This window comes from Malus sylvestris, chromosome 15 (assembly GCF_916048215.2).
Source record: "Malus sylvestris chromosome 15, drMalSylv7.2, whole genome shotgun sequence".
In the NCBI taxonomy this organism is placed as follows: Eukaryota; Viridiplantae; Streptophyta; class Magnoliopsida; order Rosales; family Rosaceae; genus Malus; species Malus sylvestris.
In genome coordinates, this window is record NC_062274.1 from 53763844 (window position 1) to 53824791 (window position 60948).

The 60948-nt window shown below is 38.5% G+C and overlaps 3 protein-coding genes and 2 long non-coding RNA genes across 5 annotated transcripts; 1 reads left to right on the top strand and 4 right to left on the bottom strand.

Moving 5' to 3' along the window:
• Nucleotides 1-12798: 12798 nt before the first annotated feature.
• On the bottom strand, nt 12799-34262 carry LOC126601496 (uncharacterized). The gene is made up of 16 exons (XM_050268215.1): nt 33959-34262; nt 33694-33827; nt 33470-33527; nt 32652-32867; nt 31864-32139; nt 31377-31511; nt 31163-31288; nt 30242-30283; nt 30035-30142; nt 29356-29498; nt 29113-29236; nt 28012-28086; nt 26942-27295; nt 26767-26859; nt 14065-14194; nt 12799-13303 (listed from the first exon to the last, which is right to left on the bottom strand). The coding sequence occupies exons 1-16, from the start codon at nt 34178-34180 to the stop codon at nt 13062-13064; spliced, it is 2478 nt and encodes an 825-aa protein (XP_050124172.1). The 5' UTR covers nt 34181-34262; the 3' UTR covers nt 12799-13061.
• LOC126601520 (uncharacterized) lies at nt 14791-22304 on the bottom strand. The gene is made up of 2 exons (XR_007615750.1): nt 22157-22304; nt 14791-16942 (listed from the first exon to the last, which is right to left on the bottom strand). It is a non-coding gene; the product is annotated as an uncharacterized LOC126601520 (long non-coding RNA).
• A 3189-nt stretch (nt 34263-37451) lies between the features above and the next one.
• Nucleotides 37452-38417, bottom strand: LOC126601514 (22.0 kDa heat shock protein-like). Its single transcript, XM_050268242.1, has one exon. It carries the CDS (start codon nt 38248-38250, stop codon nt 37627-37629), a length of 624 nt encoding a protein of 207 aa, XP_050124199.1. The 5' UTR covers nt 38251-38417; the 3' UTR covers nt 37452-37626.
• Nucleotides 38418-39090: 673 nt separating this feature from the next.
• Nucleotides 39091-47241, bottom strand: LOC126601492 (methionine S-methyltransferase-like). The gene is made up of 12 exons (XM_050268203.1): nt 46806-47241; nt 45294-45487; nt 44975-45181; nt 44763-44858; nt 44337-44525; nt 44071-44259; nt 43745-43981; nt 42648-42782; nt 41877-42197; nt 41521-41700; nt 39857-40822; nt 39091-39681 (listed from the first exon to the last, which is right to left on the bottom strand). Exons 1-12 carry the CDS (start codon nt 47050-47052, stop codon nt 39406-39408), a joined length of 3237 nt encoding a protein of 1078 aa, XP_050124160.1. The 5' UTR covers nt 47053-47241; the 3' UTR covers nt 39091-39405.
• On the top strand, nt 47033-47305 carry LOC126601522 (uncharacterized). Its single transcript, XR_007615752.1, has 2 exons — nt 47033-47172; nt 47214-47305. It is a non-coding gene; the product is annotated as an uncharacterized LOC126601522 (long non-coding RNA).
• The last annotated feature ends 13643 nt before the right edge of the window (nt 47306-60948 follow it).

The following is a 60948-nucleotide window of genomic DNA, read 5'->3' on the forward strand; positions in this document are numbered from 1 at the left end:
AGACCTGCTGAGGCGCCCGCTTAGACCATCTAGCCTGCCTAGACCCGCCTAGACACATGTCTAGGTTGCGACTCATTTAGATAGAAAATAGATAACTTTTCTTTTGCATTTTATTATTTCCAATATATTGTAAGAGACTTATTGAACACTTAAATAACACACACGTTATATGTTTGCTCCCTATGTTTTCATTATGTTCCAATACTTCATAATATACATGTCATTCTATTTTCTAGTTTATGATGAAATTATATATATTTTAAGTATAAACAGACACTTATTTACATGAAATACAATAAATTTACTTAAATCCGCCTGGTCCGCCCAGGCTCCCGCCTAGGCACTAGGCCCCAACCCGTCGCCCGACTAGCGCCTAGCGTCTTTTAGAACCTTGTCTTCGAGTAAGTGTTCCATTAACTAACTATAAACTGATGCTTTAGCAGCAATTAGGGTTAGTAATACTGCATGCATTTATTGTAATACGTAGTTCATATAGCAGTTTTGATTTTGATCTCTGTATGAAGTATATCACAAAGGTTGTACAACCATGTGTGTAAGTTTTTTTTTTCATATGACGTTACGTTATTGAACCAAAACTCTACAAAACAGTAAACTCGTTCTATGCAAATTGCTCTCGTAATATTCTTGATCACAACTCACAAGTGGTGGATCATGCATAACATAATGGATTACTCAATACGACAATGATGTCCCCTTGGAAAGCAGAAGACATTGCCATTTCAGTTCATTATGAATCATCACAATCACATGAAGAGAGAGAGAGAGAGAGAGAGAGAGAGAGAGAGCCAATAGTTTTTCACTATCTAATCCAATAGTGATATGTAGTACCTTGACTTAGCAATACGATTACTATATAGTTTGATTTTAATGAATCTTAGTAAAAGTAACTAATCTGAATTGTAGTAATATATTTTGTACTACAGTTATATATGTGTGTGTGTGTTTTGTGTTTATAAATAAGTGGTTCTTTGTACCCTTAAAGAAAGTCTCTGGACACCCAATCTCTATGGCCACGCGTATTCCAATTTCAAATATATTTTTCACACCCTTCTATAATTGCAAATATGCCAAATATGTCCCTTGAGATGTTATAATTTATTTCTTTATAATTAAACCTAAAACTCAAAAAAAGAAAAAAACTACAACTAAACAATTATAAAATAAACAATTAAAAATAAAAAGAAATTAAATCAACAATAAGAAATCCAATTTGAAGGTCTTGAGAGGGGTTAATACTACGATTTAATAGACATTATTCTCTACTTATAAGTTAGAATTCTTATATTTGACTCTCAAAAGTAATGAATTCGATACTAAAATTATAGTGGCTAGCTCATTGTGTAAGCTTAACTCAAATTCTCACACCTTAAATATATTGTGGGATAAAAAAAGTTATATATTGAGTATTGCTAATGAGACTTACTTTTATGAGTAATGCAAGTGATGCTACATATGCATATGTTTATGATATATATAACACAAAAATTTTGATAATAATTATGATATATATATATATAAGGGTTAGGATTCGGAGATACATTTTTTTTTACACAATGTTGGCATACGTTTTTGTAATTCTTATTCTGTAACTTTTTTCAAGGATCCAAACCGTTTATATTTTAATTAATCATTCATAGATCATCCTTAAAAAAATTAAATAAATCTAAAACCATTAAGACATTTGTGACGACCCGTCCCTAATTTTCCTATATAATTCCTCCCCTAGTATGTGTATTGACGGTTATGCCCTTATTGGCAGTGACGTGGACGTATTCTTATCGCTTTCATTTTATTTCTTGCTATCACATTTAAATTGTACACGTTGTTACGAGTGTACATAAATTTTATCAGTGTGAAAACACTATTCCAGATAGATTTTTGGTACTCTTTTCTGTACAAAATCCAAAATCCTATCCCTAGCTTTTCCCTAGCCCATCCTGTGCACCCTCCTCCATCATGTCACTCTCTTACCAATCCCATCTCTCCCTCATTTCTGCCCTCCAATCAGAAATTAGAAAGAGGGACCCTCTCCCTCTATCTTCCTTCTCTCTCTCTCCCGTATACTCCCTCTCTGCAAAACCCTCTTGAATGAGCCTCAAAGCTCTCAGATCGAACCCAAGAACCTCATTTTCGTGTTCATCTCATCTTCGCGAACACAATCGTGTTCTTGAAACCTAGAATGGGTGAGTTTCAACGTCGAACTCGGGCACATTGAGTTCGACGTGTTTTTGAACGAGTTAGGATGATTTGAAGCTTGGGAAGGCTTTTACACAACTTTTTAAAGGTCCTAGGCTTGTTTTGGAAGAAGGTCGACATGAAACGACCGAGTTTCAAAGAGTACACTTTTGGCCGGAACTTTCAAGGCTTTTTTTCCAGCAACCTCCGTCCACTTTTTGGACTCCAAACAGGTATAACGCGATTCTACTCTTCACTAGCTTCAAATCCATATATAGTACGTCGAAAATGGTTGAGAAATGAATGAGAATAATAAGTTTGAAAATTTTCCATAAATCCGGCAAAAAATCGAGTTGGAAACGGCGGCGACGGCGAGGACGACCAAAGAAGGAGACGGAGTATTCCGTCAGAGTTGACGAAATATTCCTGACGGCGTCAGGTAACGCCGCTAAATTCTGTTAGCTTTTAATGGAATATTCCTGATGGATGTCAGGCACTGGCCTGCGCGTGGGGGCGCGTCTGGCTGTGCCCTTGACGGCGCGTGAGCCATCCAAAAATTATTTTAAAATTTTGGGGATGTTTGTGACGTCGAGTAGGTCACGATGGTATATTTAAACCCTAGGTTTGAGCAAACTATGGGGGTTTTATTTAGGTTTCCGTATATTTGCTTTAATTAATTTTATTTTAGTTATTTCACATATAGGAGAAATGTATCCCGAGGACGTTCGAGGCCAAGCTAGGCTTGGGGGGCTACGATCCAGCGACGTACTTGTGAGTGGGTAGTTTATTTTATACCTATACATATTTATAGTTTCCCTAAATGCGTATTTACTTCACCTTTAAGCTTATATTGCCAAGTAATCGTTATTGTGATATTAATTGTGATAAATGTTGTTATATGGTTGGGATATTACTATCATGACATTCATACATATTTGTATATGCTCATCTTGCTGCACTGGTGTTAGTACTCGCCCCAGGGCCAGGGCTAGTCCTTCACGTGTATGTTCACATCGCACCATTCGCTCACCTTGGATCCAAGTTAGGTGCCAGTCCTGTCGGGTAGATTGCATTAGGCAATCCGACTTGTATGTGATGTGCTTCTGCACCAGTCTTCACATGATCGTAGTACTAGAGCATATTGATTACACCCAGTCATGTTTGTGTCAGAATCTATCTGTTCGAACTCGTGTGTCAGCTTAGATAGATGAGCACTTAGTTATATTTGTTTATCACATGATTATATTATTGTTGCATTCAATACATCACGATTTGGCATACTTCTGGTTATATTACTGTTATAATATTGTTGTTTTATTGTTTACATACTTACGTAGTATGTTTTAAGGAAACTATACTTGTCTTACGGCGAGGGGTTAGTATATTTCGAAAAATACAAATTACGTACAAGCATTGTTTTGCTGACCCACTCAACTTGTTTTTCGCCCCCCCCATGACCTAGATAGCTATACTCTTTGTGGCACTCGAGGAATCTCGGCAGTTCTGACATTCTTTTCTGTTTAGACGTACGAACTTATCACTGTTGTGTAATAAGTGTACTTTAGTTACCTTGACTACTCTTCTGTAGTCTCACTATCTATTACGCTCTGAATAATTGTAGTGGGTTCATCCCACAATTGCACACTCTTTCACTATTTAGTATACCTATTTCTAATTAGTTTTAATTTTATTCACTTTTTCACATCACTTATCCTTATGGTTACGTCACCTTACGGTGATGGTCAGCATGCTTCAACCTTCCCAGGTTAGGGTGTGTCACATTCATTTGTAGGAAGAAAATGGACAAAAGATACGGTTTTACGAAGTAACATTAAATTTAATCCAACGGTCATATGATTTTAAATTTTGGTGATATTTGGTAGAAGTGATATTTAAGGGAAAACATAAAAAATAGACGATTGAAATGTTAAACATATTACATAATAAACCGTACAAAATGTGTGTCAAAAATGTGTCTCTCCAGATCCTCAACCTATATATGTAGGGAGAGGCAAACACCAAATTAAATAACTACATGATATATGTGGAAATTAGCACAGGGTTGTTGCGTCTTGTTCTATAAAGTTTTTCTTTACACATTCTACAGGGAGGAATTAATTAACATGCATGTTTTTATAATATCTATGAGAACTAAACTTTACTCAAATCACTTTATTCTTTTGTTATCCCTCCTTTATTCCACACTTTTTACACCACGTTTAAGGATTTTATCCATCTTTAGTTTTTTGTTTTTCTGTTTGTTGTCCCTTCTTGTAATTTTCCCTTACTTTTTTCCTTGTTGCTCTTCTTTCTCCTTTTTGAGTTCTCTCTCTTGTTAGAGGCCAACCAAAAGCAAAGCGAACAAGATTTGTATTTTGGGATTCAGTTTGAAATGAGTATACCACATAACTATATCATATTAGTATACAATATATAACGTGGTAAGTGATATATACAATCAACGTCCAATCAATTAATTCATTAATTGACGTGATATGTACACATTACTTGTCATATCAAATAGTACAAAAATATGATCTTCCTGTATTTTTCTATTTTCCCTTTTAAAATAGTCTGCATATTTTTTCATACTCTTATTTTACATACATTTAAAACTTTCCTCATTCATCAATTTCAATTCTCGAAAGAAAAATAAAAATTTATTCCTTTTTCTTCTAACTCTTATATGATGTTCACCAAAATAATACTACAGTGGACTGTGGAGAAGGTTAGTAGTAGATTAGTTTATTAAGGAAAAATTATATCAAGATACTAAATTTGCAATTTCGTGTTAGGTCTTAGTTTGTTTTGGGACGGCTCTACTCTTATATATTACATTATTAATTAAAGTTGCACAAAACTTTAATACGCTTGAACAATTGGACTATAATAATAATTTTTAAGATGTCTCAGAGCAAAAAGAAGTTGAAAAACATATGGTTCCATCCATATCTCAATTGCATAAATTTGCCAAAATTAAGATCCAATGACGTGCGTACTTTCCTCCTTGCTTTCACTCAGCCAAAGTTGAATCTTGTTCGTCGAGAGGTTAACAATGCAACTCATAGGCTTGCTCGCACCGGAATTGGAAGACAATATGAAGTGTCATGGTTCGAGGAACCACCGGACATAATCATGGACATCTTACTAGATGATATTTCTAGTTAATGTGGCTGGTTTTGTAATTGTATTTCCTTAAGGATAGGTTTCCTTATGTTGTTTGTGTGGGACGCTCCCTTTCTCTTGAACCGGGTTGAAATCTTCGACAAGGTATTGAGGCACATTATGCACACTATCCTCAAGCTTTGCACATTTCCCTTTGGTCAATGAATACCGTACCATTTAAAAGAAAAGATCCAATGACAATTATAGGTTAAAGGATATTTTCAAATTGATCATTAATCGTATTATGGGTCATTTCTCTGCTCCTCAGATTTCAATATATATATTTCTTCAACTTTTATTTTCAAGAATAGAGTGCATTTCTTTGCATAGAACCATATTTCCTCATTGCGCAAGTGGTAAGTTACATGTTAGAAGACAATATTAATGTAGTAAGCAAAGAGTCATTAATTCATCTCTTTAAAATCTTTACTGTATACTAGTTGATCGTACAAAAATAACTCTAAAATTTACTTTTTTTTTTTAAATGAGGACTAAATCTTTTTGCTATAATTAAAGCAAATTGTCTATGTCAACTTGGATTTGATGTTATATATCCCTCATGCATGCTATAATAATAGTAATAATCAACAAGCTGTCCCTCACGTTTTATACTTTTTAAGATACCAACTTTCTTCTAATTAATAATATCACCAGTCACCACCTATTCTTTGGAGAGGTACATGCCTTGTCTTAGGAAACCAAATCTTCCTTTAAGAGGCCAATCATACCTCGTCTTACCAATCAAATTGCCTAGTTTGCTTCCTTTTCTGATCTCCCTTACAGAATATATAGGCCACATGTAATCTAAGTAAATATTTAGTAATGTTGGCAACCGGGTTGTGCTTGTCAACGTTGTAATTGCACGACCTTTTAAGTGTGTAGATAATATGAGCAATTCTTTAAAACAACGAATTATATGATATGTCACGTTTCTCCTTGTTAAGAATTACAATTATTGCAAATAGCAGTCATACTCTTACTATGCATGCATATGGGAGAAAAATATAAAACCGAAAAAATTTGGAAAAAATATTGCCAAATTAATATGAGATCATTTGTCATCATCTACGAATTTATAAGTAGTGAATTGCCCTAGTGGATAGGGCTTTGCTCTTCAATCGACTACGTTCCATGTTCAAGCTCTCTCTCTCTCTCTCTCCTCCTCCTCCTCCTCCTCCTCCTCCTCGTAGTTTAGATGAATTTGTTGTAGATTATCCTATCATTTGTCAAAGCAAAAATGAATAGTTAATCACATAACTAAATGAATGGTTTTCAACTGTAGTTGTTAAAGATTAATTGTTCATTAACTGTGGTTGGATTTCACCCAAGTGTTGATATGTTTTCTGACTTGTACGTCCTGAATTGAACTCTTTCTTTTCTGTAGTTCCTTGTTCTCTTTAAGGTAAGCACTCTTCATATTGTATTTGAAATTCAAATCCTCCTCTAGTATAGATTAGTGCTGAATATCTTTGTAATCAAAAAGGTAAATAAAAAAGGTAAACTCAATGTGCATATATTGCTCCTATTGATAATCAGATATTTTAAGACTTTCCATCTCCATATTTTTGTGTCTGCAATTAGTTCAATCTTTCTTACCAACCCAGTTAAGGGTAGCTTTGTCATTGAGCTATGCAGGAGTGCAGAGGTGACCACTGACCACCACCACCACCAGCAGTAATGCATGTAAATGGTATCATGCTTGCTAACTTGACACTCATATGCATGCACACACTTTTTCTTGCTTCTTTTCGCGATCATCTCACATTATTTCTTTATAAGAAGGTGGGACTGGGATGAGGGATCATCTTCTTATTCTTATAAACTATAAAGCATGCGTGAGTAACATAAAGCAGAGCAGATATCTCTTGCTTTAATGTGTTTTGGTTCCCTTAATTTGCCTTTGGGCAGAAATAGGTAGCGTTTTCTTTTCTTCAACTGCATGCCAGGATATATATCCAAAACTGGCACTGGCAGTCTGGCAGGCCATCATTCTGTATCCCTACTCGATCACATGGTTTATTTCCAAATTTACTTTCTCGCATCAGAAAAATAAATTATATTTCACATTTCTTAGATCAAGCACATTTATTATTTTCATGCCCTTGGGCCTTGATTGATTCACTTGTACCCTAAACGACATGTGATGCTCATAAAGGCATTTTGACAACTCAAACACACAATTCAATCTTTTTATAGATTTTGCTTCCAAGTCAGGTAGCTATCTAGCTCTTCCACAGTAATTTCAATTCTTCTGCATACTACATTAATTATTTTAAAAATGTATATATAGTTGTTATATGTACAAAACAAAAGGAATGCTATGGATAATTAACGATTTCTTTGTTTGGAAATACTTTGCAAGTTCATTTTAACAAAATGAAACACAATTCAAAAACCGAATTACGTAGTTGCCGTGTTGATACTTCAACCTTACCTACTTGTCCTCTCGTCATTGTTTGTCATTCTTTGTTCAGATTAGATGCACTTTTAAAACGATGCATTGAATTATATCAACCACAATCATATTTATTACTTTAAGTTTGAAGTATTGCCAATATCAATTATATTGATGATTAATTAACTGCAACAGAGAAAAATACCTACTTGATTAATTATCTTAGTCTATAGAAATATTTACATCTTCATGTACAGTAATTAAGACTGAACCCCTAACATGCAACTTATGTTTTCAACCCATCATGATTATCCAAGTGTCTTAAGCGAGTCCACATTTCCTAGAATTGAGTGGCGGATTACCTGGTGTGTTTCCAATGCGAAGCCTCATATATTGTAGGTATGTATAGATCTGCAGTCATTGGGAGTGGGTGAGTTGTCTGCATATAATGACATATTCTAGGTTGCTTTCAGGAACATGTTACATGGAGGGATGAGGGTAATGATACCATCTTCTTGTTTTCTTTGGGGGCTTTTGTTTTGGGGGATCATTAGAGGCGTGACGATCAATCCTAGGCATTTCTATTTCATTATTCCTTATGTTGACAATTAAGCTTAGACCTCTCATTTATAAAGTTACAAATAAAAAGAAATAACACATTTAGACTATAGTTTTAAGTGACTTGTATGTAACTTCCAAGCTTTAAGAATGTGTGGTTTGAACATTGATCTTTTCAGGGCCTACGTTCTATAATAATATCGCAGAATCAAACACGTTTACTTTCTTTTAAAGTTTAAACTGCGCCTTTGACATACTAAAGGAAAAGACTAGTTAGCTAGCCGTTGGGAACATTCCCACCACTTTATAATTTTGTCTGGACTTAGACCCAAAACGCCACACAGACACACAGACACATATATTAAGGGACCAAAGTAAAGCTTAATATCCTTGGGTAAGGCATAAGATTCAAAGCAAGCAAACTGGAAAGAAAAAAAAAGAAAAAAAAAGAAAAAAAAAAGAGACGACGTTTCCTTTTACACTGTCCGTTAGTATCCACCACCTCCTTTCCCGACCCCACCACCAGTCCACCACCTCTTCATGTATGACTCAGAAAGTGATAATTGCATCTAATTCCCTTCATTTGGAACCCTTTTTTATCTGTCTATGCATTGTTATTCCATATTTAGGCACATCATGACATGATATAATTTGTCAACTGAGCTCAAACTATCATCTAGAGTTTGTTAAGATTATTCAAATAACTTTCTAAGGTTGTATTTTAATCATCTTGTCATATTAATAAGTTGGAAATTGAGAACTTCGTTTTGATTTTTTTGTAGGGATGGATGACATGACAAAAAACAAGAGTCAACAAACTATACTTCCCTTTTTGTGTTAATGCGGGTCATCAAGTATTCATAATTATATACATGACAAATAAGTTATAAAGCGATCTTATCTAAATCAAATATGTTGATAAACAAGATAGATAATGCATGATTTATAATTTTCTAGAGATATTTATGATATTACGCGATTCCTTTTATGTGTGTGTGTGCGCGCGCGTTCGTGAGTGAGCGAGGGATATTGCGTGATTCCTTGGGATTGAAGCATATGACTGCGTTGATACACAGGACAGGAGGGCTCAAATCATCAAACTTTCTATAGAGAAAGCGGTGAAACTATTTTGCATTTAGGCAACTATGCGTAATGGGTTTACTCACAATTCTCTCAAAAAAATTTCATATTTGTTTTATTTATTTGCAATTGATATTACTATTTTAATTAATGGCAAGGGAAATGAGATGGTTTGAATCCCAAATGTATTTGATTCAAGTGAAAAACCTATACCCACGTGCATCCAAATCATAGTTTACCCTCAAAATAAAGGATTTTCAAGACTTGTACACATAAACCACCACTAAATTTTAGGGGCATTTTGATTGATATCCAATCAACTCATTATATTTTAGAGAAAACTCAAATTATAATAAATGCCTATTCAATTTATTACTTTAGGATTAAATGAGTTATTATTTCTTCGGACATCCGAATTTACCTTTTTGATAAATGAGGAAAATATTTCTATTATTATTCTTGATTTAATGCATTGTTTAGTTTTTGAATTTTGACAGCTTGCATTGAGGCCATTAAATAGTTGAAATTAGAATTCCAAAAAAAATAATTTGTTAGTTGTAAAATCTCTTCTTTAGGTGGAATCTTGAAAAAGAAAAAACAATTTGCCAGGATTGGACGTAGTCTAAATTCTTTTTTATTTGTCCTTTTACATAGGTAGCGTTGTATTTGTTATGTGGAGTATAAACAGTCAAAAAGCTCCTCTCTTATGTCTTATCTAGAGGATAGGTAGTCTAATATTTTGTATGTCTTGAGAACTTTCTTGGAGAAATATGAAGATTACCTCCTTAGTAGAACAATTTAAAACAAAAAAGCTATTATTAACTAAATGAAGGGGTGCTAACAACCTTCTCACTTACTTTTTCATTTTTACTAATATCACATGAGCACGCAAAACAAATATTTATTTACTTTTTAGTTGACAAACCAAAATTTAATTATACAAACAAAGCAAGAAAAAACAGTGGAATTTTAATAATTAAAATGTTACCTTTGGGTGCTAGTGGAGCACGTGTGGCATGAGGAGAAGTGAGAATTTTGAAATGACAAAGTAAGTGAGTAGGGGTCTCAAACGCTTTTCTCTCTAGAAGACCTAGTCGTTGCTTTCTCTCTCGTACATAACTCTTCTTGCCACTGACCTCTTCCTTTTGTTGGAGTCAGTGGCAACCCCATCCTTTACTTCCTTCTTTTTTCTCTTCCTTTTTCTCCTTTTTAGAAGCTCATGTACGTTTTCTCAGCATTCTTCGGCGTCGTTTGTCAATTCTCCGATGTTTATCATTGTATTTTGTCTTAGGTAAACCAAATCTCTATCCTACAACCATCTTTCTTCAACCCCTAACATGGATCTTCTCCATTGGGTCTTGTTGAGCCCCAAAAATGTCATGAGCAAGCCCAAATAAGTTTTGAAGCCCAATTGTCACGAGAGCCTCAAGTCAAGCCCAAATACATGCAAAAGTGCAAGATCAAATAAAGAGTATATTCACTACCACGTTATACTACGGTAATTAAGCCGAACATTTATATGAATCACGTTATGCCCATGCCTATTCATCACGCTAAAATGAGCCCAAGTCACATGCTCGGGGTTTGTCAAGTGAATTGTGGTGTGAATGGCTACATGAGTTTATTGGGCCTATGTGGAGTCAAGATTATGGAAGACTTTGGGCTGCTTGGGGGTTAGGGCTTGGAGCCCACACAGGCAAGCATTGAGAGATAACAAACTTAGTTTTCCCCTTTCCCTAGCAAGCTAACTAATCCAAATAGAATGGAATCAAGTCCTAACCCTAAGCTCACGTGAAAACCCCACCAAAGAAGGCATTTAATGAAGATAGAGGCTGACTTTCCCTTCCCAACTCACGTAGAAGTCCAACGGGCGAAAGCCATGTAGTGTGTTACCAAAAGTAGTGTCTGTGGAAAGCTGACCTGGGAAAGCAGTGCCTTGGGAAGGAGGCATGATGTAGGTTTCAAGGGTCAGCAACACCTAGCCATCTTGCACCAAAATAAAAAGGGTAACAGAAGAACTAGAGAGAAAGAAAATGGAGAAGGAACAAGCCATAACTAGAGATTCCTTGGAAGGGAATCATTCAACTACAAATATAGGTCAAGAACTTTAGAAGGGTGATCCCCCAGCAAAACACAGTGAGCCAAAGAAACCCAAGAGTCATCACTCTGCAACTTGAGTATTTTCCATAACCTCCTCTGAGTATTTCAGCCATCATAAGCTTTGTCACCACCCTAGGAAACCAGATTATTCAATAGAGAACACCATACAACCACCTAATCTCTCTCTTTCAAGCAAAACTGATGAACTTCTAGCTTCTACACTACGCTTCTCTTAATCAAGCCATTATTTGTTTAATCATGCTAATCTTCGAGTCATTGGTCGAACCGAGATATTTCCTAAGACAAGCTAACTCTTTCAAAATATTCCGGAACTTGGTTAGAAACTGAACTAAGGAAGATAAGAGGATGTTCTCAAAGCCCAAGTCCACCTTGACCTAAAAGTCACCCAACAAGTCCTCCTTCTCACATCTCATTCCTCCTCCAACCTATGCTCAAAGCTAGAAATGACATATCTATTTGGACATCAGTTCTCAACTCTCCCATCACTTGTTTGCACCTGACCAGCATACCAAAAAATTGGGTCCAAATGTGATGTGGCTTTATCCAAAGTAAGGGTGTTTTAGATGCCCCTTAGGTCTCATCCCTTTCTATTGTTTTTGTTTTTTATTCTCCTTGTAGGCGTATGTAATGGTGGTTCGGATCTGGTGGCTCACCTCCGGTGTGGTGATTTTAGTGGCGGAATTTAGTTGAGGATAGTTCAATCTTGCGGGTTGATAATTTTGTATTGCGATACCTTCATCCAATTCAACGCGAAGCTGGTTCTTATTGCGGCTACCCTTGTGGTTGCTGACGAGGTGCTAGCAACGGCGGTGACTGCATTCTGTCTTTGGGGCATATAGATTAGGGGGGTGGTCATTTTTATTGTTTTATCTTGCTGTTGAATGGGTTTCGGCTGTCTCCAATTTTTGTGGAGCTTGTTTGTTGTAACTTGTAATGGCCTTTTCTCGAAATCTTATGCTTTTTCTTGAAAAACCAAAAAGATAAAAAAAGGTAAATGAGAAAATGAATAAGTTTGAAACCAGATTCCCAAAAAATAAAAATAAAAACAATGTTGTCTTCCAAAAATGTTAAATCAAACAATGAATTTAAATAACATGAAATATGTGCAATAATTAAGGAGCTACCTACAATCCCCTTGCCATCGAGAATTTTTAGGTGCAAGCCAAAGGAGTGTTAAAAGAAAGAATCATCAGTATGCCAACATGAAGAAACAATGGTCAACAAGTTCGGACTATCCTACTCATTTACCGGTCGGACATAGACAGCCAAATAAAGATGGGGAATAAAACAGATGGCCGGAACCACCTCATGAACAGATGGTGTATTAGGAAAACTAAACCTTAATTACATTCTGCAACAGGTAACAGATTCAATTCATTTATACCGAATTCAGCAAAAGAGGGCTGTCCCCCCAATATATATCCTACTCACAGCATGGCCAAGGTTGGCGATTCAGAACACAGGTGTTTGATCTGCCATATTTGTCTCCAAAAAGAGAAAGTTACTAGTACTTTGCAGTAAAGTTACAGAACCCAGCAAGAAAGCCCTAACCTTTGAGGAACATGTTTCTGAACTCATCATTGGATTTTGGCTTTTCATCATCCTGTTTCTCAGTAGTTGGTTTGTTTGTACTACGACCAAGTGCAAGGATATTCCTGGGAGTTGCAAATGTGTTCCTACCCTTCAGCTGTACATTATCTCTTCCTCGGTTATAAGTAGACTGCTGTCCTTGACGTGCTCTAGGTGCATTGGAGGCCTCAGCAGAATCATTAGACTCAGCTCCCCTGGCTGCACCAGTTTGAGTGGAAGTATTCAGCACAAGCAATATCATGACCACATACAGTAATGAAATCCAAATAGATCTCTCATCATATAAATTTTTTTTAAATCAGAAAGACTTTCAAAGAACATATATGCCCAATACAGAAGACATGAGTATATGAAGTACAGAAAATTTGGAATGCCATTTCTTGCAAGATCCATCTCTAGTAATATTATATGCACTTTCAAAAGGAGCGGATATTATCTTCCAAGTCTCCCTTTTTCCCCTCCATGAGAGCCTTTTTACAGTTAGGTATTCGACTTCAACATATTTTTATGTTCTGTTGCATATTTCTTGTCTATGTACTGGTTTTCAGTTTTCACCTGGTTTTGAAAAAGTTTCAATTATCCACTGATTCACTCCTTGAGCTAGGTTCTATTAAATGAGCAAACAATAAATAAAATCAAAATCTTGAGCACCATATTTGATATCTCAGTTCTTCAGCAAGGTTTTAGACTTCAATTCTCCTTCGGTCAGAGTATGATGCAAATTTAGATTTGAGACTTGGTCACAAAATCAGTGGGAGCTGAACATTCAAACCGATCCAGGTTTGATGAATAACTAGAATAATACTATAAATGTAGTATGTATAACAAAATTTGAGGAAATACCTAAATTTATTATGAACCAGTACATGACAGATGGTATATTCCATAGGGTATCAATTTAATTTAGATTCAGCATGTGCACATAAAATTATGTTAAAAACAAACCCAATGTGGCGTACCTTGTTCCTTCTTCCCATGCTTTGGATCTGATCGTGCAATGCTCAGCTTCTTCCCAAGGAGCATCTGCTTATTTTTTGCAACAGCTGCAACGAGGTGGGCATCATCTGAGAAATCCACATATGCCAATCCCTTCACAAGTTAAAAGGAAAATATAAAATCAGAACTTTCAAGACCACGATGAGAAACAAAGTATAATGAAGTCAACCACTCGATGCAAAAAAAGGTATGGAAACATGGAATTATTACTTCTGATTTATGCACCAACACAACAACAACAACAACAACAAAGCCTTTTCCCACTAAGTGGGGTCGGCTATATGAATCCTAGAACGCCATTGCGCTCGGTTTTGTGTCATGTCCTCCGTTAGATCCAAGTACTCTAAGTCTTTTCTTAGAGTCTCTTCCAAAGTTTTCCTAGGTCTTCCTCTACCCCTTCGGCCCTGAACCTCTGTCCCGTAGTCACATCTTCGAACCGGAGCGTCAGTCGGCCTTCTTTGCACATGTCCAAATCACCAGAGCCGATTTTCTCTCATCTTTCCTACAATTTCGGCTACTCCTACTGTACCTCGGATATCCTCATTCCCAATCTTATCCTTTCTCGTGTGCCCACACATCCCACGAAGCATCCTCATCTCCGCTACACCCATTTTGTGTACGTGTTGATGCTTCACCACCCAACATTCTCTGCCATACAACATCGCTGGCCTTATTGCCGTCCTATAAAATTTTCCCTTGAGCTTCAGTGGCCTACGACGGTCACACAACACGCCGGATGCACTCTTTCCATCCAGCTCGTATTCTATGGTTGAGATCTCCATCTAATTCTCCGTTCTCTTGCAAGATAGATCATAGGTAACGAAAACGGTCGCTTTTTGTGATCTTCGCTAGATTGCTCCGGTCATTAGTGTGGATAAGTATATAAATGGATAGAGATAGGAAAGCAAACACAAGATGTACGTGGTTCACCCAGATTGGCTACGTCCACGGAATAGAAGAGTTCTCATTAATTGTGAAGGGTTTACACAAGTACATAGGTTCAAGCTCTCCTTTAGTGAGTACAAGTGAATGATTTAGTACAAATGACATTAGGAAATATTGTGGGAGAATGATCTCGTAATCACGAAACTTCTAAGTATCGGAGTGTGGTGTCGTCTTGACTTGCCTTATCTGTCTCATAGGTAGATGTGGCATCTTCTCTGGAAGTACTCTTCCTCCATCCAGGGGTGGTATCTTTAACTGGTGGAGATGCACAAGGTAATGTATCAATTTCACTTGAAGCTTACTTGTAGTTTCAGGCTTGGTCAAGCGCGATACAAACCATGTAGTAGGAGTCCCCCAAGTCGCCGGGCTAGGGGGTCTGCTGAAAGAGGTGACAGACAAGGTAAGCAATCAGAGCTCCGACTAATTGTTCACCTTCTCCCCATCTTGCAGCAGCATGAAGGATAAAGAGAAGAAAAATGAGAAGAGATGATATGAGATACTTTTGCTTTTGAAGAAGTAACTTTCCACAGGCTTATTCTTGAACTGAGCTGGAGGGTTTTCTGGTTTCCTCCAAAGTATAAGGCCGACTGAAGAATTTGAGGGTCAAAACAAGTCCATCAAATCTAGAGTACGTTCCACCCTGCTGATATGGGATACTTTTGCTTTTGACAGAGTAATGGATGTATCGGCACGTGTGCTGTTACGCTTGTCTCCACATGCTTCCTTGTATCCTTCGCACTTGCCCTATCTGTTCCTCAAGCAGATGCGGAATCTTCCCTGGAAACATAAGATGTTGAAGATGAGTACTCGAGAGCAATGCCAGGTAAGTAATCAGGTAAGGGGTTCCAGGCAGTCAGTTCCTGGCTGGAAGCTTGATTCCAAGTGCTGACTGATTGCTCTCTTTCTCCTTGTCTTGCAGGTAAAAACAAGGCCAAAAGAAAAAACAGGGAAAAAGCATGATATGGGATACTCTTGCTTTTAACCCTGATGATATGAGATATTCTTGCTCTAGTATAGCTTGTTTGCAAAGGTATTATCGGGGGGAAAGAAAGCTGAATATTTCGAAAGGCTTTGTTGGGAGTGCCCTATCAGATATGATGAAGGGTTGAGCATTTTTGCAGGTCTGCCTGTCCGTTGGGGATGGAGGTCGACATATATAGGAGTCTCCCTAACAACAAGTAGTAATGCTATTCCTTTACCCTGCTTGGTCATAGCACGGTAGTGGGAGCTGCCAGTTTCACATGTTTTAACTCTGTCAGAGCACTTTGAAAAAGTGGTCTGTGGTATCTGGCTCTCGAGATTCGGAGAACGATGCCTCTTCGATTTTTGAGAAAGCAATCATGTTGGGGGTCTGACTCTCGAGATTCGGAGAGCAGTGTCTCTTCGATTTTTGAGGAAGTAATCATGTTGGGAGTCTGGCTCTCGAGATTCGGAGGGCGGTGCCTCTTCGATTTTGGAGCAAGCAATCTTGTTGGGAGTGTTGTCTCGAATGTGAGTAAAGGTTGGACATGTTTGCTAGTCTACCTTGCCACGAAGCACAAAGGTTGACACATAGGGACTTTCCAATTATCCAGCAATGGTACTGTTCCTTTACCCTCTCTTCGATTTTGAGAAAGTAGTCATGTTGGGAGTCTGGCTCTCGAGATTCGGAGGACGGTGCCTCTTCGATTTTGGAGCAAGCAATCTTGTTGGGACTGTTTTCTCGAATGTGAGTAAAGGTTGGGCATGTTTGCTAGTCTACCTTGCCACGAAGCACAGAGGTTGACACACAGGGACTTTCCAATTATCCAGCAGTGGTACTGTTCCTTTACCCTTGTGGGTAATAATATGGTAGCTAGACCTTCAAAATTTATGTGTCTAAACTTTGTTAGTGCTGTTTCTTTGCTATTCTTTTACCTTTCTTGGTCAGAGCGATGTAGTGGGAGCTGCAAGCTTCACGTGCTCAACTTTGGCAGAGAACTTTGGCAAAGTGATCTGTGGTACCCATGAGTTATTGTTGCGTGTGGGAAGTGGGTGATTGAACAGTAAGATTCATGTGCTTTCTACTTCACCAGAAGTCTTCGACAGAATGCCCATAATTTCTGCAAAGCTGAGTGTGCGTGTGACAGGTGCTGACAAGGCTAGAAAAGTAGGTGCCTCTTTGATTTCTGAGATCGGCCCTCGTGGTCTCTGAGCAGCCCAGCTTTTGAGAAAGCGAGCGCCTCTTCGATTGATTCGGAGAACGGTGCCTCACCGATTTTTGAGAAAGCAATCATGTTGGGGGTCTGGCTCTCGAGATTCGGGGAGCAGTGTCTCTTCGATTTTTGAGAAAGTAATCATGTTGGGAGAGTGGCTCTCGAGATTCGGAGGGCGGTGCCTCTTCGATTTTGGAGCAAGCAATCTTGTTGGGAGTGTTTTCTCGAATGTGAGTAAAGGTTGGGCATGTTTGCTAGTCTACCTTGCCACGAAGCACAGAGGTTGACACACAGGGACTTTCCAATTATCCAGCAATGGTACTGTTCCTTTACCCTCTCTTCGATTTTTAAGAAAGTAGTCATGTTGGGAGTCTGGCTCTTTAGATTCGGAGGACGGTGCCTCTTCGATTTTGGAGCAAGCAATCTTATTGGGAGTGTTTTCTCGAATGTGAGTAAAGGTTGGGCATGTTTGCTAGTCTACCTTGCCACGAAGCACAGAGGTTGACATACATGGACTTTCCAATTATCCAGCAGTGGTACTGTTCCTTTACCCTTGTGGGTAATAATATGGTAGCTAGACCTTCAAAATTTATGGGTCTAAACTTTGTTAGTGCTGTTTCTTTGCTATTCTTTTACCCTTCTTGGTCAGAGCGATGTAGTGGGAGCTGCAAGCTTCACGTGCTCAACTTTGGCAGAGAACTTTGGCAAAGTTATCTGTGGTACCCATGAGCTATTGTTGCGTGTGGGAAGTGGGTGATTGAACAGTAAGATTCATGTGTTTTCTACTTCCCCAGAAGTCTTTGACAGAATGCCCATAATTTCCGCAAAGCTGAGTGTGCGTGTGACAGGTGCTGACAAGGCTGGAAAAGTAGGTGCCTCTTCGATTTCTGAGATCGGCCCTCGTGGTCTCTAGGGAGCCCAGCTTTTGAGAAAGCGAGCGCCTCTTCGATTTCTGAGATCGGCCTTCGTGGTCTTTGAGCAGCCCAACTTTTGAGAAAGCAAACGGCTCTTCGATTTCTGAGATCAACCCTTGTGATCTCTAAGCAGCCCAACTTTTGAGAAAGCAAACGCCTCTTCGATTTCTGAGCAGGCGCCTCTTTGATTTCTGAAGCTCCGTCGAGTGCAGATTTTTATAGGGGCTGGCATTAAGTTCCAAAGCACACTTGAATCTCCACCAGTAGAAGCTTCATTCTTGCACTTCTAAGATCTTGATTTGTCCGACCTCTTCTCTCTTCAACACCTTTGAAAATGTCTGGCCCCTCCGACCGTCGTTTTGACTTGAACCTTGTTGAAGAGGCAGCCCCGCCTTCTCCAGACAACATATGGCGCCCATCCTTCGTCTCCCCAACTGGTCCTCTTACCGTTGGGGATTCCGTGATGAAGAATGATATGACCGCTGCGGTGGTGGCCAGGAACCTTCTCACTCCCAAAGATAACAGACTACTTTCCAAACGGTCTGATGAGTTAGCTGTTAAGGATTCGCTGGCTCTCAGTGTTCAGTGTGCAGGTTCTGTGTCTAATATGGCACAACGCCTATTTGCTCGAACCCGCCAAGTTGAATCATTGGCGGCTGAAGTGATGAGTCTCAAACAGGAGATTAGAGGGCTCAAGCATGAGAATAAACAGTTGCACCGGCTCGCACATGACTATGCTACAAACATGAAGAGGAAGCTTGACCAGATGAAGGAAACTGATGGTCAGGTTTTACTTGATCATCAGAGATTTGTGGGTTTGTTCCAAAGGCATTTATTGCCTTCGTCTTCTGGGGCTGTACCGCGTAATGAAGCTCCAAATGATCAACCTCTGATGCCTCCTCCTTCTAGGGTTCTGTCCAGTACTGAGGCTCCAAATGATCCCCCTCCGGTGCCTTCTCTTTCTGGGGCTCTACCGACTGCTGAGACTTCTCCTAAGCAACCTTTGTGAAGGCTCCCTCTTGTGTGTTTATTTTGACTCATGTATATGTACATATTTGTAGCTTATCGGGGATATCAATAAATAAGCTTTCCTTTTCACTCTTAACTGACAGAGAAGATCAAATTCATTTCATATACATATATGATAACTCCAGGTTTTACTGACAAAATCTGGATGCTTTTCACAATGGTCTCACTGACAGATGTTTTTACATTCAGCTAATGATGATACACTATACATCAATAATTTTTAGGGGAATGCACGCACTAGGGGACTCCATAAAATAAATTTATTGAGACCAAGGAAATGAAACTTCCGTTCAACTATAGTAGAGAGGAAATCAGTCACAGCAGGCACTAAATAGAGGAGTACGCGGGGGTCAAGAAGCTAAACCTGCCAGATGAATACAACAACAACAACAACAAAGCCTTTTCCCACTAAGTGGGGTCGGCTATATGAATCCTAGAACGCCATTGCGCTCGGTTTTGTGTCATGTCCTCCGTTAGATCCAAGTACTCTAAGTCTTTTCTTAGAGTCTCTTCCAAAGTTTTCCTAGGTCTTCCCCTACCCCTTTGGCCCTGAACCTCTGTCCCGTAGTCACATCTTCGAACCGGAGCGTCAGTCGGCCTTCTTTGCACATGTCCAAATCATCGGAGCCGATTTTCTCTCATCTTTCCTACAATTTCGGCTACTCCTACTTTACCTCGGATATCCTCATTCCCAATCTTATCCTTTCTCGTGTGCCCACACATCCCACGAAGCATCCTCATCTCCGCTACACCCATTTTGTGTACGTGTTGATGCTTCACCGCCCAACATTCTGTGCCATACAACATCGTTGGCCTTATTGCCGTCCTATAAAATTTTCCCTTGAGCTTCAGTGGCCTACGACGGTCACACAACACGCCGGATGCACTCTTACACTTCATCCATCCAGCTCGTATTCTATGGTTGAGATCTCCATCTAATTCTACGTTCTCTTGCAAGATAGATCCTAGGTAGCGAAAACGGTCGCTTTTTGTGATCTTCGCTAGATTGCTCCGGTCATTAGTGTGGATAAGTATATAAATGGATAGAGATAGGAAAGCAAACACAAGATGTACGTGGTTCACCCAGATTGGCTACGTCCACGGAATAGAAGAGTTCTCATTAATTGTGAAGGGTTTACACAAGTACATAGGTTCAAGCTCTCCTTTAGTGAGTACAAGTGAATGATTTAGTACAAATGACATTAGGAAATATTGTGGGAGAATGATCTCGTAATCACGAAACTTCTAAGTATCGGAGTGTGGTGTCGTCTTGACTTGCCTTATCTGTCTCATAGGTAGATGTGGCATCTTCTCTGGAAGTACTCTTCCTCCATCCAGGGGTGGTATCTTTAACTGGTGGAGATGCACAAGGTAATGTATCAATTTCACTTGAAGCTTACTTGTAGTCTCAGGCTTGGTCAATCGCGATACAAACCATGTAGTAGGAGTCCCCCAAGTCGCCGAGCTAGGGGGTCTGCTGAAAGAGGTGACAGACAAGGTAAGCAATCAGAGCTCCGACTGATTGTTCACCTTCTCCCCATCTTGCAGCAGCATGAAGGATAAAGAGAAGAAAAATGAGAAGAGATGATATGAGATACTTTTGCTTTTGAAGAAGTAACTTTCCACAGGCTTATTCTTGAACTGAGCTGGATGGTTTTCTGGTTTCCTCCAGAGTATAAGGCCGACTGAAGAATTTGAGGGTCAAAACAAGTCCATCAAATCTAGAGTACGTTCCACCCTGCTGATATGGGATACTTTTGCTTTTGACAGAGTAATGGGTGTATCGGCACGTGTGCTGTTACGCTTGTCTCCACATGCTTCCTTGTATCCTTCGCACTTGCCCTATCTGTTCCTCAAGCAGATGCGGAATCTTCCCTGGAAACATAAGATGTTGAAGATGAGTACTCGAGAGCAATGCCAGGTAAGTAATCAGGTAAGGGGTTCCAGGCAGTCAGTTCCTGGCTGGAAGCTTGATCCAAGTGCTGACTGATTGCTCTCTTTCTCCTTGTCTTGCAGGTAAAAACAAGGCCAAAGGAAAAGACAGGGAAAAAGCATGATATGGGATACTCTTGCTTTTAACCCTGATGATATGAGATATTCTTGCTCTAGTATAGCTTGTTTGCAGAGGTATTATCGGGGGGAAAGAAAGCTGAATATTTCGAAAGGCTTCGTTGGGAGTGCCCTCTCAGATATGATGAAGGGTTGAGCATTTTTGCAGGTCTGCCTGTCCGTTGGGGATGGAGGTCGACATATATAGGAGTCTCCCTAACAACAGGTAGTAATGCTATTCATTTACCCTGCTTGGTCATAGCACGGTAGTGGGAGCTGCCAGTTTCACATGTTTTAACTCTGTCAGAGCACTTTGAAAAAGTGGTCTGTGGTATCTGGCTCTCGAGATTCGGAGAACGATGCCTCTTCGATTTTTGAGAAAGCAATCATGCTGGGGGTCTGGCTCTCGAGATTCGTAGAGCAGTGTCTCTTCGATTTTTGAGGAAGTAATCATGTTGGGAGTCTGGCTCTCGAGATTCGGAGGGCGGTGCCTCTTCGATTTTGGAGTAAGCAATCCTGTTGGGAGTGTTGTCTCGAATGTGAGTAAAGGTTGGGCATGTTTGCTAGTCTACCTTGCCACGAAGCACAAAGGTTGACACACAGAGACTTTCCAATTATCCAGCAATGGTACTGTTCCTTTACCCTCTCTTCGCTTTTGAGAAAGTAGTCATGTTGGGAGTCTGGCTCTCGAGATTCGGAGGACGGTGCCTCTTCGATTTTGGAGCAAGCAATCTTGTTGGGAGTGTTTTCTCGAAAGTGAGTAAAGGTTGGGCATGTTTGCTAGTCTACCTTGCCACGAAGCACAGAGGTTGACACACAGGGACTTTCCAATTATCCAGCAGTGGTACTGTTCCTTTACCCTTGTGGGTAATAATATGGTAGCTAGACCTTCAAAATTTATGTGTCTAAACTTTGTTAGTGATGTTTCTTTGCTATTCTTTTACCTTTCTTGGTCAGAGCGATGTAGTGGGAGCTGCAAGCTTCACGTGCTCAACTTTGGCAAAGTTATCTGTGGTACCCATGAGCTATTGTTGCGTGTGGGAAGTGGGTGATTGAACAGTAAGATTCATGTGCTTTCTACTTCACCAGAAGTCTTCGACAGAATGCCCATAATTTCTGCAAAGCTGAGTGTGCGTGTGACAGGTGCTGACAAGGCTAGAAAAGTAGGTGCCTCTTTGATTTCTGAGATCGGCCCTCGTGGTCTCTGAGCAGCCCAGCTTTTGAGAAAGCGAGCGCCTCTTCGATTGATTCGGAGAACGGTGCCTCACCGATTTTTGAGAAAGCAATCATGTTGGGGGTCTGGCTCTCGAAGATTCGGGGAGCAGTGTCTCTTCGATTTTTGAGAAAGTAATCACGTTGGGAGTCTGGCTCTCGAGATTCGGAAGGCGGTGCCTCTTCGATTTTGGAGCAAGCAATCTTGTTGGGAGTGTTTTCTCGAATGTGAGTAAAGGTTGGGCATGTTTGCTAGTCTACCTTGCCACGAAGCACAGAGGTTGACACACAGGGACTTTCCAATTATCCAGCAATGGTACTGTTCCTTTACCCTCTCTTCGATTTTTAAGAAAGTAGTCATGTTGGGAGTCTGGCTCTCGAGATTCGGAGGACGGTGCCTCTTCGATTTTGGAGCAAGCAATCTTATTGGGAGTGTTTTCTCGAATGTGAGTAAAGGTTGGGCATGTTTGCTAGTCTACCTTGCCACGAAGCACAGAGGTTGACACACAGGGACTTTCCAATTATCCAGCAGTGGTACTGTTCCTTTACCCTTGTGGGTAATAATATGGTAGCTAGACCTTCAAAATTTATGGGTCTAAACTTTGTTAGTGCTGTTTCTTTGCTATTCTTTTACCCTTCTTGGTCAGAGCGATGTAGTGGGAGCTGCAAGCTTCACGTGCTCAACTTTGGCAGAGAACTTTGGCAAAGTTATCTGTGGTACCCATGAGCTATTGTTGCGTGTGAGAAGTGGGTGATTGAACAGTAAGATTCATGTGTTTTCTACTTCCCCAGAAGTCTTCGACAGAATGCCCATAATTTCTGCAAAGCTGAGTGTGCGTGTGACGGGTGCTGACAAGGCTGGAAAAGTAGGTGCCTCTTCGATTTCTGAGATCGGCCCTCGTGGTCTCTGGGGAGCCCAGCTTTTGAGAAAACGAGCGCCTCTTCGATTTCTGAGATCGGCCTTCGTGGTCTTTGAGCAGCCCAACTTTTGAGAAAGCAATCGCCTCTTCGATTTTTGAGATCAACCCTCGTGATCTCTAAGCAGCCCAGCTTTTGAGAAAGCAAACGCCTCTTCGATTTCTGAGCAGGCGCCTCTTCGATTTCCGAAGCTCCGTCGAGTGCAGATTTTTATAGAGGCTGACATTAAGTTCCAAAGCACACTTGAATCTCCACCAGTAGAAGCTTAATTCTTGCACTTCTAAGATCTTGATTTGTCAAACCTCTTCTCTCTTCAACACCTTTGAAAATGTCTGGCCCCTCCGACCGTCGTTTTGACTTGAACCTTGTTGAAGAGGCAGCCCCGCCTTCTCCAGACAACATATGGCGCCCATCCTTCGTCTCCCCTACTGGTCCTCTTACCGTTGGGGATTCCGTGATGAAGAATGATATGACCGCTGCGGTGGTGGCCAGGAACCTTCTCACTCCCAAAGATAACAGACTACTTTCCAAACGGTCTGATGAGTTAGCTGTTAAGGATTCGCTGGCTCTCAGTGTTCAGTGTGCAGGTTCTGTGTCTAATATGGCCCAACGCCTATTTGCTCGAACCCGCCAAGTTGAATCCTTGGCGGCTGAAGTGATGAGTCTCAAACAGGAGATTAGAGGGCTCAAGCATGAGAATAAACAGTTGCACCGGCTCGCACATGACTATGCTACAAACATGAAGAGGAAGCTTGACCAGATGAAGGAAACTGATGGTCAGGTTTTACTTGATCATCAGAGATTTGTGGGTTTGTTCCAAAGGCATTTATTGCCTTCGTCTTCTGGGGCTGTACCGCGTAATGAAGCTCCGAATGATCAACCTCTGATGCCTCCTCCTTCTAGGGTTCTGTCCAGTACTGAGGCTCCAAATGATCCCCCTCCGGTGCCTTCTCTTTCTGGGGCTCTACCGACTGCTGAGACTTCTCCTAAGCAACCTTTGTGAAGGCTCCGTCTTGTGTGTTTATTTTGACTCATGTATATGTACATATTTGTAGCTGATCGGGGATATCAATAAATAAGCTTTCCTTCATTTCAACGTATTGTGTTAAATACACCAAAGCCTTCTTCGCTAAGTTCTTTGAATTTTCTTTTGTTGAAGCTTGTATGTTGAAGCTTTCTGAGTGGAGCATGTAGGTTGGGGTAGTGTTCCCTTAATTTCCCGAGTGAGGAAAACTTCTCGATTGAAGACTTGGAAAATCCAAGTCACTGAGTGGGATCGGCTGTATGAATCTTAGAACGCCATTGTGCTCGATCCTGTGTCATGTCCTCCGTTAGATCCAAGTACTCTAAGTCTTTTCTTAGAGTCTCTTCCAAAGTTTTCCTAGGTCTTCCTCTACCCCTTCGGCCCTGAACCTCTGTCCCATAGTCGCATCTTCTAATCGGAGCGTCAGTAGGCCTTCTTTGCACATGTCCAAACCACCGTAACCGATTTTCTCTCATCTTTCCTTCAATTTCGGCTACTCCTACTTTACCCCGGATATCCTCATTCCTAAACCTGCCAGATGAATACCTGGCATAAATTCAAATCAAACAGAATATTATTATAAGAGCATTCTCCTCTAACACCCCCCCCCCGGGGGCAGGGTGCATAGGCCTCGCTTTTTGCTTTTCTCTATATTTTGTAATATGAGTTTCAATTTTGCTCCTGAAATAGATTTACGAAACAAAACCCAAAAAAATTCACTTCAAACGCCGTCCAAGAGAAAGCACATGTTACAAGTAGTATATACTAAACCCAGGAGGAGGAAGTGTCCCCTCGTTGTCCATTCAAAACAAACATAGTAAAACTTGAGCCTTCAACCCCACCTGTGCCCGATACTTTGGCATTCCATGGTTTAAATGAAATCATACCATATAAAAAGTCAATATCTTGGTCGAAGAATATAATATCTCATGTAATTTTAGCCTTTCAGCTGTTGAGAATATCGCGTTTAAGAATGGGAAAAATAGAACAAACTCCGGAAATCGAAAAACAAATAACCAAGATAAATAACACCAAGAATTTACGTGGTTCGGCAATATGTGTTTACGTCCACGGGACAGCAACAACAATCTTTCACTGTATCAATAATGAGTACAACAAATAATCTTGCCAAATCTCTAGAACTAGGACTTGACGAAAAACCTGAAAGAACAAGAACAAGAAATACACTATCTCTTTTCTTTTCTCTCGCACACACTTTGCCCCTTTTTATTCTCTCACTCTAATCCCTTGAGTGGTATACGATTTATTGTTTTGCTCCCTTTTTCAAAACTAGTACAATAGCCCCTTTATATAGACATAATAAAGGTCTTCTTCAATAAGGATTATTAATCCTAATTGGAATCTAGTTATAAATCCTACTCCAATTGAGAAACTAACTCCAATTGGGTAAAAAACTCCAATTGGGAAAACAATTTAATCCTCTAAGACTATAATTCCTTATAGACTTAGGACAACTTATCATGGGCTGGAAAAACCTAACAGCAGCTTGCTCTCATCAACTAACCAACGGTGATATTTTACTCACTGCACATGTCCACTATGAAAAAGATGAGGAAGTTCAATGCTCTTCTCATATAACAATTTTCAATTCGAAAATTTAGAGTTTAACAATGTGCAGGTAGAATAGTAGGATTGTTAGGGCCAGAACATGTTTTGATCTGAGAGAATGATTAAATAGTTCCATGCACTCTTACATTCTGAGTTGCCACATTCAGATTAGATCAATACCACAACTGTAGAACAAAAGATGTAATTTGATTTTTTATTCTAGATCAAACCAGTTCCATCATCAACAAAAAGAACAGAAACTTTCTTCAGATACAGCACATAATTTTGTGCCAGCAGTATTTTATCCGAGTAAGAGGTCGCACTTGGTGCGATGGCAAGTGCCTTCGCCCATGAGCGGTAGGTCTCGGGTTCGAGACTTGGGAGCAGCCTCTCCATTAATGGGGATAAGGCTAGCCGACATTCACCTCTCCCAGACCCTGCGTAAAGCGGGAGCCTTGTGCACTGGGTACGACCTTTAGTATTTTATCCGAATCTTACTTTTGTACTGAGCAAATTATGACTCTACAGTGTCCCAAATAACCCTAAATCATTGACCCAAAAAACAATACCCTATCATCAAAGTTGTTGTCCAGAATTTCCAGCAACCTGTCTTCAATTACAAGATCTATCTTTTATGCCTCTAAACCATTAACATAGTCAAGCTTCAACCAATGTACGAGCATTAAAATCCCTCCTAGAACCAAACATTAAAATCAGGACATTAGCCAATCCTAAAATACCAAACAGATTGCTAAACTAAAAAGGTTTGCACACAGCATAAAGAAACACTAAGAAACTGAGAGAGAGAGAGAGAGAGAGAGAGAGAGAGACCCTTGACTTTCCAGTGAACTTGTCATGTAGTATTCTTACAGCAACCACTCCCCCAACATCACTGAAGAATTGACGCAGATGTTCATCATTTGCCTGAAAAACACGAACAGTTTCTAAGATCATGCCTGTGCATTAAAGAAGAGAATAAGAAAGGATTTAGGGGTTGTGTACTTGCCTTAAGGTTAATATTTGAAACAAAAACAGTACACTGGTCAGCATATACTTTTCCTTTCTCTGGAACACGCTCTTTCATCTGTTGCTCATTTTCTCTATCTGGTTGGTCACCCATGGCCTTGATCTTTTCCACTTTAGTTTGTTCAACTGAGTTCACCACCTCAGAATCCTTCCCATGTGCTTTCTTTGGCTTTTGGGCTGCATCTTTTTGCCTCTTTGCTGGATGCTGTTCATTAGGTATCTCAGAAACTTGCTTTCTCTTATCACGAGCATTCTTCTTCAAAGGAGACTCTTCTGTCAATTTGGATTCTTGTTGTGACCTGAATAATTCTAGCTCTTCCAGACGAGGAGTGACCTAAATAAGGGAGCAGAAGTCAACAACAGACCTTCAATCTGTTGGAGTGATGAGCACTTCTTTAAAATATAGATTGACAAAAGAACAGTGACTTGAGCTGAGATGATCAAGGCAAAGCATATCCGTACTTAAACTGCGCAAATTTGGATAACTTTTAACACTAAAAACTGCCTCCCCCGGGTCTATGTAAGATATGGTAGAACTAGTGCTAGTGTAGTTTTCAGATTTTAAAATGATGAGTAGTTTGTTATTCATTAAGTGATAAAACTTCATTATGGTACCTACACTGACATCACACCAACCTTATAAGCACAATCATTGGTGGCTCTCATATTACAGTTTTCTTTTGACAAACTCTGACTTTATATTACTGTAAACTGCAATGTATCTAGAAATAAAGGTAGAATAATTACCTTCACATTCACATATTCTAAATGATTTCGGTTCCATTTATCATTTTCATATGTTGAGTAATTTATTAATCATTAGGTGAATCTTTATTCACATTACCTAAGCTGAGGACATTAGACAAATCTTATGAAGTACAACCCTCAGCATGGCGACAAACTTTTTATGTTAACCATTAATTTTTCTGCAATCCAGAAATGAAGGAACGTGAAGTAGAAAGATGGAAATTACCTTCACATTCACATATTCTAACGATTTCAAATTTCATACAACATTCAATTGGTAAGTGCAAAAGAGGGAAAATGTACCTTCTGTACTGCATGGTCAAAATCATCCAACGAACCAAACTCCCTCTCAAAACGTAACCACGAGTGGCAGATGTCCTGAATTATTCTGTATTTTAGGAACTGAAGGCACCATCTAATCCCAAATGTATTATATACAAGCGTATAAGCTACTATATAATAAAAATAAAACCAAACATATGCACAAACACCCAAATTGACATGATCAATAAGCAACAAACCAAATTTTTGCAAGAAACTACATGTACACTACACGAGTCAGTATGAAGTATGAACACAGAATGAAAACCGCTACTATCAAAATTCAAGACACGAGGCCTTTTAGGAAAAAAGGCAAGCTTCTTGCAGTGATATGGTTTATAATTTGTTGAAAAGAAAGCTAGATAATACACCAAATTACTGAAGAAAGCTTCACTTCAAATAATCTTTACAACTAAGTTTTAAATTTTTTTATTTCTAATAGTAACTTTCAACTTTGTCAATTAATTCTTGCTGTTTTATCCTTCTTAAGAACGTAAATGCTGATCACATCTAATTCGAAGCCATAACATCCAGATTCACCTGGGTTTTAAAATCCCCAGAGGCTTCTGCTAAATTATGCGCCACATTGGGGCTAGGAACGAGGGGAGAATGTTGACAATTTGATAATCAATAGGCTGAAGAAATCTGTAACCAAATACTTATCTATAGAAATGTTCTCTTGGTCAACTAGTAACCAAGAAATGCATGGTCAGTGGTCACCCACCATTGAATTTGATATCAGGGGTGGAGATTTTAAATGGATGTGCTTACTATCAAATCTAAGGGTGACCATGAATCCTTGGTCACCAGGTGACCAAGAGAACTGTACTTTGCTCATCTAATCTAACCTCACTGCCTGCTATGAACAAACAAGATATTTACTCGATTCTGTGCTCAATGTTTGAACAGGAATATGAAATATGAAATACGGACATAGCGTATCACACAAATCAGAACCCAAAAACTAGGCAAAAGTAAACACAAACTCCTGAATGAGTTAAAAAAGTTGTGAAAATTTGAGAGAGGCCGAGTGGTCAAAAACAAGTTTCATTCAAGAATATAGACGAGGAAAGTAGATCTTACCTCTGAACCAGTTCTGGGAAATCTTTTACTGTAACATCTCCTATATAGGGCCCGAGCTTCATTAACATGACCCAATTCAGTTTCCATTGCTATATAACCTTGCCAGGCTTCCAGCATTGAACCACTAACAGAAGATAAAAAAAAAAAATTAAGCATCATACAAATGCAAACAGAAAAGAAAAAAAAAAAAAAAAAGCATCCCAATATAACAATCCAAATTCACAAATTCCAAAATGCCCATACCAGAGCTTAAGTAAAGTCTCCCAAACTCCACGAGCTGCCAGTTGGTCCTTATGTAGATTTAGCTCCAAACGGGCCCAATAAGCATGCAAACGTAGCAAGCCATCCGTGTTCTTCAGGTATGCTGACAAGTAATCTGATGCATTCTGAAGGTATAAATTGTCAGAAATTTCATGTGTACAAACAATACATTATTTCTTTCTACTAAGTGGAAAAAGGCTGCAAAAAAGCATAATCCTTACCAGCATATGGGTTATTTTGCCTGGACACAACCAATGTGATTGCTAACCCTTAAACGTACAGAAAAAACAGACTTTCCTTTTTCTCTTTCTTATGAAGAACATACTGGTAACTTAGGACTTCAATTGATCCAAACATGGATATACATGTATTTGTACAAATATATATATATATATTTTTTTTTTTTTTTTTTTTTTTTTTTTTTTTTTTTTTGAGAAGACATTTTCTTTTTCATCTTTGGAATATGCAAACAACAACGTAACACCTGTAATCCCACCCCACCCACCCCTGACCAAACCTCACTTAATTCAGAAGACCAAGAGACACATACAATCTAATTGCAATTTAGTAATTGTGGTAAGTTTAATCCCAACTAGTTTTCCTTGTAACTTCGCCACAAAAATGAATTACGTTTTTATATAAGTGAAAAATAATAACAAACCTGAAAGGTTTCCCTGATTAATGAATACTCCAAGCCATGCTCTCTTTCAACAGCGCATGATATTCTTCTTCTTAAGCCATCTACACGGGTGAGGTACAAATCTAGGTACTAAAGAAAAGAAGCTCAATGAACAAAGATATTAAAAAATATTGTCACATATTTAGATACAAAGACAGAAAGACAAATCAATTATAAGAACATCTGTACCTCATCAAGGGTTAAAGTGCATAGCAGAGACTTCTCAAACACCTGAGAATGAGCAACAAGTTAAAAGGTACTCTACACATTTTTCAAGAAATCATAATGGAATTGTATTTCTATTGGTTCATTTTACGTTTATTCATTTTTGGTTTGGTAAAGGCATCCACTGGAGTTGTATTGAAAATTGAGTCTTCACTGGAGAATATTCTGGCTGAGACTGGAGACTAAGTCTAATGAGAAGCAAAGCCCAATAGTAAGTTACCTATTGGCTCTACAGTTTGATGTACTAGTTCCTTAACACATGAAACATGTCAAGAGTAAAAATTTTGGCATTTCTTTAAATTCAAAGCCAAATAGTGCCCATTCATCCTTCACTGTAAACCAAAACCCTTGCCCTCCTTTTCTTACATATATCATATTAAGGGAAATTTTGAAAAGAAAAGGCAATTACATAACAGCAATGTCAGGAATACCATATTAAAACTTTGTGGACAATATCATCAAACAAACGTTGCCAAGATTCATATTTTCTCATTGAAATAGTACTTCCTAGAATCTCAGAAGAAGGGGGAAAATAGATAGAGAACACCATGAAGCCCAAATGAACGGAGCAAAAATAGTTAAGATAGACTTGATTCAGGACACAAGTCACATATTTAGAATTTAATATGGTCCAGTCAGTAAACCAACTAATATAATACGACAGTGTTGGCATACTCCAAGTAACCATTCAAGGCTAGTTCTTTCTTTCTCTTACAACATATTCTTTAAAACTACTAGGCAAACAGAGATGTATTTCTGTCTGATGTAGCTTAATAACCAAGTCAAAAGCAAGTATTCCAACAAGTAATCAATCAAAGAAATTAGAAGCAGACAGAGATCAATAAAAAATGGTCCAGCCAAACAAAATTGAAATTTAAAACATACAGAGGCAATCTCTTTCTCAGAAACATGACCACGCTCCAAGGAAAGCATGTATTGGACCCAAAGCTCTCCAACACAGGGGCAATTCATTACAGCCCTGGAATAAACGTTGGTTATAACATTGCCAACCTGAAAAGGTTAAAAAAAATTACTTTAACAGCACAGGGTTGCCATTGGAACAGAAAATACGTAATAAGAGATGCCAAGGGATAAAAACCTTCAATGTTTTGTCCAAATAACGAGTATAATCAAGCCAGAGATAACTGGATATAGGAAAGGCCGTAATAGCACGTTCATACAACGTCTGGACCCGGGCTGGATCTCCAGAAGACTGTTCAAATCTCAAGTAGTTCTGCAGAAAAGAATAATTTATTCTTTCCAGAAACTGAAGATTTACACATTAAGTAAATAAACTAACCGGAGGATCATAATGACAAACCATACAAATGAAAGTAGAAAGGAGGCAGAAAAGACCAGAAACTGAAGATTTACACATGAAGTAAATAAACTAACCAGAGGATCATAATGACAAACCATAGAAATGAAAGTAGAAAGGAGGCAGAAAAGACAAACCGTAAGTTCAAAAAAGACAATGGTGCAAGGATATGTAAAGGCAAACCAGTGAATAAAAGGAAAATACAACTGTCATTTCTAACTTAATTTTTCTACGGTTCTAATAAGTACTAGTTCCAAATTATACATACCATGAAATTTTGAAGTCTTTCCGACTCTGACATATCCTGCAGACAAATCTGTTCTTCAAGATGAATGCGAGCATCATACATTTCCAGTGCCTTTTTGTACGCTGAGGCAACCTGGAATGAAATTCCATCCAGGTCACTGGAGCCAGCATCAAGAATGTTTCCTTGTTCCACCTCCCATGCCTTGTAATCCAAAAGTGTTGACCTCATATTAACATGGGGGACTGACAACTGACGGTGGAATAAAGAGCGGACACGCTGAATTTGCTTTTCTCTTGCCTGCAGTGTAAGAAGAATTTCTTGAATATAGATCTCAAAAATAGTTTAACCATCTAAAGGCGGCATATAATTATCCCAAAAACAATAATTATAATATGAATAACTAAGTAAGTCGTGGGGCATTCAAATCAAAATGTAATTTAGAACTCTTACAGGCATTTAGTTATTTCTCTTACAGGTTTTAAAGAAGAGATGGCTGAAACCATAACCAAAATTAGATACTAATCTGCATATTTACAGTTGTATGGCTTACCTTTTAAATACCATTAGTTTATTCGTAGTACTACTATGAACATGTAAATCTGAACTGAGCTATAAGAATTGGCATAACAAAGAAAAAGATTAGACTGAAATGTTGGCCAAAGAGAGAAAAGTCACAGATGGAGTTCAACATTTGATCGTCAGTCTCATTCTCTTTTATTATTATAACAGGAAACATAAACTTGTATAGAAAATGAAGATGTACTACAAGAAAAGACGGCCAAGAGATCCATCAATATACCACTACAAACCTGATTGTCTTTCTCGTCGATAGTATGAAATATAGCTTGCTCAAATGACCGATAGGCTTCCCATAGTTTATTGCCTTCAGAAACATGCAAACCAGCTGCAGTAAGAGCACGTTCAAATAGATCTCTGGCCTTCGAAATACCAGCAGGCGAACATTCTCTTACTGAGGGATCATTTTCTTTAACAAAATCTAAGTAGTCACACCAAAGAGAGATGGACTGCAATTGAAGGTCACCAAGTTAACAGTCAATATTCCCTGCAATTCTTTGATCATTAACAACAGAAAAATATGAACAGTGATCAAGAATCGATATGTTGGGCAAAGCTTTAAACTTACATCAAATCTTAACGAGACTAGATACTGGTGCTAGCCCACTCAATGAACAATCTCTAGACTAAAGTAACCCAATGAACACTTCTAGAACAAAAGTGTGATGTTTCATTACAAGTTTAAAGTTAACTATGTTCTTGCACAACCAGAACATAAACAACATAAGTTCATCCAAGTATAGAGAAGGGGTATAAACCTTAGATCACTTTGAACGGAGCACATCCATTTAGAGAATGAAAACCCTCTTGTACAAAAGTTAGGACAAGTTATGTGCATATGAAACAGAAAAATTGTCGATAAGGCATTCTGCTTTTATAACTGAAAGTTTGGATGCCATCCAATTCAAAGTCATAGTTAAGTTTGTTTATTTTGCTTCTCATTTTCAATTTTTGCCATAAGCGTCCATAATTAACATAAATATGGCATGGCATATCAAGAAATAACAATTTTTAAATTGCACGTTTTCTAGAATAAAGAAGCATAACCAACCAGATATTCAAAGACTCCTCGCTCGTAAAGCTTTTCAATAGCCCAAAAAGCATCAGACCTGCAAATTGGACAAAACAGATTGTTCTTAAATAATATACAAAAAATTAGGCCACCGAAATGAGGAACTACGTTTTCCTTTATGTGTCCATTGTGTCTGTGTTGTGTTTAAATATGAAAAAAAAATTGAGGCAAACAGAAGAGCGTTGGTAACGAAACGAGAGTACCCAGTGGAAAGAGAAGCTTCGTCCTTAGCCCAATCCTGCCACATAGAAGGGGTTAACGGAAACAGCTGATTCATAGCTTCCCTTGCTTGCCTCAGCTTTTCAATTTTAGCCATTTGCCTCAGAATCTTGATGTACTGTAGTCACAATAAGAATTCAAATTTAGATTTTCGTCAGCAACCAGACAGACGGTATTCGAACAACAATGCATAACCCATTAGAAAAAATTAATAAAGGAGCGAGAATATTGGCAAAGGTGAATACTTACTTGGACATGAGTATCGTAGTTGCCAGGATTGGCAGACAGTTCGGCTTCAAGGGTTTGGAGTTGGAGGTTATGGTGGGCTTGGTCGTCGCCGTCTTCAGAGCCAGAGTCAGAGTCGGAATCGGAATCGGAGGAGCTAAGGTCTTGGTCAGGGAGGTCTGCCATGGGTTGGTCGCCATTGTTGCCTTCTTCAGAAGTAAGGGGTTTTAGGGTTTCTTCGTCCATATGTGATCTTTATTCGAATTGGTATTGGAATTAGAATTCTTTCTTTCTTTCTTGCAGTGAGGCTTGAAACATGGGAGGCTTTTTTTCCTTCTTATTTTCTGGTGCGAGCGATGTATTTTTACTTTTATGCCCTAACCTGTGCCAACTGCAAACCTGGGCCAAATGTAAAAAATTGTCTTTACTTGGGTTAATTGTAATTAACAATCAAATTGCAATATGTTATGACATTGTTATTCACACACCTTTTTGCCCATCGTATCGAATGAATTGAAGAAAATAAAGACAAAAAATTAACAAGGATGTGAAGTAAAAATGTGTATGAATAGCCCTATTGACACACCCTGACCTAAATCAAGGCATGTTGGACGTCACGTGAATATGATGTAGTTATGTGCACAGTACGGAAACAATAAAGATATAAAGAAATATGAATGAATAAAAACCAATTTACTAGCAGTACTAGCTAAGATAACGTGCTAGTACGAGAATAAGTGTGAAATACACAACCAAAGTATAAAAAGCCTAAATGCAGTCAAGCAGACAAGTACTGATTAAACAACACCCAAGGATGATCCTACATTTGATATTCTGCCAGAACCACCGACAAAATCCTCGTGATCCACCAAAGCACTTCTATCTAAAACCTGGAGGGGCGCAAAACAAAAAGTGTGAGTGGGCAAAAACAAAGCTTTTCAAAATCATTTCATTTCTCAAAAGTTCTAACCCCTCACCGTAAAACCTGTATAATTTACCATAAAGTATAATATATGCTATAACATAAATCATGCTCAGGATGAAAATCCATAGAAGTATACCATACCAAAGTATCTAAATGAAATGCCATAAGTAATCCAATTCACATATATCAATGCCAGATATCTTATCAGCCCAATCCACCTAATGTAACATGCATGGCTGAATCTATAGCACATAACCAATCTCAATCATATCAAATCATACACACGAGTCAAAACCACCTAAAGTGGTCTGTACGACAAGACTGGGTGTAAAATAAATATGTTCTAGTGTTACGATCACGTGAAGACTGTGCGAATGATCGCGGGTCACCTACGAGTCGGAACCATCTATAATGGTCTGTACGACAAACATGTGCACCTAACTTGGATCCAAGGTGAGCATATGGTGCGGGAGGGAATGAATGTGCCCTAACTCTGGATGGGAGCACTAACACCGGGGTGCAGGTTTATTAGCTCTCACACATCACATCATATTTGCATAACTGAAGTAACCTCATACCTTTAATGTATAAACTTACATGTGCGTCCACAGCACCAATCATAAATATATGCAACTACTAATACATAATTAAAATAGGCAGATACTTTGTATGGCATTTCAAAACGTATAATCATTCAAATTCATTTTTTGGGAAAAATCTAAAGTATATAAGTATATGCGGAAAACCAAAAGCCCACTCACTGGTATGTCGAAGGGTCGTAGCCCTCGAGTCTTGATTGATGGCGCTTGTCCTCAGGATAGGTCTCACCTATATGTGAAATAACTGAATAACCGTTATTTAAAGCACATACACAAAACTAGCTAATAACTTCTCATACATTGCTCAAATGGGGTATTTAAATATACTACCATGACCTACTCAACCTTAGAAACATCCCCATATTTTAAGAAAATTTTTCCGAGCTCCCACGCGCCCTCACACGTCGGCCAAGGCACTGCCAGACGCGCGGCTCACGCACAGGCACATGCCTAGCACACCAAACGGATTCCCTAATGGCGTTAGGGAATATTCCGTTAAAAATCAGAATATGCCGTTAAAGTTACCTGACGGCATCAGAATATTCTGTCAACTTTGACGGAATATTCTCCTCTTTCTTCCTTGGTTCGCCGGAGTCCGGTGCAATCGTCGGAAACTGGGAAATTTTAAAACTTCAATATCTTGCTCATTTTTCCACCAAAACTCACGAAATTTGTACCAAAATGAAGCTTAGGACTAGAAGAACAAAACCTTACCACTTTCAAGCCTTGAAATCCACGAGATTTCGCTGGAGGAACCTCGATATTCCGGGCAAACTTGAAACTTGCCAAACTCAACTTCCCGACATCCAAATCACTTCGTTTTTCTTCTCCGAACTTCGTGAAGATGTCCTAAAGCTTAGCAGCTTAAAATCTCCTAAAAACTTTGAAATCACGAGTGCATGAATAGTAACCCAAAATTGGGTTCTCGGAAAAATGAGGTCTTTACGTTCTAAAAACAGTATAGATGTGTTCCTGAGCTCACAAGAAACACAAAGATGACTTCAAAAACCTCGATCCGTGAAGAAATTGCTTGGTTTGAGGTTTGTCCATACGTATTGTACGGAAAATGGAGAAAAACCGAGAGGGAGGAGAGAGAGAGGGTCAACGAGATTGGGTATGGATGTGTGTATGGGGTCCAGTTTGCAGCCAACCAAAAACAAAAGAAATTAAAACCCAAGTCCCAAATAGTTCCTAAAGTTTAGGAAAATAGGAATTGGACCACAACCAAAACATATCACACAACACCTCAACGTCTAAGGATACTTAGACAATTCACACCATCGAAAAATTTGCTGTCACACTTTCACGGCAAATCTATAATATTCAGTTCTTCCTCCTTACTAGTTCTTGGTTACTCGTACAATATTTTCTCTCCCTCTTTTCTGTCTGATATGTGCGCAAGCCTGTCTTATTTTGTACCGCCAAAACCCATTAATCACCGCATCAAACATTTGGATTGATCCCTCACAAGCACATCATGGAAATCATCAGGTTTTCTCCATATAAACCGCAAATTCCATGTTCTGTTTCACAAATTATAATTTTTTATAAAACTTGCACAGAACATATAATGTTTAAACCCAACAGTTTAAGACAAAATCATGACTAAATATTAGAAAAAGAAGCATAAATGCTCATATAAAACCAACCTAACAGAGGGTTAGATAGGGCAATCTCTTCAACAAGTTTCTCATCAACGCTGTTCCAAAAACTTACTAGCTCAATCTAACGTTTTGTGACAAATTAGCATAGGTGGCATGTGTAGCCATTCAGGGGTTTAGCAATTGTTTGAGCAAATTCACTCAAAATCATTTTCTTATCACTAGAGCATTGTACTCAAGTGGCACCTCTGCATTTGTTTGAAATCCTCCTATATAATATATTACTTTTGTAGTTACATTGGTAGTGGCAAAGGCCAAAAATGAAGGCATTATTCTCACGCAGAAGATACCTACAACTTATTACACTAATTCATATCATACCAAAACGTAAGTAATATAATAAAATCAAGTTCAATGATGCATGCATATTACAAATACTTATTTTGATTCAATCAATCCCCATGTCAACATTACAACACGACACATCATATAGCCCTATTGATTATAGCAGTGAGCGCACTTAATTATCTTTAACGTACATTATGTACTCAGTTGCTTTCTTGAATTTCATGCGACCTTTGTAGGTTCGACATCCGCCCCATGATCAGCAGACGAGGAAGAAGAGGCGATGTTGATGAGCTTGGGCTGCCTCTTCTTCTCCGCCGCTAACTTTGGCACCGTAATCTTCAGCACCCCGTCCTCCAGGTGAGCCTTTATCTGATCCAAGTCGGCGTTCCCAGGCAGTCTGAACTGCCTCCAGAACTTGCCGTCTGTCCTCTCAGCGCGGTGCCACTTGTAGTTGTCGCCCTGCAGTTCACCTTCCCGGTCGTCGGCCTTCCTCTCTCCGCTGATCCTCAGCACCCTGTTCTCCTCCACCTCTATCTTGACGTCCTCCCTCTTCAGCCCCGGGACGTCCAATGAGATCACGTGTGCAGTCGCCGTCTCTTTCCAGTCAGCACGTGCCAGAGCGAGCGCCTCTTGAGCGACTTTAGTAGGGTTTGGGACGGTGAAGGGAGTCTGTTCGAGAGTTCTGAAGGGGTCATCGATCATCATGTGGTCCAAGAGGGAGGAGGGGGATATTGGGTTGTACGGAATCAAGGCATTGGTTTGGGAGGGGGCCATGAGGCCTAACATCATCATCACAAGTAGTACTGACTGCACCACCATCATCACGTTATTCTTCATATGCATGGTGAATGCTGAATGGTGATCGGTCGGTGAGGAAGCAGGAAATTTATTAACTGGCCAAATAACTGAGATGCTTGTTGTGCTTAATTAAACTACAGAAAATCTGCAAGACTGAGGAGTGGGTTGGAACTTTGTAACGCTGATGGGAGAAAGTGGAAAGGGCGAGGGTTGGGAGTTTATTTATAGGGCGAATGCAGACATAGGGAGGGAGGGAGGGAGATGATGATGGTTTTATCTTTCTAGATATTTCTTGTGTTTTGTGGAAAAATATAGAACAATCTAGCAAAGTAATGAGATTGGGATCGAAGATTACATCACGGACCAAAAAAAGACGAGGTTTATCGAATGTTCCAGAAGGTAAAAGAAACAACTCAAGGTACAGTTGCTTAAATTAATACCAAGTATTCTTATGCTAGGACTTAACTACGAATGAGATGAGATTTATTCAAAACAATCGTGTCATAATTTTATGCATCTTGTTTCATGTAAATCACGTCTTTTTAGTCACCCCGAATTTCTTACCCCTAGCATCTTAAAAATGCCTGCAATTTAAGTATTTCATGCTGTACCTTACTTAACCTTCAATTTTTTTCATAGAATAAATTACTAAGCGAGATTAGCTCTTTAATTTTTTTGAAAGGGAATGAGAGAGATATTTCATGAATAATACTCTCTCTCTCTCTCTCTCTCTCTCTCTCTCTCTCTCTCTCTCTCTCTCTATATATATATATATATATATAAATGCCTCAAACTATAAAGTCGACAAAGTTGATATGAAGGTGTCGTCATACACAAAGTGCCACTAAGAAAACAAAAACACACAAAGTGCTATAAGAAAAAATATACAAAATTAATGTATGGTATTGATTGAGATTGTTTCAAATATGAATAGGATCGGGATCATGGGAAATTAGGAATGGAATTGGAAGAAGTGTATTCAAGAAAATACGAAATTGTAAAAACATTTGAGCTCCCTCAAACTTTGGTGCATTCATTGTGTATGGAAAAGGGCAAATACACATTATACAAGCCTGACTTCCGTAGTGTTGCAATAAAACTTATAGTGGGATCAGCATCGGCATCGGCATCCGCTTGTCCCACAACAGCTCCAACCTCCAGCAATTAAAAGCAAAAATCAGAATAAGAATCTGCGAGACATTATAGACTTCCGTTCTTGGTTACATCCTTAAATTTAGCAATGCAATCCAAAGCGCGCTCGAATTCACTTTCTTCGAGTGCAATGGTGAACCGACAGTAGCCAGGAATTCCAGACCAGGCTCCACTGTTGATGCATAAGCCAGTAGCCTTGTGAATGACTTCCCGGATATTCGAGTCATCAACCTTAACACTCTTGTTCAAGTAGGACGAGGGCTTGGCCACCATGGAAACACCACCACACGGTTCAACTACATCCCACCCGCACTTCTCCAGTGTCTATTACAAACAAAATTAGGATGACATGGCAAGTTAAAACAAGAAAGTGCAAGCTAAAACATTATTGTATAATGCATATAGACTCACATAGAAATATGTGTGTGTGTGTGTGTGTGTGTGAGAGAGAGAGAGAGAGAGAGAGAGAGAGAGAGAGAGGAGAGAGGAGGGAGTTCACCTCTTTCAGGCACTTGGATCGACTCTTCAAAGTTTTTATATGTTCTGCAATAGCATCCCACAGATCTCCCGGTTTCTGCTCTCTAAGACTCAGCAGCTTCTTAACAGCATATTTAACAGTGTTATGAGGCTTGCTCAATCCTGGAAAGCTATAAAATGTATCCACCAAAACAGACTGGTTTAATACAAGGAACCCGAATTTGAGCGCTCCACTCAACATCTTCAAAGATAATCCCCCAAGCAGAGAGACACAAAAAGATGGGTTACTAGTATTTAGCTTTGACAAACTGTCCACCAGATTCCAGCCACCCCAACCCGCAAAGTCATATTCCAAGCCTGAGAAGGAAGTATCTATCACAACTCTAGCCCCAACTTTAGCACACGCAGAGAGCAAAATTTCAATCTCTTTGTTGCTGTATATCAAACCAGTTGGGTTAATTGTTGGTCCAGAAATGTATACCCATGGCTTACTCACAGTCTCTAGTGCCCCAGGAAGCACTTTGTCTGTCAGTTTAAAGCCATCTGCGGGCTTAGTTGGTATAGTTACAATATTTGCTTTCAAAAATTTGGCAGCAGAAACATAGTTCCCATTTGCACCAGCAGGAAAACACAATGTACCCCCTTCTTTAATGCAGCAAAGAACAAGCTTGTTAAACAGAGCAAGTGAGCTGTCAGCATATATAAATTCACTGCTGCTGTCAACTGGGTAACCATAAGTACTCTTGATGAATTGCTTGATGCTAGTGGTGATATCTATTTCTGACTCAGCTATATTCTGTCTAGCAAAACTTTCAAAAATAGCAGCCTTGACAGGTGAGGGTACACGCAAGAAGCTTTGATCGACATCCATGTGAATGAGGGAACAGTTCTCTGCCTCGCTAATTGACAGCTCTGCATCATTGAGAACTGAGACTGCTGAACTAGCAAACCCGATCATCTCTGCTGATTTAGGCAATGCAGATTCTCTCTGAAGAACATATATGAAAATCAACTGGATAAGCAAACTTGTCTTCATGAAAAGAGAAAATGTGGTTTTACTGAAGACTTCAATAAATTTCTCACAGCAAGAACAGGTAGTAAACCACACCACAATTTTTTTTCGTATTAGAAAGTATAATTGACATCAAATAAATCAGTGGCAGATCTCAACATCCTAAAGGAGGAAAAAGAGTAAAGTGATAAATCTCAACATCCTAAATATCAGGTACACCACAGAATTGTCTTAACTACTATGTTCCCAAATTATGACACTATGTACACATAATATTCAGGTTTTTTGTCAGAAATTAAATATTATATAAAGGTCACTTTTACACTTCAGAGAGAGATTTACCGGGCCAAAGAATTTAGATAGGACAAACAAACATTTACTGTGCTCAACAACAATAAACATTCCCTTATTCCCTTCCTAATATCATAAACAGAAAACAGACTATCTTCAGCAGATAACAGATGATAGACATAAAACAAAAGGCAGAAGAACATTTTGCATTTTCGAATCCAATCAGAATAATAACTTACAATGCCTTAGAGAAAGTTATCAAAAAATGAAAACAAATGGAAGACTTTAAACATAGAAAATAAATAAATGGTATATTTATTACTTTCTTGGCTGCAAATATCTCAAGTGAAATATACCTTTTTAAGGAAAAGCGACTGAATTACCTGTGCAGGAGGATGTCTGTCAGCAAGCTGAAAAGCTAAAAGTTCATGAAAAAGGCAACCATAATAACATTGGCTAATTGGTGCAGTATTCCCTTCTAGTAGTTCAACGGTCTTCGACAAGGCCTTGAAGATGGCCTCCTCTTCAGAAATTACAAAAGCTACTTCTAGATCCGAATAAACCTGGAAAAAAATTTTGGCTACTCTTCATGCGAAGATTTTGCATTGTAAAAAAGCTACGGATAAATTGATAAGATGACATCTCAACATTACAGCTTTGTATTCAATTAGATAAATAGAAAGCCTGAGATAGCCAGGTTAAGTTGGGGAGTTCTGAATTCAAACTGAAAGAACAATACCTTATTTTTCACCAAGCCACATATAATTGCTGCATGGGATGGCAGCACAGTTCCTCCAATATATTTGAGGACTCCATTGGAACCTGGAAGGCTGGATAGCTCAAAGTGATCAGATATGTCCAAGAACAAACGAGATCCAATTTCTCTTGTGACATCTAAAAGGTGCACAAAAGCTGAATTAGTAACAGCTTCATAATCAGCAATCCCCGTAACCACCACCTGTGGCTTCAGCTTCCTTATTAGCTCTATCATTAAGTCAGACTGGCGAGGCGCTTCAATAACTGTAAGTACATCCTCTGAAGGATTATCAGTTCCTGCACACTAAGATTCAGAAATAAACGTAGTTATGAAGAATGCCCCAAGTGCATAAAGATAATAAGTGGAACTGTGGAACTCATTTCCCATTAACGCAAGACTACTTTAAACTTTTATTGGAAACTAAAATTATAGATTTGGGTCCTTCTATACTTCATGTTTCTATATCCTCTCAATAGTTTTTAGCCTCAAAGCTCATAATGTTCTGAAACTCTCGGAATACCATATCAGTCGCATCTACAACTTCCCACTCTGGATCCAATAAAATTTTAGTTATTCCACTAAACTGCAATCATCATTGTTTTCCCAGGTTGTCACTTTTGGTGTCTAATAAATACTTATAAATTTGTATGATAAGGTTACAAGGGCAGACTTTTGGGTTAATATTACACTTAACCACAAAAGTAATAGAGAACAAATTAAAATAGAAGCACCACAACTATCAAAATACCACACCTCAATTGCTAACGATGTTAACCACTCCCTTGGAAGGTGTCGGGTAAGATGTTCATCAACAATTGCAAGACGAGGGGAGAACAGTCGAAGAGCATTTTCTATCGCGACAGCCCTTGAAGGAAAGACAACCACATTCTTGTACAAGAAAAGATAGAAAACAAGTCAGAATGCACCTTATACTACACAACAGGAAGGGCACAAACATGAACTTCTGCAGATTACACTTAAGAATGAAAAATACTTAGATTTCCTTGATTTTTGGTATAATTTATTTCTTTTATTTTGCTACAAAACTAATTTAAAAGAAGTAAAAGTATGTTTCTAGATAACTCTTGGCTACATCACTTTGAAAGCAAGGAGAGGATCACTATACAGTTTTAAAAACAAATCACAGATAATCTGTGTATATGTGTCATAATATCATTGAACTTATATAATTAAACTGAAAAGGAAAATCACCAGGCCATCTAATATCTAAACTATCTAATTATTATGACCAATCTTGTGATTATTTGATTAATTTAGATATTTCATATTTTCTCATCCATCAAAGAGCCATATAAAAGTTGGTTAGAGGGGTAATCAGATTTTTCTGGAGCATTCACAACTAGGGACACTAAACGCAGCCAGTATATTCACAATGGTGATGAGAAACTCATAACCAACATGGAAGAAAGGCTAACCAACCTATGTATCAAGATAACTAATATCTTGAGGACCTCATGCATCATACACTTTATCAAATCAATTAAATTTATACCTGGGGACAGAACAAAGGGATACATCACTGTTACTTGTGTAATCTCCAAGCCATAGGGAAAATATTGACCATAAGTATAATTCAATGGCATTCTTCATTTCTAGGATGTAAATTCATGCTAATTTTCACATTGGGATCTATTTGTCACCTGATAAGTCTAATTCAATGGCATTCTTCATTTCATTTTATTATTTTCTATTTTCTGTGATGATGATAATCATGCAGGTTTGTGAGATCTTCCTACCACTTTTTAGTTAACATGATTTAGTTGAGCAATCAATAACATCTATCACAGAAAAAGTTGATATATGTTTTGTACAAGAGGTTATCATCTTACATCAGCTTTGAGTGGAATGCGGTGATATGTTTTCATAAACCCAGCAATGAGACTACGAAAATGTTTGCTTCCAGCTGGTGGCTCATATGTGCCAAAAGAACCCCCTTTCAGAACACTGGATAGATAAGCTAGGAAGGGAATCTTCTCATCAGCCACAGCATCATCTTCAAATGATAAGTCTAAAGAACTGCTTATATCGTGGAAGCCATTTTCAAGAAACTCAAAAATTGTCTTCACCTGTCAGTTTATTTAATTCAGCATCCATTTAGTTTTCCTATCTTCAGCTGCAATGACATCAACTTTGTTATAATAAATGAAGTGCACACCTGATTTGGTTGGCGAAGTTGACAGCTGTATACTGATAAAGCATGAGAGATTCGGCCACCAGCATTTCCATAGGCCCAGGCTGTACGAGCACAAATAGGCTGATCTCCAGAAAGCCCCATAAAGAACTCAAAACGGTGTGGACTGTTCTTTTCAATTTCAACTAAGGCTGATATATCTGTATCTGCAGCCTGTAACAATGCACATTTCAAGAGAACTGCAGAAGTTTGAAGGATAAATTCTTTTCCATAATTAGGGGTATACTTGCCTGGAGAATTTTGGTTTGCCAAAGCTTGTTAACATGGAAACCACGGCGTTCAAACAAGTGCTTACAAACAGCTTGTCCTGGACGACCCCCCATGTTGAAGATCATTATCCCCATAGGTTTAATGACAGCTATTCCTTCCTCCACTGCCCGGGCAATTAGACCTAGGCCAAACTGATCCTCAAGAAAACCCTGCATAGAAAACAAAAGTTTACATATAAATACTATTATGGTCTCTAATGATGACCGGAAACTGGAATTACTAGAAATCAGTTGACCAGTTGTCACAAAGCCATAGTACATTTCATTAGTAAACAGTTTCCATGTGTAACTAGAAAAACTAATTATGATAATATCTATGTAGCACTGGATGCCTCTTAAGATACAAATTAGACAATGCATAACACACTATCAAGGTTCCGTCCTAACCTGAAGAGCACAATAATTGCTCAACGAATGTAGAAATTCCTCACTTGCATTCTCTGTAATCATTTTAGACATAGCATCTGGATTTGGGTTAAGAATCTGCAAGAACCCAAACAAGGAAAATGAATGAGGAGTCAAATGATTATTCACATGAGGAACCTTCAAAAGGGACATTTGACAAACTAACTTTATCTTATTGTAATTGTCGACAATACCTGAGGTATGCATCCAACAATTCGTTCTAGCTGAATGTCATTATCTCTACAATAAGATAGCAGATCCGATTCATGAAACTCTACCCTGTCCAGCAAACTTTTCTTCTCAGCATCATAGATGGGTTGACCTTTTTCGTCCAAAGCATTTAAGTACAAGTTTATCCATGACATCTTCACTGCTCTAGGATTGATATCAAGGCCGTACACCTGAAAAAGGTAGTTTCTTCATCATTCAGAGAAGCAGGAAAGGTTGAAACGTGAACAGAATAAAGACTAATAACATGCATGGTAAAGTAGGACAAACAAAAACCAAAACTACCTTTGATGGCAACCACTTCTCAGCAATGGCAATGGATATCCAACCATTTCCACAACCAAGCTCAGCAACTGACTTGTCCTTGAAGATAGAATCGGAATGTCTGTTTAGTCCTTCAAAAAAGGTAAAAGACCAGTCTTCTGGAACAAAAATACTGGGGATAACCATCATCGTCAATTTCTTCCTACCCTGGTGACCTGTAGTAGCCCAATAACAGGTTCAGACCAGCTGATTCAACCACCATAGCAAGCAAACAATTGTGCGGCCATTAATGATTCTATAATGCCCCCACCCCCCGTTCGACCGCCCGAAACAGGCCGTATGGAGTACAGCCAACAAGAAGCGTAAATCCATCCATGATTTCAGATTATCATTCGGAAACCACAATATTCAATTGCGATATCCCATCGTATGCTACAGTTTATTTGTTCAGAACTGTCCTGTTATACTGTAATCTTATGGCCAACTTAGAACTCATTAAGATTAAATCGACAAATGAAAATGAACGAAAAAAAAAACTTGGACTATATTATAAAAATTGTGGTTGTCCAGTAATTAAAAATAGAAAATTTGAAGTCCGCCGCTGGAGAAGGAAAAGTGACTTTGGTTTCCCAGAAACAAACCAAACAAGGAATAGGAATATAGGATTGGTTACTGAGAAAACGACGAGTAAAAGCAAAAAGAAGCCAAATGCCAGAGTACCAGTTTTTCGCCACTACGAAAACGCACACAAAGCAAAAGGACAGTCAAAAGAACTGAGACAAACAATTGCAGTGAGTAATTGGATAATTCAATTTTGGGTTGTTTTATTAACACCTCATAATTTGTTGAATACACCCACAATTAAAATTTTTCCCAATAATTCCAGTTTTACCATTCTTTTTGTTAAATCCACCCTACCTTCCCAAAAAAAAAAAAATCTCACAACCAACCACCCTATCAAAGTATGAAACTTCGGATCATCTGAACCTTTGGAGAGGCAATAAGAGCATTGCATGTACCCTGTTTTCTAAGGAGCTTTTTCTGCAGGTTTCTAGAAAGTGTATTAGGAGTTCATTCCTAGCTAATTGCTATTGATAATGATCTTGAAATTAAAATCATATCCTATTATCCAGGTTTCACTCTACTTCTTATTTTGTACTGTTTCTTCTGGATAATATTCATATCCTTCCTTGGAAATTCCTGGTTGGACTTGGTATAGTTCCCAAATCGAAAATTGATATGAATATCATGCAAAAGAAAAAGAACAAAATAAGTACAACGATGATTATATGTTGAGAAAATGTAAACAGTATAAATAAAAGGCGAGGATCTGAACAATGGTGATGGATCGGGGAGTTTTATTTTATGCAAGTTTAAATGAAGGGTAAATTTGGAATTATAGAAGAAAATTTTGATAATCGGGTGTTTCCATCCAATTGTGGGGTGTTAATAGAAAAACCCTTCAATTTTCCATTTCCTCCGTTATCTCGGTAACCAAACAGAATCGATACTGAATGAGAGAGGGAGGGAGACCTTCATACTGATCGAAGAAGATGTCTTCAATCTGAAAATGGTAGGTGCGAAAACATTGATCGCAGGACTCCTTGGAGGGGAAGCGGTTCTGGAGGTCCGTGAGGAAGATCCGAGCTTGAGTACGGGTTTTTGGATCCTCGAGACGCTCCAGCACTGATCTCAAGGCGGCGTATGCGGCATCGCCCGACTGCCGACACCGCTTCAAGAAGTCGTCCACCGATTCCAACGAAGCCTCGTTCTTCGCCATTCACTCACTCTGTCACTCACACAATGAGTCACGCAAGCCAAGTGATGAGGGTTCTCTTGTTCTTCTTCTGTAGATGCAGAGAGAGAGAGAGAGAGAGAGAGAGAGAGAGAGAGTGTGTGTGTGTGTATGTGTGAAGATAGATAAAGAGCGAGACCGAGGAGGAGAGTGGGCTTTCGAATTTGGTTGTTTATTGTTAAAAGAAAAAAAAAAGCCAGGCAGCAAGGAGAAGGTTTGTTCACTGCTTTTTCGTATCCTTTTTATTATTAATTCCTTTCTTTAAAAAATAATTTCTTAGGAGTGTAGTCAAATTCGGATTTGAAAGGATTTTAAAAAACTTTAAAATTCTAATGTAGTCAATTAAAAGATTCTAAAAGATTTTAGAATCCATTCAAATCTAGGCGTAGTCAATTAAAGGATTTTAGAATCCATTCAAATCTAGGCGTAGTCAATTAAAGGATTTTAGAATCCTTTAAAATCTAGGTGTAGTCAATAAAAAGATTTTAAAGGATTTTAAAATCCATCCAAATTTAAGTGTATTAAAAAATCGAACATTGTTTCTCCATTTATAATAATTTGTTTTAGGGAAAAATCGAACATTGTTGTAGGCCTATTTGACTAAATTGTATTTAAAATAGAGAGGGAGTAGGGCCAACGGCAACAGAGAGAGAAGAGAGAGATGTAATTATGAGATGTGTTGTATCATCCTATCTTTATTTATAGTAGTAGGATAAGTTAAATATTTCCCCTAATAAGATTACAACTCTAATAGGAATTTAACTACTAAAAGGAATATACAAAGATACTCCTAGATACACTAGGATTTACATAATCACATTCCTAATCCAATAGGACTGCAACACTCTCCATTAAGTGTGTAAATACTCAAATAAAACGTCGCATTAGATCTTTAGCAGATGAGGTAGAACGGTTGATGAAGTCGTCGGCATAATGGGTGAATGCGAGTCTCAAATTTAAAAGAAAGTATGCATAGGTAGTAAAACTCACAAAACCTTGCTATGGTAAAACCTAAGGTAGGTAAAAACCCATAGATTAAGGAGACAAGTGAGAAGTATGCATAATGTCTAAAACAAACGTCTAACAAGACGAAAGTAGTGAACTCAATGGAGTATGATCATCCCAGAATGGGTGTCTCATTAAAACCTTGTTAGGTAGCAAAAACCTAGTGGGAAAAATGTTCCTAATTGTAGGAAAAAGAGTATATTAAGATCAAGTGAATATGTTTCTGGATACTCCCCTTGAGTTAGACATAACTTTCAAATAAGAGAACTACAAGCAATTCAACTCAGACAATTTACGCATACCGATTCCTTGGACGAGCTTCTAAAAAGTAGACTTGGGCAATAACTTGGTAAAGAGATCGACCAAGTTGTTTTGGGAACATATTTGCTTGACTTCAATGTTATGATGTTATTGTTGCTGGTGAGAATAAAAGAACTTCAGCACTATGTGCTTGGTGTTGTCTCCCTTGATGTATCCCTACTTTAACTGTTTGATACATGCTGCATTGTCTTCAAAGATTGTCATAGGAAGGTCAACGACGGAAGTAAGACCACTAGTGCTTCGAATATATTCCATAACTGCTCTTAACCAAAAACATTCCGCGAGGCTTTGTGCAAGGCGAGAATCTTAGCATGGTTCGAAGAAGTCGCAACTAGCGTTTGCTTGGTAGACCTCCAAGATATAGAGGTGTCTCCAACGGTAAAGACATAACTTGTTTGAGAACGTGCCTTATGTGGGTCAGACAGATAACCAAAATCTGTGTAACCAACAAGGGGGGAATCAAACCAATGACCGAGGGGGTGGCAACTTCTCTCGAGGATTCATGGGTGTAGAACAAGTCCAAATTCGTCAAACCTTTGAGGTAGCAAAAAATGTCTTTAACATCGTTTCAGTGTCTGCGTGTAGGTGCGTTGCTGTATCTAGCCAAAAGATTAACAGCGAAGGAGATGTCGGGTCTAGTGCATTGAGCCAAGTACAATAAAGCACCAATTACACTTAGGTATGGAACTTCTGGCTCCAAAATCTCTTTCTCATCATTCTTGGGACGGAATTGATCTTTTTTAGCATCTAGAGTCTGAACGACCATAGGAGTACTTGAAGGTTTCGCTTTATCCTCATTAAAATGTTGCAACACCTTTTGGGTATAGTTCGATTGATGTACTAGGATTCCATCTGAACAATGCTCGATCTTTAGGCCGAGACAATATCGAGTTTTTCCAAGATCTTTCATCTTAAATTCCGATTTTAAGTGAATGACAATTTCCTCAAGCTCTCCAGGAGTCCCGATAAGGTTTATGTCATCGACATAAACTGCAATGATCGCAAATGTGGAATGTGACTTCTTAATGAACCTTATCGGAATTTGAGGAACTTACTATTGCAACATTTTAGATGGTTATGTGAACAACGAACTATTGCAACATTAATAAGTTAGGGTCATCGACATAAACTGCAATATTTGATAGGTTTATGTCTCGATAAGTAACTTACCTACTCATCCCGTATGATTATTTTAGCATTTCACAATAGCACAACAATTCTTGCAACATTAATTAATCATAGTTGTAAAATATAATCTTGGTATCTCAGGCATACATGTGAACCTATAGGGTTCAGAAATAATCTCCTAAATTCCGTCATTTTGCTACTTCATGTAATTTTATCTAAGCAAAGCATACGTAGTAAATTCTTTTCAAAGTATAACTAGAAACTAGCAAGTATGCGTATACTTATAAAAAGAAATGACCCACTCACCTAGAGTCCGTGCTACAACTCCCTAGCACGATTATCGAAGCGTCACGAACGATCGTCGCCTAGAACAATTATCAAATCATGTCTCAGAAACACGTAAGTTGCATAAAACACAACCCTAAGGACGTTCTAAAATGATTTGAAACTCATTGACCAAAAGTTAACCGTCGGTCAAAGGTCGACAATAGGGTCTATAACCATACGTAACTCGATCCGGAATATCTGCATCTTGGATTTCTAATTCGTAACTTCCCAAGAGTTTCAATAAGCTTCTAAAACAACATCATAAAGTTTTATAACGGCCCAACAGTCGGATCTCCGCCAATTGCCAAAATTAAGTGGCGATCGACGTTTTATTTTATGAACTTACAAATTCAATTCGGGAAGATCCGTACGTCGGATTCCCGATATGTAAGTTCCTATGGTCCTCAAATATTACATACTATAACATATTAAAGTTTGGTGACGATCCAATGGTCGGATCGTCAATTCATACAATAATCAAGTGACGACCAACTAGGTGGTCACTTACGAAACTATGCTAAAACATCAAAATTTCACAAAACGGGTGTCAAATATGGAATCAAGGCATCAAAATTAGCTTAGGTTGGTCAGGGGTGCTTCGGCCCACGTGACGGTGATAAGCTCATATTTATATGTATTTTACATCAAATTCACTCATCTTTTCTTAGTTAGTTCCTTATATTTTTGAGCTAATTACTTTGTTTTTGTGTTTTGTACGATTTTTCAAGCAAAGCAAAGAAAAATAGCACAAGTGAGATTTTAAGTAACAAATTCGTCAAAACTGCATGTGCGGATCAACTGACTTTGGAAGCAAGTTGTGAACAACTCAGAATGAATTAGAGAATGAACCCTATATGCTTGGAAAGCTACGGATGTCTATTTTCTGGAGCATTTCTCAAATTGTTATTATCATTTTTCTAGAAGAAGTTATGGCCGTTTTAACACTGAAAGGTTCACAAGAGGCTGAGCAGTTTGTAACTGCAATGAAAGCAATAAACCCAATAAATCTAGTAGCCAAAATTGATGCAGCCAAGAACAAGTCAGCTGAAACCTATTCAAATATCAGAGGAAATGGAAATAAAGATGAGGATTAAGTGGAGGATTAATTGACATAAAGGCTATGGTAGGTGAAATACTAAGAGGCTAGTAAAGAGTTAAAATTGTATTTCCATTTCCTCTCTTTGATGACAATAAAATGGCTATTAAGTTTGGTGAGTTATGGGAGAGGTAAACAGTGCCCAGCGGCAAGGTGGGATGGGAAGGATAGAAAAAAATAGAACAAAAAAATAAAAGGGAAAAAAAGGGGAGCTGACGAAAAAGCAATAAAGGAGGAATGAGGAAATCTTGGCATTCTCTTCTTTCGGTTTTATCTTCTCAAACTCATGTCTTTCTTTTGGTTTAATTTGAGAATTATGTGTAACTAAATTTTTAGTAGTTAGGGGCTGTTTTGAAGCCCCTAATATGATTGCAAGTTTGTTATGACATTTCGTTTGAATTACTTTTATGAATGGATGAAAATTGGTTCACTACTTATGTTAGTGATGAATTCTTTATGTGTTTTCTACAGATGCGTACTTAGTAAGCATATCTAGGATTCTAATGCTATAAATATGTGTGCGCCTGCCCTTGTTGAATGAGGACCTACATATGTTGTAGAGTAGTACTTGTTAATTACGATTAACATGTGAACCAATTTCTAGGATAAGTAAGACAATGCTAGTACTTATGATGCCTTGTGATGATTCAAACTCTTTTTGTTCTTAATGATTTATACTTGTTAAATCTATGAACAGGTCATTCCAGATTGCATGTTAGGGACTAAGTTAAGTTGAAAACATCATTCTCTTAACATACTACATAATAAAGAGTAATAAGTTGAGTTCTAACATTGAGCCAACTTGAGCATCATCATTTGGAAATAAAAGGAATTTGAATGAAACATAACATGCTTGCATGATTATTTAGTGGTGGATAGCAATTCCCCTAACTCGTTTTTCTTAATTTGTGAACTATTTAAAATCTGTTTCTGTCTTGTTTTTGTTCGAAGTAATTTAAATAGCAAATCAACTCCAAAAATCCCAAATATTTGTGTGAGTGTAGCTTTGTGTGTCTAGTGTCTGCATATAAAATTTCGTAGACTTTAGATAAGTGTAAGTTGGTCTAATAATTATTTTTCAGTGGCTGGTCACTAGTAGTGACAGCAACCCAGTTTTTGTGACATTTTAAGTAGTTAGATAAAACAATCTTCTGCGGGAAAAACCCTTATTTTCATATGCTACAATTGAGAAATATTAGTGTTAATAAGGAAAATCAATAGGACATTTGTGTGCTACTTTGTGGTGTGCTTTTAATCCTATCAGGTGGTCGGCTGCCCCCACTTGTTGAAAAATTTCAACTATTTCTAAGGTGGGTGTTATTCGATTCGACTTCCACGGTGTTCCAACACCCCTACTACCAGTTGGGTCTTATTCTTTGGTCCAAGGGGAGTTGATTAAGGGTGGTGATGGGTGGTGAAACTCACCGGAACAGAGGAATCACCGTTGAACACCTCCGGTGCTCCGGTGATGTTCTTTGCGATTTTGGACCTAAAACTCTTCAATCTTGGGCGGAGATGGAAGATGGGAGATTGTGGAAAAAGTTGTAGGTAGTGGATGGTGGATTTTTAACGGAAAAAATAGCGAAAATCATCGGAGATTGATCGGTTTGGGTGTGCGGGTGCACTGCCCAACGGGAAGACTGGGAAGGTTTTTTTTTTTTCTTCTTCTTCCCTCTTCCCTCTTCCTGATTAGTTGCATCTCCTTCCTCCTAATTGGTCTTCTTTTCCCCTTATTTTCTGATTGGTCCCATACCATTTCTGATTGGCCTATAAAACTCTTACCTGATTGGCCTCATTCCCACAACGTGGGTGTTTAATTAATTTAAAAACTAAAGTTTAGTAAAACGACTTCAAATGTCTGTAACTATACCGTTATAATCCGAACTCGCAAACGGCTTTCGTCTATGCACTCATAGTGATGAGTACTACGAGGATACGCTAAAAGAATAAGTCATATGTCTCTCTAACCGACGGTCAATGAAATTCAAAACTTTGCCTCTAGGGCATTTTCGTCAAGTCACGTTTTTTTTTAAATTAAAAAAATTGTAAATGTAGGGATGGGTTGTCACAAATCGAGATAGTGTTCCATGGTTTAGAACTATTTGAACCAGTCAATGGAAGTCCTTTTAGAATTTTCATGTAGAATTTCGTATCTAGATCCCCATATAGATACGCGGTTACCACGTCCATAAGCTGCATATTCAATTTTTCGGAAAGTACCAAACTAATAAGGTAGCAAAACGTTATGACGTCCATTACGGGGGAATATGTATCCTTGTAATAAATCCCAGGGCATTGAGAGAAACCTTGCACTACGAGGCGTGCTTTGTATCGCATTATTTCATTCCTCTCATTACGCTTCCTTATAAAAACCCATTTGTAGCCCATGGGCATCACATGTGGTGGAGTAGGAGCTACATACGTAAACACCTTACGTTTCGCAAGCGAATCGAGTTCGACCTGAATTGCTTATTTTTAGTTTAACTAGTCTATTCTACGTCGACATTCATCAACGAAGCGTGGTTCAATGTCATCGCTAAGCATGATGTTAGAAGCAACCGTATAAGCGAATGCATAATTGACAATCATCTTATTTCAATCTCAAACCTCGTAAAAAACTGCGTAATGGACCGAAATCTCACAATTCTGGGAGGTCTGGTTGTCTCATTTAAGACATCACTGTGATCTACAATAACCTCATATGTTGGAACAGAGAAGTAATCAATGGTCGGATTCAGACTAGGTTCACTAGTTTGTGTTGTTTTCTTCTTTCGAGGTTGTGAATCCTTTGAATCAGGGGGTATGCCACGCTTCAGGGTAGGAACAGATGATTGGTTAACCACCAGTGTACTAGGCTACGTGGGAGGTGTGGCCGCCCCATCCTCGGGGATGGCCCGACCTTTCAAGGCGGTGGTACGACGTACGTTAATTACGTCTATCCTTGCAGGTGCGTTTACATCAGGCATATGTGATATCGTCACCTTAGCTAGATCAGTAAAAACATCTGGCATGCTTTGGGCGATGCTCTAAAGATCTAGAATACGTCACACTTCAGTTTCAGACTGAGGGGTGCAGGGAGCTAAATGAGACATAGTGGGAGTAATCCACGACAATTCGCGGCGTTCTATAAGACTGTCTCATCGAAGTGACAATCTTTAAAACATGCAGTAAAGAGATCTCATGTCAAGGGTTCTAAGTAACGAATAATGGATGGTGAATCATAACCGACATAGATTCTTATTTTTCTTTGATGACTCATTTTGGTACGTAATGATGGCTCTATTAACACATAGATTGCACACCCAAACACACATAAATGCGAGACGTCATACTTGTATCCAGTAGCCAACTGTAATAGTGAATGAGGTTGGGTAACGGTCGGCCTCAGGCAGACCAACATGGCTGCGTGCAATATTGCATGGCCCCAGGTAGATACCGGTAAGTTGGTTCGCATAACCAAAGTTCGAGCTGTCGTTTGAATGCGCTTTATGAAAGCTTATGTCAGACCACTTTGGGTGTGAACATAGGGTACAAGATGTTCAACTTCAATCCCAATAGATATGTAATAATCGTCAAAAGTTTGTGACGTAAACTCTCCAGCATTATCCAGTTGAATCGACTTGATCGGATAATTAGGGTGATGGGCCCTAAGCTTAATAATTCATGCTAAGAGTTTCGCAAATACAGCATTACGTATGGACAATAAGCAGACATGTGACCATCACGTTGATGCATCAACCAACACCATGAAGTATCTAAATGGTTTGCACGTTGGTTGGATAGGTCCACAAATATCCCTTTGAATCATCTGAAGAAATTAGGGGGATCATGTATAATCTTTGTAAGTGAGGGTTGAATGTTCAACTTTCCCAATGAGCATGCTTTGCATAGCGGATGGTTGAGATAAGATTTTAAATGATGCCCATGAGATACTTTGAGGATACGGTGCATCATATCTCGTTTGGGGTGTCTTATTTGATTTTACCAAAGCATAAGAGTGCTCTAGAACCCAGCCATAGGGTTGGCCACGTGATGGGTCTCAATGGCTCGAATGGTTGTTATGTACAACCCACTCGGGAGACATTCTGGCTTCTCATGAATACGCTTTCAGCCATGTTCGTAAAAAGTGATACAAAGAAATTCAGAACCATTCTCTTCAATGGTTTCAACACGATATTGATTATCTCGAATATCTCTAAAATTCAACAACATTATGTCGGAACGTGGAGAATAGAGTGTCTCTTTAATGGTTAATTCAATATCATTGAACAACATAATACGGGCCTTTCCGTATCCTTCTATCAGGTTGGATGGGCCTGAGAGGGTTGTCAGAGGTGCATCCTTAGGTAAGAAGTTAGTTAAATAATGTTTCTCATGCAATATGATGTGCATGGTGGCATTATCAGTCAGACAACTAACTTCCTCACTAGTCATACCTAGAAATAAATTAATTGAATCAATCACATGTATAAATATAATTCCATTCATTCAATTAATCAATTCGAGAAATAATGTCCATAATAATAATAATTCATAATTCAAAACAAACCAATCCAAACAAATAATTCCAAAGACTTAGAAAAATTGTCCAAAAATTAAACCATAAACCTAAAATTTGGGGGGGGGGGGGAGGCCACTAGGGGTATAAAAACACCCTAACATGTCTCAGAAAAATGAAACTTTATTCTTCCATAGGAGCGGATGCCTCTTTAAATTTTGAAACCTCCAAAGTTTTGATAGCATCTTTGGGATGTTCTACATGCACAAAGTTAGTCTCACGACGGGAATGATACTTGGCAATGGCCTCGAGAGTAGCTCGGTATATGCGGAATGATCATTTAATCCACAGCGGTAGCACATGTCCATTTCATTGGAAGGCGATTGAATGGTAATTTTTCCCTTGTTCTTGAAGTTTGGGGCCTTAGGGGCAAGGGGTTGGCGCTTCTAGGTCAAATTTCCTCCATAGGGTGGGCCTTTGTTCTATGGACCTTCCCACCTTTTTTCACGACCACGACTAGGTTTCCGTTGATTATGGCTGCTAGAATTAGTTGCATGCGCTTCAGGTGGAGCATTCGAGCTAGTGGGTCGGGCTTGATGATTCTTCATTAAAAGCTAATTCTGCTTTTTAGCGAGAAGTAAAACAGATATCAAATCTGATGTGAAAATTAACTTAACACACAAATTAAACCCTCTTGTTGACAATTGTAGTATGGATCAGTAGGGATTGTTCTGGACCGGGGATTAGGAGGGATTGCTAATCTATTCTAAACTGACTCAAAAACATTAAACTAGGCTTGAAAACACTTAACTAGACTTAAAGAACTCAAAACTAACTAAAATGACTCAAAACAACTTAAAATAACTAAATAGACTCAAACTAGACACTAGGAAGTGATTTGGACGAAAATTGATTTAAACTTGACTCAAAACACTTAAAGACACAAACTAGGACATATTCTAACTAATTTGATACACTAAAGTAAAAGGGATTGAGTTTTGGATGAATTTTAAGTAAAACAAAACAGAAACTAGAACTAGACAGATTTTGGACGAATTTGGTGAATTAAATGGATGATGGACTAGTTAGAGGGTCATTCTCCACACATGACACACTTGCTTATGAAACGATTTCCAGTTGCTTTTCAATAAACTATGAAGCTCAACACCCCAGATTAACCGTGATGCACTAATTAACCCTTAGATTTTCCTTTACTCATTGAATTGGATGAATGCATGCGACAACCCAAATCATTCTCCAAAGGTCCCCTACATGAATGCATAATAGAGATACAATCATAGATCATTACGTTCCATGAAAATCATAAGTGTTGACAAGACATTTGTAATTATGAAAGCATGATACGTTTGCCAAGAATTCAATTAACGCGATTGTGACTAGCAACTTTCACTACTCATGAATATAAATTTGTAATGATTAGGTGAAACTCATTTATATTCTAGCATCAAATTCATGCATGAAAACTAAGTATGCATCCTTAATCAACATACAAAAATCAGTTTTGAAGAAACAGTTAATTGAATTGCATTCACAACTTATCCAATCACAATTGGAAGAAATCAATTCATAACTTAAGGATGTTCATGGCTTCGAACTTCCCCCTAGCTAAGTAGGGGTTTAGCCACTCATAGTTACAGCAAATCAGAGAATAATAAAGTAGACATTGAAAACAAGAACAAATAATAAAGTAGACATTGAAAACAAGAACGAAGTACACCTAAAACGCTCCAATCCTCAAGCTTGAAACGTTAAAAGCCCTTCTTCTTCCCCACCTTGCTGCGGCACAAGTGACTATGGATGTTTATGGCTGAATGAAGGGGTAAGAGATGTGTAAAGGTTGAATGGGGCTGCGCCAAGGAAAAGAGAATGGCTGGAATTGTGTATGGGAGGGAATGGATGTGTAGAATGGTGAATGATCAATGGGTTTGCATGGCGATGGTATTTATAGGGAGATGATGGATTAGGTGAGTTAGGTGAGTGCACATTCCATTCAATTTAGGTAGGTTAGGTGAGTGCACCATCCATCAATTTAGGTGAGTTAAATGAGTGCACCAACAACTCAAATTCTGGTAGGTTAAATGAGTGCACCAACCATTCTTGCAACTTGCATTTGTTTCTCCAAATTTGTAGCATGTTCCTAGCCTCATTTAAGCACAAAAAATGTCCATCTAACTTGATCCACATGCATGCACTCCAATTCAGCCCAAAACTGCACCAAAATGCATTTTTTTGCCAACTTTGTCATTCGAACCTACAAACACACAAAAATAGCTTAAATAACTATAATAAGTAGAAACTAACTAAATAAATGCCAAGAAACAAGCTAACTAAGTCGCATAAATATACTCCTATCAAATTCCCACACACTTAGCTTTTGCTAGTCCTCGAGCAAAATGAAACAAACAAAAGAAACAAAACATAATCTAAACCTTCCAACAATTGTCTTAGGGATTTCCAAAGAACATGACATGCTAAAAATCATTACTTACATAGATTTTAGTCATCCTTACACTCTAGCACATACTTAATCACAGTCGCCACTTACTGGCTCACAATCAATCAATTAAAACAATGGTTTGAATGTAGTAACATGCCTTAGAGAATTCACTCAATTCCTTACAAGATACTCTCTATTTTCACACAGATTTTCTGACTACACACCCTACACTAGTTATATGTGAGAAGATTGATACAAACATGTTGACTAGCACTCACATATGTTTGTAACAAAGAAAGCATTTTCTGGAGTTATTAAGCATGTTTAGATATGATCTCATGAATGGAATGCTACTACTTAGATGCGAGAACCAGGGATACCATATGCTCATATCAATTCCAAACTCCACATATTGAAACACACAACACCCAAGATTGAAGTTAAGGGGTTGTAACGGGGCTTAAGGGTATTGGCTAACAAAGAAGGGTAAGGATAACAACCGTTCTTAAAACAATAGCAAGCAAAGTACTGAAATTGACACTTAGAATTCACTTTAGAATGCAGCCACTAAATTTAGATTTTTTTTCTTCTAATTTTTATTATTTTTTTAAATTTTTTATAATCACGAATTTTTCTTTTTCTTTTCTACCCATGCCCCTTTTTAGACTTTGGCGCACACACACACAATAATCCCTTCCCCCACACTTGCTTTTCTGCATCACTTGGATCAAAAGGAATTCCACCTAAGTTATGCTCCACTATGCTTCAAGAACAAGGGTATGGATGGTCCTATTCTAGGCTTGGTAGGGAATATGTGGGTTAACAAATAACATAGGCTAAACGAGGCTCAACGGGTTAAAACCTAAACACAATGCACAGAGGGTCGGCTTTTTGGCTCTTGGTTCACTAAACAACTCCATCTTGTTCATGTGTTATGCAAATCAATATCATGCTTTGAATGTAATGGGCATGAGTTCTAGTATTTGGAACTAAATGATGAAACGCCTTCTAAGTAGCAACCAAGCAAAGTATAATGAAATCATGCAACGACTTTAGAAAACAAGAAATCACAGATTAATAACTCTCCAAAGAACGTTTAGGCTCAAGTCTCCCAAGGTTGTAGCGTTAATTTGAGTTCTTTCCTTCAAACATGTTACAAAAACTAATTTTTTTCTTTGTAATTAAATGTGAATTCATAAACAACAACGACAACCAAGCATAAACCAAAGGTATATCAAACTTCCATCCATATTTACAACTTTCATAACAGTCATGCAATTAAAAATCAAATCCTCATCATTGTGTTGGAAGGTATCCTAAGACACAAACAACACACAAAAACAACTCTTTCTGGTTTTTTTAAAACAATTTTTCAAATTTTTATCAAATTTTCGGATTTTTATGTCAAAACACACTAAAATGCTTCAAAACACACTACAAACACTTAAAAACAGTGAAAAACAACATTGTAAGTGATAGGTGAATAAAACCCACGAAAATCATTCAAAACAGCTTGTTTACCCCCCCACACTTAAACCAAACATTGTCCCCAATGTTTCAAACATAGACTTGCACTCAAATAAGCAAACAACACAACTAATTAAACATGACAAGCATGGCAAAGTAAAAACAAGAAAGAGTAGAGTTTAGGAATGCAAATCTGGTTATGAAGGTAGATGATCTTTGGCTTCGATAGTGAATGAATTGGCACATATTTTGTCATGCTTGTTGACTTTCCACAGCTTTGATCTTGAACTGGATTGGAATTCTGAGCAAGGAATAGGAGAGTTCCTTGGTGGTGGTGATTTGATGGCATTGTACGGCGAGACTTTGCTCTTTGGCGACGGTGCCATCAATATGTTGTTGAAGCTTATCGAGTTCTTGGATTCAACTCAGACTCTTTCTGCTGGGTTGATTGATTATGCAGGCTACATTCTTCTCTGCTTGTTTCTTTTGCACGGCAGGCAGACACGAGGTAGAGGTGATGGTCTGTTTCTTTGTTCAATCTTTCCAAGCGCCGACCGATTCCTTTCTTTCTCCTTGTCCCGTAGGCAAGAGCAAGGGTAAAGGAAAAACATGCCATGAGATATCTTTGCCTTCAACTCTGATGATATGAGGTACTTTTGCTTTTTTTGAAGAAGTATCTTTCCACAGGTTTATTCTTGAACTGGGCTAGGGAGCTTCTTAGCAATTCTCATTGTCTCGCAGGTGAGAACAAAGACAAGGAAAAAGACAGGGAGAAAACATGATATAAAATACTCTTGCTTTCAACCTTCATGATACGAAATAGTTTTGCTTTTGATAACTTGTTTGCAGAGGTACTCCAGGGGATGAAGAACATTAAGTAACTTGAGAGGCTTCGTTGGGAATGCATTCTCGGAGATGAAGAAAGGTTGCGTAAGTCTGCCTTGCTATGAAGGGTGAAGGTTGACATTTATAGGAATTTTTTCATAACCGGTAGAGGTACTATTCTTTTACTCTTGTCGGCAACCGTTGGGTGATTGAACAGTAAGATTCACGTGTTTACTACTTTGTCAGAAATCTTTGACAAAGTTGCCCATAATTTCCGCAAAATTGAGGTTGCATGTGACAGGTGCTGACAAGTTTAGATCGGCCCGTGGTTTCTGAGTAGGCCCAACTTTTGAGAAAGCAGACGCTTCTTCGATTTCTAAGCAGGCCTTTTCGATTTCTGATTTTTATAGAGGCACGCATTACGTTCCAAAGCATACTTGAATTGCCGCATGTAGAAGCTCCATTCTTGCACTTCTGAGATCTTGACTTGAATGTCGGGGAAGATATTAACATGTCTTCTCCAGACAACATTTAGCATTTGTCATTCTTATCTTCCAATGGTCCTCTTATAGTTGGGGACTTTGTGATGAAGAACGATACAATGGCTACGGTGGTTGCTAGAAATCTTCTCACTCCAAGAGACAGTATGATGCTTTCCAAGTGGTCTGATGAGCTGGAAGTTCAGGACTTTTTGGCCTTCAGCGTCCAATATGCAGGCTCAGTATCAAACATGGGCCAACACATTCTTGCTCGATC

Excerpts from the sequence above, each read along its gene's own strand:
- LOC126601496 (XM_050268215.1), bottom strand. The coding sequence starts at position 34,180 with ATGGACGAAGAAACCCTAAAACCCCTTACTTCTGAAGAAGGCAACAAT. Across the intron at positions 31,512-31,863 it reads AAAGACTTCAAAATTTCATG|AACTACTTGAGATTTGAACA; the intron begins GTATGTATAATT and ends TCTTTTCTGCAG. Across the intron at positions 27,296-28,011 it reads TTGACCATGCAGTACAGAAG|GTCACTCCTCGTCTGGAAGA; the intron begins GTACATTTTCCC and ends TCCCTTATTTAG.
- LOC126601514 (XM_050268242.1), bottom strand. The coding sequence starts at position 38,250 with ATGCATATGAAGAATAACGTGATGATGGTGGTGCAGTCAGTACTACTT.
- LOC126601492 (XM_050268203.1), bottom strand. The coding sequence starts at position 47,052 with ATGGCGAAGAACGAGGCTTCGTTGGAATCGGTGGACGACTTCTTGAAG. Across the intron at positions 42,783-43,744 it reads GCATTCCACTCAAAGCTGAT|AATGTGGTTGTCTTTCCTTC; the intron begins GTAAGATGATAA and ends TTCTTGTACAAG. Across the intron at positions 42,198-42,647 it reads TAACATCGTTAGCAATTGAG|TGTGCAGGAACTGATAATCC; the intron begins GTGTGGTATTTT and ends TCTGAATCTTAG.